The 71,301-nt window shown below is 42.9% G+C and overlaps 6 protein-coding genes and 1 pseudogene across 6 annotated transcripts; all 7 read right to left on the bottom strand.

Annotated features, from left to right (window-relative positions):
• Window positions 1–16,648: 16,648 nt before the first annotated feature.
• LOC138080957 (interferon omega-1) lies at window positions 16,649–17,236 on the bottom strand. Its single transcript, XM_068973871.1, has one exon. It carries the CDS (start codon window positions 17,234–17,236, stop codon window positions 16,649–16,651), a length of 588 nt encoding a protein of 195 aa, XP_068829972.1.
• Window positions 17,237–21,576: 4,340 nt separating this feature from the next.
• Window positions 21,577–22,146, bottom strand: LOC138080987 (interferon alpha-H-like; annotated as a pseudogene).
• Window positions 22,147–29,174: 7,028 nt separating this feature from the next.
• On the bottom strand, window positions 29,175–29,762 carry LOC138080883 (interferon omega-1-like). Its single transcript, XM_068973748.1, has one exon. It carries the CDS (start codon window positions 29,760–29,762, stop codon window positions 29,175–29,177), a length of 588 nt encoding a protein of 195 aa, XP_068829849.1.
• Window positions 29,763–43,571: 13,809 nt separating this feature from the next.
• On the bottom strand, window positions 43,572–44,141 carry LOC138080962 (interferon alpha-H-like). Its single transcript, XM_068973881.1, has one exon. The coding sequence runs from the start codon at window positions 44,139–44,141 to the stop codon at window positions 43,572–43,574; it is 570 nt and encodes a 189-aa protein (XP_068829982.1).
• Window positions 44,142–52,089: 7,948 nt separating this feature from the next.
• Window positions 52,090–52,677, bottom strand: LOC138080947 (interferon omega-1-like). Its single transcript, XM_068973855.1, has one exon. The coding sequence runs from the start codon at window positions 52,675–52,677 to the stop codon at window positions 52,090–52,092; it is 588 nt and encodes a 195-aa protein (XP_068829956.1).
• An 8,424-nt stretch (window positions 52,678–61,101) lies between these two features.
• LOC138081320 (interferon omega-1-like) lies at window positions 61,102–61,662 on the bottom strand. The gene has a single exon (XM_068974447.1). It carries the CDS (start codon window positions 61,660–61,662, stop codon window positions 61,102–61,104), a length of 561 nt encoding a protein of 186 aa, XP_068830548.1.
• An 8,505-nt stretch (window positions 61,663–70,167) lies between these two features.
• Window positions 70,168–70,755, bottom strand: LOC138080939 (interferon omega-1-like). Its single transcript, XM_068973846.1, has one exon. The coding sequence runs from the start codon at window positions 70,753–70,755 to the stop codon at window positions 70,168–70,170; it is 588 nt and encodes a 195-aa protein (XP_068829947.1).
• Between the last annotated feature and the right edge of the window lie 546 nt (window positions 70,756–71,301).

Here is a 71,301-nt window from a genome sequence, read left to right as displayed (position 1 = left end):
GGAGCAGCTTGATCAGAGAGCCGGGAGAATTCCCGAGTTTGCAGGGACCACATAGAAGGAGCTTCAAGTTGTGGACGAGTTATGTGCTAAGAATCAAGGGGATCAATGGTGGAAAATCAGCTCAGAATGTATTCAGGACAGTCACGAATGCTAGAGTGTGGCTTTGTAGTTAATTCGAGAAGTCTTCAGGCAGAGTGGCTGCTAGGTTGTGCCCTGGACAGAAGAATGGGCAGAGATGTTGTTGGGAACTGAAGCAGGGAGAAATCCTGCCCAGGTGCTCTCATTTCTCAGAGACTGGAAAGAAAGACCAGAGTGAGGAACTGGAAGAAGGGGATGGGTGCAGAATTGTAAACAAGAATTCTCTTTTCTGCTTTCTTCCCTTTGTCCTCCTCCCATGCCCTGCTATTGTGTTTATGAACTGCTTCTTAATCAGTCTCTTTCAATTGCCTTCATGGAGTTTATATTGATTTTTGTCAGTATAATTAATTTTGCTGTGAAAATCCTTGTTTCTCTCCTTTGGTGCACATTTTTATAGCCTTCTGTTGGGTATATGGCCTAGGATGAAGTAACTGGGTAAGAGAGTGTGCATATGTTCAGATTTAGTAGATGATAACCAACATATTTTCCAAATGTTTGCACCAACTTATAGTCTCAGTATCTGAGAATGGGATGTTAGTTGCATTACTTTCTTTTCAACACTTGGGGTTGCCTGTCTTCTTACTTTTAGCCATTCTAGTGAAGCATAGTGATGTCTTATTACATCAAGACATCATGTAACTCATATTGCCTAATTGTTTCCAAGGTTCCATACAATTTCCATATGTTTATTGACCATTTTGGATATTTTCTTTGTGAGAGGCCTGTTCCAATACCTTGCTGACTGTCTCAGGCAATTTTTTTCTATCTAAAGATGATATAATTGTGTACATACAAAAATACAAAAGAATATATAAACTATTCGAATTTTAAAATAAATTTAACAAGTCACCAAAAAGAAGTTCAACTTTAAAATCAATCACCTCTTTTTACACTAGCAATAAAAAATTGGAAATTGACATTTCAAAATGATACCACGGATAAGAACATAAAAAGTCTATTACTGAGAAATTGTCACAGCCTCGAGGTGCCTAAGGAAACATGGAAATTAATAAAATGTGCCAATCTAAATAGCATCCCAGAACAGAAGAACAATATTGGGTAGAAACTAAGGCGATCTGGGAATTCCCTTGAGTTTCAGCGGTGGAACTCCATGCTTTCACTGCAGGGCACCCAGGTTGGATCTCTGGTTGAGAATCTAGTTAATAAGATCCTGCAGTTCTCATAGCCTTAAATAAATAAATAAAAATGAAGTTACTCCAACCAACGGGGGTGAATGGGTAGGTGGTGGAATAAGGAAATCTGAATAAAGTGTAGATTTCAGGGTTTTTTTAAAGTAGCTTTGACAGGTCACTTTATCTTCATATTTAACCTCAGCTGAAATTCCAGTACTTTGGCCACTTGATGCAAAGAAATGACTCATTGGAAACACCCTGATGCTGGGAAAGATTGAAGGCAGGAGGAGAAGGGGACAACAGAGGATGGCATCACCGACTCGATGGACTTGAGTTTGAGCAAGCTCCGGGAGTTGAAGATAACAGGGAAGCCTGTGTGCTGCAGTCCATGGGGTCACGAAGAATAGGACATGAGTGAGCACCTGAACTGACAAGTCCATAATTTCATTTGTGATTCATATTAGATGGCCAGAAGCCAGTGAAAAATATAACAGTTTTTCCACTTATATTGAGACAGTATGTTTTAAATCTTGATCACTAATGAGGATTAAGCAACTTCTCTTTTTGTAAGGGAGCAAGGGGCATGGGAGCATGTGATGAGGTGGAAAGCAGCTATTTATTCATATCTTCCCTCAGTGAGGAGGGAAATCAGAGCGTGCAATAGGAGACTGCCAAGGCCACCTCCTCCTGAGAAACAAGAGTTATTTAGTGAACAAATTTTACTTAGCAAACATTTCTTAACCATGTCATAAAGAAAAACAAATATTTCCATTTTCTTGAACTATTTTAAAACTGTCTCTCAAATTTTTGCTGCTAGTTTGATTATGTGTCTTGCACATTCTTTCTGAGGTTTATTCCAATATACTTGTGCTTTACTATTGTTGCAAGTATTAATGAAATTTTTTCATGACATTTGCTACTTTTTAAATAGCAAGTTTAAATAGAAAGTAGAGATAGAAAACTTTGCTATTAAGTTTTCCTTGCATTGTCATATACACACACATATGAAAATAACTAATTTTGTTTTTTTTCCCCCCCCCTCTGGCCAGTTTTAGAAACACTATATAAACATTTTGGGTTTGATTTTTTAAATGTTTAGATAAACAAGTATATCGCCTATAAACTAAAAATTTAAAGGACCTAAAATATCAAGTGTAATGACTGTATGGAGCAACTGCTGTTTGGTGTGTTAATTTGTACAACTATTTTCAAAAACATTATCTAGGAAAGCTGAAAATATGCATGGCCTATGACCCAGTAAATCCACTCTTAATTAACCTAAAAAAAAATCATGTAAATCTGCATCAGGATATAAGTAAAGAATATTCAGACCAACAGTATTCATAACAGTGGCAAACTAGAAACAACCCAAATATCCCTTAAAATTGCATGAATAAATATGTTACCTATGCTTACACTACAGTTGTTAATAACAATAAAATGGAAGAAACACAACTAAATGCACAAACATAGTAGTGAGTAAAAGAACCTCAACTCAAAAAAAAAAAAAAAAACCATTTATACAAATTTAAAAATAGGCCAAACTGGACTGAGACATTTTGCCTGGCAACCTAGAGAGCTCCTGTGAAGCTTCAGGACCACGATGGAAAGTCCGTCTCCAGCTTGAGGAAAGAGCGTGTCTTCCCACCTTCCAGCTGCGGCCTCGCTCTTGCCCTCTCTCAGCACCTGAGGCTGACTCTGCCCAGGCAGGGGTTGCCCTGTGCTCACAGCCAACAGCTGGTGGGCCCAGAGCCCCTCCTCAGGCCTCCCACCTGGTGTGGAGACGGACAGCATGCAGGGGGATCTAAGTGCCTCTGGTTGCAGCCTCTTCTCCCTTCCCCTTGGGCTTCCCTGGTGGCTCAGCTGGTAAAGAATCCGCCTGCAATGCGGGAGACCTGGGTTCGATCCCTGGGTTGGGAAGATTCCCTGGAGAAGGGAACAGCTACCCCCTCCAGTATTCTGCGAGCCTGGAGAATTCCATGGACTATACAGTATACAGCCCATGGGGTCTCAAAGAGCAGGACACAACTGAGTGCCTTTCACTTTCACCTTCTGTTTTCCCTTTCCTCAGGCTCTGCACGTCTTTCATATGCCTTGGACTAGACTCTTTGCCCAGTGTTTGTCCTTCTCACTTGAGGATCAAGCTGGAACTAGGTATTTTGCTGGGGACCCTCTCTGCCTAGCTCTTCTAACTCCTCCAGAACATAACCACCCAGAGGATCCTACACTCTGCATCCCGTCACTCTCAGAATGCTCCCATCAGAGGGTCGACGGCCCAGAGCAGGCAGGAGCAGCCCACACCTTGTCTCACTATTTGCTGCCAGACCCGCTGCTGCTGGACGCTCAGACTGGCCCTTTCACAGCCTGCCCGTCTGCATCAAGCCTGAATTTACTCTTCCCTTCAGAACCCAGGCCGTCCTATGAGCTGGACTCATTTAATTCTCACCATCATTGTCAGGGCTGCATCGAGTCGGGCCAACCTCAGGTTGAGAAGAGAGTTAAAAGGACGACATTGGCTGCAGCTGCTGAACAAGCCTTGGGCCCCTGCCCCACGCTGCTGGCATGAGGGCAGGTCTCCTGGTGTGGGTTCTGGGTGAGATTCCTGTCTCTGAGGCAGTTTCCGAATCTTTAAAGTGAAATAGCCCAAAGCAAAGCCCTCTACATACTTCAAAACTGACCAGTGACTTGAATTTTGTTCCATCATCAGAGGTTGGGTAATGAACCCCAGAAGGCAAAAATAGCAACGAAGTTGATGCAACAAGTGAAAAGGAAACTAAATGCAAGCTGCCAAACGGGATTTCAGGATCCAGCCTGGGAATCCCTTCTGGCCTGGAATCCCGGCTGAGTTGAGTGCTCAGAGCAGAGGATCCTCCTGACTGCCTGCCAGATGCCTGTGCCTTCCTGGCTGATTCTCTGAGCTCCTAAAGTCCAGGAGAACCAAGAATCCAGTGAGGGTGGGGGTGAGTCCTTGTGGACAGCTGGCCTGTGTGCCATGTAGGAATGTTTCCGTCTAGAACTCGGTATTGTTGCAACAGGCTTGGCCTCCTCATACCAGTGAATGGCTATTTCTCCTCTCACTATGTGGTGGGTGAGCTGCAGGAATCTGTCTCTGAACAGCTCTCTGGGAACTGCCTTATCTTCCTGACCACATCAGAAAATAATCTTCAAAAACATCGGAAAATAATCTTCTAACCAGATTCAAATAGAAGAGCTAATACGTAAGGAGCACTTAGGAAGTGTCTGGTACCATTCTGAACATGTTCTATAAATTAAAGCACAGAAACTGGGAGGACCATTGGGAAGTTGGGGAGCTCTGCAGGATTGCCTGAAGGAGAGGTATCAGCAAGTTCTGAGGACTTTGAGAGATGGGTGCATTTTAAACACTGAGTATTGAAACTTGATTTTCTGTGTTTTGCCATTTTTTCCCCTTTTCTTTTCTACTCCTTTTTTATGAAGCCAATGAAAAATGTGCATTTATTGCCATGAGTGCCTAGGTGGGGGACTCCAAATCACGTGTGCCACTGAGATATCTACACAGCAGTGTAACACTTTTCTCCCACCTCCTGTGTTGTTCCTGGAGAGGAGAGTCTAGTTAAGGTCAGAGAAGGGAGAAACATTCGTACGATATATGGTGGATTTTCCGGGTCAGAAGGAAATATTCAATATAAAAGACTTTTGATTTTTCTTATTTTTCTCTATTGACCCTTTTCTCCCTTCTGTAAAAATTTTAATTATGTATATACCTTAAAAATATCAACTGAATTGTTCTAAAGTTCACTGCAGACATTGTTGGAGAACAATATCACTGAGATGATCTGTTAAAAGGAAAGCATGGTGCACCTATATTCTTCTGGCCACTCCTTTAGGTGCTGGTTTCCCTAAAATTTTTGAGTTTGCCTGTGTATGTGAGTCTCACTCTTCTCTACCAACTACAGTTGCCCCAGTCATTGTGAAATACAATCTCATCTCCTTATATGTTCCCTGAGAGGTGGTATCCTGCCACATAGTCAGGGAGAATGAGGCTGCAATGATTTTCGAACCTTGTAATGATACATCTTTATTGAAGCTGTAAGATACAGATTATTTTTAATAATATTAATGGTAGCAACCTTTAATTATACACAACCTCTCAGGGAAGTGTTTTACAGACACTTCATTTCATCTCTACAACTTCCCTTTGAGGTAATTACTATAACTATTATAATTGCAAATAAGGAGGGCTTCCCTAGTGGCTCAGATGGGAAATAATCTGACTGCAATGCAAGAGACCCGAGTTCAGTCTCTGAGTTGGGAAGATACCCTGAAGAAGGAAATGGCTACCCACTCCAGTATTCTTGCCTGGAGAATTCCATGGACCGAGGGGCCTGTCAGGAGACAGACAGTACATGGGGTTGAAAAGAGTTGGACACAACTGATCGACTTACTTGCAAATAAGGAAACTGAAATAGAGAGGTTACCTAATTTACTAAGTCATGATTAATTATATAAGTGGTATTTTACCACTGTACTGTTCTGTGTCCTTGTTACTTCTCATTAATCTTAAGCATCTCCTTTAGCTATACTCTGTACAGTGGAATTAAGTAACTTATCTAATTCTGTGACACCTGACTGCCCTGATAGACTCTAAGGCAGTAATGCCACATCTGGAGTGTCCAGCAAGTTGTTGTTGTTCGGTCACTAAGTCATGTCCAACTCTGTGCGACCCCATGGACGGTTGTAGCCTACCAGGCTCCTTTGTCCACGGGAATTTCCAGGCAAGAATACTGGAGTAGGTTGCCATTTCCTTCTCCAAGGGATCTTCCGAAATCAGGGATCAAAGCCATGTCTCCTGCATTGGCAGGAGGATTCTTTATCACTGAGCCTCCAGGGAAGTCCTCGCTCTGTCCCAGAGCCAGTTCTAAGAGTGAGTAGACGTAGGATTTGAAGACTGTGTCAGAAAATGATGATCTTCTGAAAACAAAGGTAGTAAGAGTAAATTTTAAATGGAAGCTTTATCCTTCAGGATAATTTCTAAAAATAATATCTCGGGTGGGAACAGGCCAGTGAAAGTGACCAAAGGTCCAGTTTAAGTGAAAGTGAAAACTGCTCAGTTGTGTCTTACTGTTTGGGACCCCATGGACTATATATACAGTCCATGGAATGCTCCAGGCTAGAATACTGGAGTAGGTAGCCTTTCCCTTCTCCAGGGGATCCTTCCAGCCCAGGGATCAAACCTAGGTCTCCTGCACTGTGGGCAGATTCTTTACCAGCTGAGCCACCAGGGAAGCCCAAGAATACTGGAATGGGTAGCCTATCCCTTCTCCAGCAGGTGTTCCCGACCTCGGAATCAAACCAGGATCTCCTACATCCAGAGCTCCTACAGACCAGGAGCTCTACAGATTGTGTAGAGCTCAACACAACACCATCTAAAAGACAAGACTGGAAGTAAGCAAGTGTAAGGGGAACTGCATCCTCTTCAATGGTACTGTTGTAATGATTGTAATGTCTTTGGAATGGTGAATGGCACTTTTGTGATAGAGAAGAATGGGAATTGGGAAGTAAGAACTTGCTGAGTGTTTCTCTAAGACAGGAGGCACATTGTCAGAGGAGAGGGCTGGATCCAGGGCTTGAGACAGTGGGCACGGGGCAGGACTGCCTGGGTGATGCCCCAGCTTCAGTCTGCATTGGCTCTATGACCTTCAGCACCTCAGCTTTCTCCCCAGTTACATGGAAATGATAATCCTGTCTATTCCACTGGCTTGTTGCGATGATTGGATGGCCTCACGTATTTCTAACAATGCCTGGACAAATAAGCAGGCAGTATTTAGCTGTTCCCGTGTGGGGCAAAATTCAGACATCCAGCTATGGGCACTGGATAGAATTTCCCTGAGATGACCTCTTCCCTTCCTTGAATTCTCAGCTCACATCTGATCTCATCTCTTATGCGAACCTGGCGCCCTGTCCAAACGACTAACATCTAGTAATTTCCAGATAACAGCTGACCTCTCACACGTGAATGAAGCGGCTGTCCAGTCTGTACCCCAGTCTCTTTTCAGTGTGAGTTAATAGGACTATATCCTCAGAATCTGATAACCTCCATAGAGAGTGAAAAACATAGAGACAAATAAATAGATTCTTAGATTTAGCAAAGCTGACAACTAGCCTTTTAGGTGAGCACTCTGCCTTGGAGCCTGCTGCCCTGCTCTGGCTCTGTCTGCAGCTAAGCAATCTCACTTGGTGTCGGGGGACGTTCAGCTTTAAGGGATCCAATATGCTATTCTTTTCTTTTGTGTGCCGTTTCTCAAGGATTCTCTGTTCCTTATTAGTTCCTGGAAAACAGGAGCGAGCAGAGCTGCACGCAGTTCTCACGACTGAGATCATGAGAGCGGGCACCTGCTTGGATCCCTTCAGTGACTCCCTTCAGTGACCTTAATTAAATGTAATCTGTTCAGTTATGCCCCTCTTACTCAAGATATTGAATGCTTTCTGGCCCTTTGAAGATTGTTATTTGCTTGGCTTTGTTTTTGCTCAATTTTTTTTACTGCCTAAAGCTGCCTTGTATGAAGATGTATAAACATGCATTTCTGCAAATAAGGCACCCTTGTTTCCCTCGAGACTTGGGTCCCCTGCATCCCTCTTCTCGTTGACTCCAGTCCCCAGGTCCCGGTCTACAAAGACCATGACAACATGGGGTGGTCTAAAATCTGTCACTGTAGAGCTCTTCATCCCTGATTTGTAGTTAAGTGACATTTTGTCATTTGCACAGAGAAGACTATTTCCCCCCCCAATATCAGTGTTTACTTTCCATCTGCCTTTGTGCATTCAGTTCAGTCACTCAGTTGTGTCCGACTCTTTGTGACCCCATAAACTGCAGCACACCAGGCCTCCCTGTCCATTACCAATTCCCAGAGTCCACCCAAACCCATGTCCATCGAGCTGATGATGCCATTCAACCATCTTATCCTCTGTCGTCCCCTCTCCTCCACCCTCAGTCTTACCCAGCATCAGTATCTTTTCCAGTGAGTCATTTCTTCACATCAGGTGGCCAAAGTATTGGAGTTTCAGCTTCAAAATCAATGCTTCCAATGAACACCAAGGACTGATCTCCTTTAGGATGGACCGGTTGGATCTCCTTGTAGTCCAAGGGACTCTCAAGAGTCTTCTCCAACACCACAGGTCAAAAGCATCAATTCTTTGGTGCTCAGCTTTCTTTATAGTCCAACTCTCACATTCATACACAACCACTGGAAAAACCATAGCCTTGGCTAGATGGACCTTTCTTGGCAAAGTAATGTCTCTGCTTTTTAATATGCTGTCTAGGTTGGTCATAACTTTCCTTCCAAGGAGTAAGTGTCTTTTAACTTCATGGCTGCAGTCACCATCTGCAGTGATTTTGCAGCCCAGAAAAACAGTCACCCACTGTTTCCACTGTTTCCCCATCTATCTCCCATGAAGTGATGGGACCAGATGCCATGATCTTCGTTTTCTGAATGTTGAGCTTTAAGCCAACTTTTTCTCTCTCCTCTTTCACTTTTATCAAGAGGCTCTTTAGTTCTTCATTTTCTGCCTTAAGGGTGGTGTCATCTGCATATCTGAGGTTATTGATATTTCTCCCCACAATCTTGATTCCAGCTTGTGTTTCTTCCAGTCCAGCATTTCTCATGGTGTACTCTGCATATAAGTTAAATAAGCAGGATGACAATATACAGCCTTAACGTACTCCTTTTCCTATTTGGAACTAGTCTGTTGTTCCATGTCCAGTTCTAACTGTTGCTTCCTGATCTGCATACAGGTTTTTCAAGAGGCAGGTCAGGTGCCCATCTCTTTCAGAATATTCCACAGTTTATTGTGATCCACACAGTCACCACTTGGATTTGGCATAGTCAAGAAAGCAGAAATAGATGTCCTTCTGGAACTCTCTTGCTTTTTCCATGATCCATCGGATGTTGGCAATTTGATCACAACTTAGTTTTACTTTCCAGCAATGTTCAATGAAGGAGGAAAGATCTGATATCTTGAAAAATCACAGAGAAAATATATTACCTCTTCTTTTCACTTACATTTTCTCTTCCCTTTTTTGGTCAACAAACCTCAAAGTGGAAATAGAAAAGATTGCAGGATCTTTAGGACCACTTTTACAAATTGAAACTACAAATGCCAAGCAAGAGGTAACAATATGAAAATTATATAAATGTAGCAAATAAAGAAATGGCTGCTTAACCATTGGAAAGATCCCCTGGAGAAGGAAATGACAATCCACTCCAGTACTGTTGCTGGGAGAGGCCTGTGGACAGAGAAGCCTGGCAGACTGCAGTCCATGGGATCCCAAGGAGTCGGACACGACTTAGTGACTGAAAGACAGCAACAACCATTGCATGGACACAGCTAGGACAAGGGTACTGGCTAAGACAAAGAGATGCCCAAAAAGCGGCAAGTCATTCTAATCACTTGAACACCTGAACAGGAGTGGTGGCTACACTTTACTCTTCTCGAGGGTAACATTGGAGGTTTAATCATCCTGATATAGCCTGAGTTCAGCATAATGATTGGCACAGAGTAAGTGCTCAGAAATTTTCTCAATTGAAGAGGGCAAATGAAACCAAATTTGACAAATTATAAATTCTGCAGCAGAGCCAAATGCGAGATCCATGCATATAAAGCTCAGGTATCTTTCACTCCTAATTAGCTCGTCCAAGAGGGTATCTAGAGGCAGGGGAAAGAAGACCTTTTAAAAGAAGCCTAGCAAGGTTTCCTTCAAAGTTGATCTCATCAGGAAGTAAGATCCAGATTAGTTCAGGTCAGTCACTCAGTCGTGTCTGACTCTTTGCGACCCCATGAATCGCAGCATGCCAGGCCTCCCTGTCCATCACCAACTCCCGGAGTTCACCCAAACTCATGTGCATCGAGTTGGTGATGCCATCCAGCCATCTCATCCTCTGTCATCCCCTTCTCCTCCTGCCCCCAATCCCACCCAGCATCAGGGTCTTTTCCAATGAGTCAACTCTTTGACAATACATTGGTGGCCAAAGTATTGGAGTTTCAACCTCAGCATCAGTGCTCCAATGAACAGCCAGGATTGGTCTCCTTTAGGATTGACTGGTTGGATCTCCTTGCAGTCCAAGGGACTCTCAAGTGTCTTCTCCAACACCACAGTTCAAAAGCATCAATTCTTCAGCACTCAGCTTTCTTCACAGTCCAATTCTCACATCCATACATGACCACTAGAAAAATGATAGCCTTGACTAGACAGACTTTTGTTGGCAAAGTAATATCTCTGGTTTTGAATATGCTATCTAGGTTGGTCATAACTTTCCTTCCAAGGAGTAAGCATCTTTTAATTTCATAGCTGCAATCACCATCTGCAGTGATTTTGCAGCCCCCCAAAATAAAGTCTGACACTCTTTCCACGGTTTCGCCATCTATTTGCCATGAAATGATGGGACCGGATGCCATGATCTTCGTTTTCTGAATGTTGAGCTTTAAGCAAACTTTTTCACTCTCCTCTTTCACTTTTATCAAGAGGCTCTAGTTCTTCATTTTCTGCCATAAGGGTGGTTTCATCTGCATATCTGAGGTTATTGATATTTCTCCTGGCAATCTTGATTCCAGCTTGTGCTTCTTCCAGCCCTGCATTTCTCATGATGTACTCTGCATATAAGTTAAATAAGCAGGGTGACAATATACAACATGATGTACTCCTTTTCCTATTTGGAACCAGTCTGTTGTTCCATGTCCAGTTCTAACTGTTGCTTCTTGACCTGCACACAGATTTCTCAGGAGGCATTTCAGGTGGTCTGGTATTCCCATCTCTTTCAGATTTTCCAGTTTATTGTGATCCACACAGTCAAAGTCTTTGGCACAGTCAATAAAGCAGAAAAAGATTTTTTTCTGGAATTCTCCTGCTTTTAATCATGACGAATTAGTTTATTAATCTGATTTTGAATTCTGTCACACTGGAATGTGTATAGATTTGGGAAAATTCTGACTGTAATTGAATCACATTTCTGCTACTTCATAGCACCTATGGTCTGTTGTTCTTGCACATTGTAGGTACTCGGTAAATGAGGGTATCAAAGGACACACTGAAGAGAACCAGTTATTGTTTAATGGCTTTGGAGGGTCATTCAGAAGATAGAAATACTTCCTGTCAAGTCTTTAGCACAGTCCCAGGTGCAGAGGGAAAGTTTAATGAATGTTACCTTTTCCTATTTCTTTTACTGTTTTTTGAATTGTCTTACTGACTTGAACGAGTGTGTGCGTGCCTGCTCAGTTGCTCAGTAGTGTCCTACTCTTTGCAACCCCATGGACTGTAGTTTGCCAGGCTCCTCTGTCCATGGAATTGTCCAGGCAAGAATACTGAAATGGGTTGCCATTTCCTCCTCCAGGGGATTTTCCCGACCCAGGGATGGAACTGGCATGTCCTGTATCTCCTGTGTTGTCAGGCTAGTTCTTTACTAATGAGTCACCTGGGAAGCCCTTTAATGAGTGAGGCGAATCTATTTTCAATTCATGTTTCCTAAAGCTGCCAATTTGGGCTTCCCAGATGGTGCTAGTGTCAAGGACTAGCTAGACTGGCAGGCTATAGTCCATGGGATCGCAAAAGAGTCAGACACAGCTGAAGAAACTTAGCATGCACACACTCAAGGCTGTGAATTTGCAACTTTGCTTCTGCAAATTTGAAGAATAGTGATTGAATTTCCATTACTTACTAAATTTCTCATTTCATTTTTCAATTCTGACTTGACCATAATTTATCAGGATGATTTAAAATCTCTAAATGATTGCTTTTGTGCTACGTTGCTTCAGTTGTGTCTGACTCTTTGCGACCCTATGGACCGCCAGGCTCCTTTGCCCAAGGGATTCTCCAGGCAAGAATACTGGAGTGGGTTGCTGTGCCCTCCTCCAGGGGATCTTCCCGACCTAGGGATGGAATCCAGGTCTTTTATGTCTATCTGCATTGGTAGGCAGGTTCTTTACCACTAGCGCCACCTGTTTTAATATTAATTGCAGGCATTGTGATGTGAGCATGCAACTTATAATATGTTTGCTCTGGAGGAATTATAGGTCTTTTCTGGGTAGTCTAATATATGATAACTTTCATGGGTGATTTATAAATGTTTGATAGAAGTCATATTTCCTAGCCTAGGTGATAGTGGCCCTGTATATAAACCTCTGGTTTACAGTCTTTTACATCATATTTCAGGCCTTCTTTTCTCTATTATTTTTCTGTATTTTTTTACCAACTTACAGCACTGGACTAAATTTCAGTGCTACCATGTTTCTGTTTGCATTACTACATATTGCTGCATTTTCCCCACTAAATCTCCTATAATATTTGAAATTTAGTTCCATGCTCTTAAACTTTAATTATAGATCCAACTGTATTTCCATGTATATTGACCTTGTTTCTCAAATGTAACATGTTTTTATTGAATTGTCCTGGATGTTAATGACATTAATATTGATATTAATTATTTATCAAGATCTCACTGACGTTAACATTGCCACCTCTAATTACATCCTTCATTATATTTTCTTGCTCTGTATTTGCCCATCTTTTTTGTTGTTGTAGTTTTAGTATTAATAAGTATTTAGTATTATTTGAATTTCGGCTTTTCTTCCTCTTCAAGGTAATAGTGGAGTTTATGTTTAAAGCAATCAACAGATGTTTTCATTCATAAGTAGCTTGTATTTATTATCTTGAGTGCTGTATATTTGGGTCTTAAGTGCATTGATTTCTGCTTTACTGTTAATATTGCTTTTATGTTTTCTTAAAGCTACTGAATTAATTTGTTTTATTATTTATCTGACTGTGCTGGGTCTCTGTTGCTGTGCGGGCTTTCTCTAGTTGTGGTGCTTGGGCTTCTCATTACAGCAGCTTCTCTAATTGAGGAGCAGGGGCTCCAGGTGCACAGGCTTCAGTAGTTGAGGCTCATGGGCTGAGTAGTTGCGACTCCCAGACTCTAGACACAGGCTCAGTAGTTGTGGCTTACGTGCTTAGTGGCTCTGAGGCATGTGAGATCTTCTTGGACCAGGGATCAAACCGGTGTCCCTTGCATTACAAGGCAGATTCTTAACCACTGGACCACCAGGGAAGCCCTTTTACATATTTTTTTTGGACACTTGTCATACTCCTTTCAATTCTCCATTGCCATTGATTTAAACCCAGTATACTTTTGAAAGCAATTTAGAGTTTCTCTTAAGTTTTGAATGAAAAATTGCAAAATTAAAACTGCAAAAATTAACCTATTGGGGGAGTTCCCTGGTGGTCCAAAATCACTGCCGATGGTGATTGCAGCCATGAAATTAAAAGAGGCTTACTCCTCAGAAGGAAAGTTATGACCAACCTAGACAGCATATTCAAAAGCAGAGACATTACTTTGCCAACAAAGGTCCGTCTGGTCGAGGCTGTGGTTTTTCCCGTGGTCATGTATGGATGAGAGAGTTGGACTGTGAAGAAAGCTGAGTGCCGAAGAATTGGTACTTTTGAACTGTGGTGTTGGAGAAGACTCTTGAGAGTCCCTTGGACTGCAAGGAGATCCAACCAGTCCATCCTAAAGGAGATCAGTCCTGGGTGTTCATTAGAAGGCCTGATGTTGAAACTGAAACTCCAATACTTTGGCCACCTGTTTCAAAGAGTTGACTCATTGGAGAAGACCCTGATGCTGGGAGGGATTGAGGGCAGGAGGAGTAGGGGATGACACAGGATTAGATTGCTGGATGGCATCACTGACTTGATGGACATGAGTTTGAGAGAACTCCGGGAGTTGGTGATGGACAGGGAGGCCTGGCATGCTGCGATTCATGGGATTGCAAAGAGTCAGACATGACTGAGCAACTGAACTGAACTGAACTGGTGGTCCAGTTGTTAGGACTTCCACTGCTGTGGGCCTGCGTTCAACCCCTAGTCATGAAGCTAAAATCCCACAACCTGCATGGCACAGCCAAAGATAAATAAATACATTTTTAAAAGTAATTTTAACCGATTTTACTGTTCCCTTCTAGTTCTTATTGGGGCTCTTGCTTTTAGCCAATAGAGTAAGTGTTCATAGGAGACATGATGAGAATAGGTATGCACATGAATTTACGTTCAAGTATCTGTATGCAGGTCAGGAAGCAACAGTTAGAACTGGACATGGAACAACACACTGGTTCCAAATAGGAAAAGAAGTATGTCAAGGTTGTATATTGTTACCCTGCTTATTTAACTTATATGCAGAGTACATCATGAGAAACTCTGGACTGGAAGAAACACAAGCTGGAATCAAGATTGTGGGGAGAAATATCAATAACCTCAGATATGCAGATGATACCACCCTTATGGCAGAAAGTGAAAAGGAACTAAAGAGCCTCTTGATGAAAGTGAAAGAGGAGAGTGAAAAAGTTGGCTTAAAACTGGTCATTCATAAAACGAAGATCATGGCATCTGGTCCCATCACTTCATGGGAAATAGATGGGGAAACAGTGGAAACAGTGTCAGACTATTTTTTGGGGCTCCAAAATCACTGCATATGGTGACTGCAGCCATGAAATTAAAAGCTGCTTACTCCTTGGAAGAGAAGTTATGACCAACCTAGATAGCATATTCAAAAGCAGAGACATTACTTTGCCAACAAAGGTCCGTCTAGTCAAGGCTATCATTTTTCCTGTGGTCATGTATGGATGTGAGAGTTGGACTGTGAAGAAGGCTGAGCGCCAAAGAATTGATACTTTTGACCTGTGGTGTTATAGAAGACTCTTGAGAGTCCCTTGGACTGCAAGGAGATCCAACCAGCCCATTCTGAAGGAGGTCAGCCCTGGGATTTCTTTGGAAGGAATGATGGTAAAGCTGAAACTCCAATACTTTGGCAACCTCATGCAAAGAGTTGACTCATTGGAAAAACTCTGATGCTGGGAGGGATTGGGGGCAGGAGGAGAAGGGGACGACCGAGGATGAGATGGCTGGATGGCATCACTGACTCGATGGACGTGAATCTGAGTGAACTCCGGGAGTTGGTGATGGACAGGGAGGCCTGGCGTGCTGCGATTCATGGGGTCACAAAGAGCTGGACACGACTGAGCGACTGGACTGAACTGAACTGATAAACAGACAAGAGGTTCTAAAAGACTAGTGAAAATAAATTGACAGTTTATTTAAGAAAATAAAAACATGTTAATTTTGAATGTGCTTAGCATGATGGTTGGAGAAGGCAATGGCACCCCACTCCAGTACTTGTGCCTGGAAAATCTAATGGATGGAGGAGCCCGGAATGCTGCAGTCCATGGTGTCACTGAGGGTCTGACACGACTGAATGACTTCATTTTCACTTTTCACTTTCATGCTTTGGAGATGGAAATGGCAACCCACTCCAGTGTTCTTGCCTGGAGAATCCCAGGGACGACGGAGCCAGGTGGGCTGCCGTCTCTGGGGTCATACAGAGTCGGACACGACTGAAGCGACTTAGCAGCAGCAGCAGGTACCATAGCAGAGGTATCCCTCTTTTTTCCCCTGAACATTACCTGTAAAAATTACCTGCAAGTATCTTCTGATGTGAGAACCCAGTTTTCCATTACTTCTCTCTGGATTTTTTAATATAATTGAAATTTTTAAAAAATACATTATTTTTATGTATCGTTCTCTATGAGACTGAAAGTTTCCACATAGAAGATACTGAGTTAGATTTATTTACCAGTGTTTCTTAAAGGCAATTCCACCATCTGCCACTTTGATACTCAATTAATACATGTGACATGAACTGAATGAATGAATGAGTAGATAAGTGTTACCATCAGTTACTCACTTTTGTTTAGAATACTGAAGATTGAATTTAGGTGTTAAGAATAAACAGACTCAGTGTCTGGATTTCTACACAGAGACCACTGCACAAATATGTTTCCAGTGAGGCAGTGGAGATCTTCACCTGTGGAGATTTCTTTCATCAAAACACAGGATTTTCTACTTAAATACTCATTGCTGGATTAGTTCATTTTTGGGTTTATTCAATCATTCAGTAAAAATATGTTTGGAAATGCCATCCACTAAAAGAGAGCAGAATAAATTTGATCTCACACACACAAAAAGAAAACTAAAGAGTTTGATAAGAATTTAATAAATAAAACATCATATTTAATGAAATGGAAGCTGAACATATTTCCTAAATCTTAATACAATGTGAAGGCAAATATCCTTATATGAAAATATAAATATGACAAGTATAAATAATAAATAAATCAGGGGAATAATCACTTAAGGACTGATGACCCTAGAGCTGAGTTTTTAACATCCTTGCTTAATACTACAAAATATATGCTTAAGTAATTCAGTAAATTTTGTGACTAAAGCAGAAATCAGAAACTTCTGAAATGACCACAGGTGAGTGTGCAAGGCTGATGTGACATCTTAGTGAGTGAGAGTCATTTCAAGGTGAGTTCAGGTCTCCACCCATCTTTCTTAACCTTTCTTGCAAGCTGGTTGACGATGAGAGGGCTTTCATCATCTCCACTCTGAGGATTTCCCAGGCGCAGTCGCTGTATCCCTTCTCTTGCAGGTAGACACGGATGCCCTGGAAGTACCTCTTCACAGCCAGGGTGGGGCCCGTCCTTCCCAGGGCAGAGTCTTCCTCTCCCGTCACCTGCCCCAAGCAGGCGTCCAGGTCGTCCAGCTGCTGATGGAGTCCAGTGCGGAGCTGCTCCAGGAGGGTGGTGTCCCAGGCAGCAGAGGAGCGCTCTGTGTGGAAGAGGTTGAAGCTCTGCTGGAGCATCTCGTGGAGCACAGAGATGGCCTGGGCCTCCTGGAGCTGGCTGCCCTCCACCATCTCCTGGGGGAAAGCGAAGTCTTTTCTGTCCTGCAGACAGAAGCGAGGGGAGATTCTCCTCATTTGGCCCAGGAGCCTGAGGTTCTTCCTGCCAACCAGCACGTGGTTCTGAGACAGGTCACAGCCCAGGGATCCTCCCGGGCTGTAGCTGACCAGCGCCAGGGCCATGAGTAGAGAGAGCACGAAGGCCATGGGGAAGATGCGGCTGCTGCTTGGCTGGCTGAGATGGCATCTGGGGGAACCTTGAGGTAGGTTCTCTGATGCCATGCTTTCTAACCGAGGCCATTAAATAGGGAACATGGTAGTTTTCATTTTCTAGTCATTTCTCTACACTTTTAGTTCCTTTTTTGATTTTCATTTATGTATTCACAATATGATCAAATAAAATGTCATCAATCTAAACTATTAATTTTGTGTATTTCCCAATAACTTCCTATGTGCCCATGCAAATGGATATTTATCAATCAAATGAGAAAGGTCTTTTTCTTAACTCAGGAGTGACGTATGTGTGTAATTACACACATTATTGCTTTTTGTCTCTCATGCATAAATGTTGCTCTCCTCTTGTCCATAAACACATCTGCAGCCCTGATCTTAGGCTCCACTTTTCCCTCTTACTTTACATAGGAAACCAGGCTCCCTCAGCTCTGTATTTCTGTATTTATAAAGTATTTACCAGTTCACTCTGGCAATTAAGCTCTTTGAAATAAATGATGTTTGTCTTTAGTGTTTGATTTAGAGAAGATTCTGAATATTATGAGTCCATGAGCTTCCCCTATGTTTCTCTTCCTTCTAGAACACGTTCCTGCAGGTCCATGTGGTTGTGCTTCAGGGAACCACGGAGTCAGGACTATTGCAGACATCACGCTTTCTTTCTACCATTTTCATACTGGAGACCTATTGTCCTTCACTGGCTGGGCCAATACCCCCAGAAGAATCCTGTTTCTTCTCAGGGAACATGGGTGAGGAGACTAATTCCAGGATGATTGTGTTTCCCCAGCAGCACCTCACTCACAGGGAGAGATCACATGGCGCCACCCCCTGTCCTCTGGGTGACAGAGTCCCCTTGCTCACCTGCTGGACTCCCTCCCTGCAGACAGGCTCACCACAGCCTGAGGATGCGAAAAATCTCCTTTCTGTGGAGGGCTTGTTTACTTGTTGGGAAAATAGATGGTCTTCCTAAACCCCCACCTTCTCCTCTGGAACGTTTGTGTGAAGGACTTGAGTTCCCAGTGGTGACCCCTCTTCTCCTGGCCCATATCCCCAAGTGTCCTAAGTGTCAGTATTGCCCACATGCTGAGAGTAGGGTGCATTTGTGCAAGTAGACAGAGGAATTATCCAACTGCCATTATTTTACCTTTAGTAGAGAGATAATTTTTATTTTACCAAAGATAGATTTTATCATTCTACTCTGTTAATTTTTTGAACATGTGTGATGTTCAGAGTTTCTGAGTTGGAGGAATGAGATTCAGTGGTGTTGCTGTCTCTCATCGGAAGTTTATGTCACAGAACCCAGTGAGCTTCAGTTGCTCCTTCAGTCAGTTGATTCCACGGGGCTCCTTGGTTCCTGTGTCTCTGTCTTCCTCTGAGAATGCAGGGCAGTGAGACTCACGCTACTCAGTCAGGGGAAATAGCCTTCTTTCTTTGCTTGTGGGTGATTCTTCAGTTGAAGTTGTTTTAATTTATATTGACATACTGGGCAAGACGAGTCTCACTGCTCCTGCTCTAGTCCTAATTCATGATGAGGTGAGAAGAATAAAAGGAAGTAAAGAGAGCCAGAGGGGCTGTACTCTATCATTTTCAAGACTAGATTTTTTTGTTTTTCTTTGCAACTTTCCTAGAAAGTAAAATTCAAATGAGAAAACAAATGTAGACAAAAAGAAAAGAAATGTCAATCTGAATGTCATGAATATGAAAGAAGGGAAGTGGCTTTCCCCTGACACAGTGACGTATTCTGAGTTAGCAAACTTCAGTGCAGCACAGCGGGGGACATGCTGAGGCAGAGGGGAAGGATGAGGCCTGTATGAACAGCAGAAAGGCTGGGACAGAGCTGGGTCTGCCAGAAACTCAATGAAGGAAAAGTTCTGGGTCCGTTGACTGCCCTTTGCTTTGCAAGATCAGTGGCCTCATTTTTCTTTCATTTAATCCATGTAAGATCAGTTTCAGGAGAGAAGGAAGAAGTCACAGCCATCAGCTCACAAGGAACTGAGAAGCAGAGCCTCAGCTGGTGAACACTAACCCTCTCTGGCAGAATCGTGGGGACCAGCCTTGCTGAGCATCTGTCCTGGTGATAGATCCGCTCAACAATGAGAAGATGCTTTGTGAAAGCTAGAATTAAATAAAAGGGAATCAGATAATTCCAAAGATCATTATGTTAATTTGGGTAATAGTAATCATAATATTAAAAAGTAATAACTGAAGTTTGTTTGCTACTGATGGACTTGCCATTTTAAGCTCTTTAAAATATTAACTCAGTTCTCTCATTAACCCTATTTGGATCACACCATTTATACAACTGGAGAGAAATATCAATCTGGAGCATTGAACTATTCCCAATGTACCAAATACAAAGGTACACCTAAGGAGCTTTACAATGATTTGTCTGAACAAGCCCATTAAAAAGAGTGAAGGGTTCACATGAACATGATACTGGGAAACCAACAAAATAAGTTGAAGGAGGAGAATGAGATGACAAAAGCCCTTAATCCCCTGCAAATGCTAAATGGCTTTGTAGGGCAGTAAGGGAGGTGGTCTTAAGTCAGGAGAAATCTCTTTAAGGTCTAATCAAAACAGACAAAATTGCTATTGAGTAGTTAGCGGGGAATAGATTTTTCTGCTATTTGAAAAAAAAAATAATAAATGAGGGACTTTCCTACAGGTGAGGATCTGGTCCTTTCACACTGTGACCTGGATTCAGTCCCTGTTATGAAAAATGACATCCCACAAGCCATGAGGCGGTAAATCTAAGATTTTATGAGTGATTTCTTCAATGAGATATAGTAAAATAACTCTATTAACCCTATAAGAGCTGACCCCTGGGATCTTTGTATTTTAAATTCTTGACTTTTCTTGTGAGTTTAAGAACAAAGGAAGAGCATCAATTTCCAGCCACATGAACCCTGACTTTTCTCCTTTAAGATGACAGCTAAAACGTCACTTGGCATCTTGTTCCATACCCATTGTGTTCTATACCCACTGTGTTCCCTGGCCTCCAGCAGGCTCTGATAGAAGTTCAGGGTGGAGATCAGGAAAGAGGCACTCTGTGCTCTGGGAAACTAACGCAACAGACCAGCAGAGAGTTAGATAATTTTCCTGAGAAAAAGTTATGAACCGTTTTTGCAACTTCTCATAGGTAGAAGAGCACTACAATCATTCATGGAGATGCCTGTTCCTGCTGACTCTCAGCCACCTTCTACCAAGTGATGGCATGCAACCCCTTTACCACAATCACATTTATATACTGACCCCTCTAAAACCTTGAAGCAGTTCCTCAGAGCTGAGTAGAGTCTGTCCTCTTGGCTAGAATCCTCAGTAAGTCCACCCAAAAAACTGAACTCCAGGCAGTCATGTTGCCAGTATTTTTTCAGTTGACAAGAATCCTTTGTGGTGTTCCCTCCCTTTTAAGGTTGAGGTCATAGGACTCAATTTTAAGTCCTTTTCTCATTTTATACTCTTTTCCGATTTGATCAGTTTTTCTGTTCCATGCTTTATATTTAATGGAATTGCTTGTAAATTGCCATCTCCAATATCCAATGGACATTTGCACTGATTTGTTTGCTAATTACCTATAGTAGTTAACTTTTTATATCCTCCACAGGTTGGTCCATCCAATTTTCTCCCTTTTATTGTAGAACTCAACCTAACTGATATTCACTTCTGCTACTAATTAGTACTATTTTTAAAATAATTAACATTTTAATATGAATTAACTGATTATTGATTTGATATAATTTCCTTTAAAAAAATCAAAGTTACAAAAATGATTGAATTAGTTATGTTTATATCTAGGTCTTGAGGGCAACACGCAACCTGGCTAAAGGAAGTGTATTCTTCATTCTAATCTGCATATTAAAAAAATGGGTCAAGGACTTGTAAAATAAATTCTTTAATCAAGTTGTGCAATTCAGCCTGGCGTTTCTTTTTTAAAGAAAAAAGCAAAGGATGTTTTTTAATAGTAAAAATTTAATGATAAGAAAAATTATAAGCTGACTAAATACAAAATATGTATTTTCCCTTAAGTATACATACATAATATTATATGAACAAAATAATTTAAGTAAATAGATAAATAAATATTAAAGTAGGTAGATGTCCATGTAGATAAGTAAGCAGATGGATCAGCTTGAGTATCTGTGAGGGAGCAGTTCCTGTAGAGTAGAGCATGTTTTCCTTTAATCTTCCTGAAAACCTTTGACAAATTGAATCAATTCAGGCCATGATGACAGCAGAAATGAGTCTTCCACGTGGCAGCACAGGGGGAAGTGTGGTCTGTTGGTCCATGAGAATCATTTCCGTGTTGAACCAGGTGTGTGTCAGTCCTTGCTCCTGAATCTCTCCTGCAGGTTTGTTGAGGAAGAGAAGGCTCTCATGACTTCTGCTCTGACAACCTCCCAGGCACAAGGGCTGTGTCCCTTCTCTTGCAGATAGAGAGTGACTCTGTGGAAGTATTTCCTCACAGCCAGGCTGGAGTCCTCCTTGAGCAGGGGAGCCCCTCGCAGCCCCTCCTCCTGCCTGAGACAGGCTTGCAGGTCAGTGAGCTGCTGATCCAGAGCAATGCGGAGCTTGTCCAGGAGGCTCTGGTCCCATGTGGCGGCCGAGCCCTCTGTGCTGAAGAGCTGGAAGGTGTGCTGGGTCACCTCGTGGAGCACAGAGATGGCTTGAGCCTTCTGCAACTGGTTGCCACCCAGCGCCTCCTGGGGGAATGCGAAGTCTTTTCTGTCCTGCAGGCAGGAGGAAGGGGAGACCCTCCTCAGTTATTGCAGGAGCATCAGGACCCTCCTGTTGGCCAGGCTGTGGGTGTGAGGCAGGTGGCAGCCCAGAGAGCAGATGGCATTGCAGCTGAGCAGCAGCAGGGCCAGGAGTAAGGACCAGGCCGTGGCCATTGGGGACCTTGCAGATGCTTCTGGCCTAGGATGGTGGGTGACTCTGTGAACCTGCTTTCTAGGTTCTCTGAAGACCTTCCTTCAGGCCTGGGGCTTAAATAGGAGCCCATGGTTTCCATTTTCTGAAAGTTCCCTCTTACTTTCTACTTTTGGTTTTGCTTTTCAATTTGCACTCTTCAGATGGGTTAGGACAGCATTTCTCAAACTGTTTTTCATTATTGCCTCCCCTTCCCTATTGACAGAGTCTTCTGAGATATTTTTTTCCTAATTACCCCACCATGAAATTTTAACAGCACAGTTATGCTGTGGATCCATCTTTGTACTCCATGCATATCTTTATACATAAGAAAAGAAAATGCAAAACTCCTTGTTGTATTCACCCTAGGGTTAACAATGCCATAAAATGAAAGGTGTACATTAAATGTAAAAGCTGTTGAATTTTATTTAATTTATGAATGAGTTTGAAGAATGACTTTTAATGGAGGATATTTACTTATAATGTACCAAATTTACTTACTGTTGTACCAAATTACATATTCACATGAAATTCATTTAAAAATGTATGATAATACCACACTATAGATAGACTTAAAAGTCTTTCAAAACTCAAAATCATTGAAAATCTTAAATTATTTTCTTATTCTTTATCTTGAGGTACTTTTAACTTTCCTTCATATCAGAAACCAATTTTTAATGCCCTGGCTACTCAATATTCATCTCTGTTTTATCAACATTTCTTTCTCTTTAGCTCTTGACGTGCTTTTATGCATATTTTTAACAACTTTCATAGGGATAGGTAATAAAATACCATGATATCTCACCAGTGGAAGAACGTGAAGAGGAACTAAAGAGCCTCTTGATGCGGTGAAACTGGAGACTGATAGACTGGCATAACACTCAACATTTAAAAACCTAAGCTTATGACATCGATGGCAAATAGATGGGGAAAAAGTAGAAATTGACAAATTTTCTTTTCTTTGTCTCCAAAATCACTGTGGGCAGTGACTTCAGCTACAAAATTGATAGACACTTGCTCCTTGGAAGAAAAGCTATGACAGAACTAGACAGCATATTAAAAAGCATAGGCATCACTTTGAGGACAAAGGTCTGTATAGTCAAAGCTATGGTATTTCCAATGATCTTGTGAGAGTTGGACCACAAAGAAAGCTGAGCACAGTAGAATTTCACTTTCAAATTGTGTTGCCTTAGAAGACTCTTAAGAGTCCTTTGGTCAGCAAGGAGATGAAACCAGTCACGAAATCAAACCTGAATATTTTTGGAAGGACTGACACTGAAGCTGAAACTCCAATAAATGTTAGTTGCTCAGTCGTGTCTGATCTTTGCGACCACATGGACTCGAGCCAGCCAGTTGCTCTTCTGTCCATAGAATTCTCCAGGCAAGAATACTGGAGTAGGTTGCCATTCCCTTCTCCAGGGGTCTTCCCGACCCAGGGATCAAACTCGGGTCTCCCGCATTGCAGGTACATTCTTTACCATTTGAGCTATCAGGGAAGCCCTATACTTTGGCCATCTGATGTACAGAGCCAACTCATTGGAAAAGACCCTGATGCTGGGGAAGATTGAGGGCAGGAGGAGAAGGGGGTGACAGAGGATGAGATGGTTGGATGGCATCACCAACTCAATGGCTATGAATTTGAGCAAACTCCAGGAGATAATGAAGGACAGGGAATCCTGGTGTGCTGCAGTCCATGGGGTCGCAAAGAATCGGACAGGATTTAGTGGCTCAAAAATAACAGTAAAATTTCCTTCCATTGAACCCTGAATGATAAGCTTCTCCAGGCAGCTGCAGGAGGGAGAAGGTCTTTTTCTTGGGTTCCTTTGGGAAATGCCCACTTGGGAGACTTTGCAGTTCTGGGCTCTGCAGACAACCAGGGTATAGCATCCTCAGTGAGCCTCTTGTACTGACTTACTCTCAGGGGAAAACCTTTCTTTTTTACAGGGAACCTTGTCATAGCCATGCCAGCAACAGTGTTCTCTGGTTGGAAGCATGGAACCTTGCATTTTCCGAGCCTTCCCTAGAGTTTTGTGCTTTATTTTCCAGGAAGGATTCCACTAACTGAGGGGTTTCAGGTGGTGAGACAGCGAGTTAAGAGTCAATTTTTACAGATTCGGATCCTTTCTGGTGTGATCCAGCGACAGCTCAGAGACAGGGGAATCTGGCAGTGGTGATGGGACCTCTGGAAGGTGTCCGGGATGCCCTGGGGCTGGGTCAGAGGGTGGCCAGCACCAGGACCAAGGACTGGGGAGCTGTGATTTCCTGTTCTAAGAATATTTATCCCTGCGCAGACTAAATTTTAGAAAATCTTCTTGGCCTATCACGGATAATAAGAAAAGAAAAGAAAAGTAATTTAGAACATGGAACCAAAAGATTTCTTCTTGAACAAGTTGGCAGGAAAACTCAGGAATTAAGGGAAAATATTTTAATTGTCAAGATGCTGAAATTTACTGACTTTTACCAATACGTGAAGTTAAGCAAATTGGTTAATTTCATTCCCCCTCTATGACTCATAACCTCATCTGTTGGAAGGGTATGAGCAAATTGGAAGTGGTCAAACAAGAGATGGCAAGAGGGAAGATCAATATTTTAGGAATCAGTGAACTAAAAATGACTGGAATGGGTGAATTTGACTCAGATGACCATTATATCTACTATTGTGAGCAAGAATCCCTTAGAAGAAATGAAATAGCCATCATAGCCAACAAAAGAGTCTAAGATGCAGTACTTGGATGCAATCCCCAAAATGACAGAATGACCTCTGTTCATTTCAGGGAAAACCATTCAATATCACGGTAATCCAAGTCTGTGCCCCAACCAGTATTGCTGAAGAAGCTGAAGTTGAACAGTTCTAATGAAGACCTACAAGACCTTCTAGAACTAACACCCCCAAAAGATGTCCTTAAAGTAGGAAGTCAAGAAACACCTGGAATAATAGGCAAATTTGGCCTTGGAGTCCAGAAGGAAGCAGGGCAAAGGCTAATTGAGTTTTGCCAAGAGAACTCACTGCTCATAGCAAACACACTCTTCCAAAAACACAGAAAACTCTACACATGGACATCACCAAATGGTCAATAGTGAAATCAGATTGATTACATTCTTTGCAGTCAAAGATGGAGAAGCTCTATACAGACAGCAAAAACAAGACTGGGAGCTGACTGTAGCTCAGATCATGAACTCCTTATTGCCAAATTCAGACTGAAATTGAAGAAAGTAAGGAAAAACACTAGATCATTCTGGTATGGCCTAAATCAAACCCCTTATGATTATACAGTAGAAGTGAGAAATAGATTCAAGGGATTAGATCTGATAGACAGAGTGCCTGAAGAACGATGAATGGAGGTTCATGACATTGTACAGGAGACAGGGATCAACAACATCCCCAAGAAAAAGAAATGCAAAAAGACAAAATGGTTGTCTGAGGAGACCTTACAAATAGCTATGAAAAGAAGAGAAGCGAAAGGCAAAGGAGACAAGGAAAGATATACTCATCTGAACCCAGAGTTCCAAAGAATAGCAAGGAGAGATCAGAAAGCCTTCCTCAGTGATCAATGCAAAGAAATAGAGGAAAGCAATAGAATGGGAAAGACTAGAGATCTCTTCAAGAAAATTAGAGATATCAAGGGAACATTTTGTGCAAAGATGGGCACAATTAAGAACAGAAAAGGTATGGACCTAACAGAAGGAGAAGATATGAAGAGGTGGCAGGAATACACAGAAGAACCATACAAAAAAGATCTTCATGACCCAGACAACCACAATGGTGTGATCACTCACCTAGAGCCAGACATCCTGGAATGTGAAGTCAAGTGGGCCTTAGGAAACATCACTATGAACAAAGCTGGTGGAGACGACGCAATTCAAATCCTAAAAAATGATGCTGTGAAAGTGCTACACTCAATATGCTAGCAAATTGGGAAAACTCAGCAGTGGCCACAGGACTAGAAAAGGTCAGTTTTCATCCCAATCCCAAAGAAAGGCAATGCCAAAGAATGTTCAAACTACCGCACAATTGCACTCATCTCACACGCTAGTAAAGTAATGCTCAAAATTCTCCAAGCCAGGCTTCAACAGTACATGAACCATGAACTTCCAGCTGTTCAAGCTGGTTTTAGAAAAGGCAGAGAAACCAGAAATCAAATGGACAACATTCATTGGATCATCGAAACAGCGAGAGAGTTCCAGAAAAACATCTGCTTTGTTGAGTACGCTAAAGCCTTTGACTGTGTAGATCACAACAAATTGTGGAAAATTCTTCAAGAGATGGGAATAGCAGACCCCCTGATCTGCCTCCTGAGAAACTGTATGCAGGTCAAGAAGCAACAGTTAGAACTGGACATGGAACTACAGACTGGTCCCAAATAGGAAAAGGAGTATGTCAAGGCTGTATATCGTGACCCTGCTTGTTTAACTTATATGCAGAGTGCTGCTGCTGCTGCTAAGTCACTTCAGTCGTGTCCAACTCTGTGTGACCCCATAGACAGCAGCCCACCAGGCTCCCCCGTCCCTGGGAGTCTCCAGGCAAGAACACTGGAGTGGGTTGCCATTTCCCTCTCCAATGCATGAAGGTGAAAAGTGAAAGTGAAGTCACTCGGTACATCATGAGAAATACTGGACTGGATGAAGCACAAGTTAGAACCAAGATTGTCGGGAGAAATATCAATAACCTCAGATACGCAATAACCTCTGACACCCTTATGGCAGAAAGTGAAGAACTAAAGAGCCTCTTGATGAAAGTGAAAGAGGAGAGTGAAAAAGTTGGCTTAAAGCTCAACATTCAGAAAATGAAGATCATGGCATCCAGTCCCATTACTTCATGGCAAATAGATAGGGAAACAATGGAAAGAGTGAGAGGCTTTATTTTGGGGGGGCTCCAAAATCACTGCAGATGGTGATTGCAGCCATGAAATTAAAAGACGCTTATTCCTTGGAAGAAAACCTATCACCGACCTAGATAGCATATTCAAAAGCAGAGACATTACTTTGTCAACAAAGGTCCATCTAGTCAAGGCTATGGTTTTTCCAGTGGTCATGTATGGATGTGAAAGTTGGACTATAAAGAAAGCTGAGCATGGAAGAATTGTTGCTTTTGAACTGTGTTGTGGGAGAAGACTCTTGAGAGTCCCTTGGACTGCAAGGAGATCAAGCCAATCCATCCTAAAGGAAATTGGTCCTGAATATTCATTAGAAGGACTGATGCTGAAGCTGAAACTCCAATGTTTTGGCCACCTGATGTGAAGAACTGACTCATTTGAAAAGACCCTGATGCTGGGAAAGATTGAAGGTGGAGTAGAAGCGGACGACAGAAAATGAGATGGTTGCATGGCATCACCGACTCAATGGACATGAGTTTGAGTAAGCTCCAGGAGTTGGTGAAGGATAGGGAAGCCTGGCATGCTATAGTCCATAGGGTCACAAAGAGCTAGACACAACTGACCTGAACCTCATCTAAATCTAATGATCTCAGTAGTATCCCACCTTCTGTTATGATCACATGTGGGGGTCCATTTCATTACATGAATTTTGGGTACACACACACACATTAAGTCTGTAACATGGTAATAAGAAGGTACCGATGTGTTGTGTTTATGGCAATGATTCATTAGGATATATTTCATTCTTGATATTTATTTGAGGATAAAAAACACATTCCTTGATGTTGCTGTCACTTTTTGTGGCACATTAGTCCTGATTTGATTACTAACTAAGTGTTAGAATGCTACTGTGTACATGATTACCAAGGACCTACCAGACAGATTCTACCGACTTTCAGTCTTTATAAAAAAATGATGCTGTCAGGAACTACAAATTCCTTAGCCCTTAAAAGGGACACTTAATCCTTCCAACATAGTTGAAACTGAGTTGTAAATATTCTCATTTCCAAAAGCCACCTAGTAAAACTTTATTTGAGTGAAATAGTGTAATAAGAAAATGGCAAATCCAGGTTTCAAAACCTAATATGTCAGATTCCAAGCCCCACCTCCCTATCCAACACCATAAACACCTGTGCAAACTGCAAGTATTCAACCATTGCTTATTTTCCTACTTTACTGACATACAGTGTGCCTTTGTCATCTCTACTTCACTGTTACAGTACTTTATATTTTCGTTCATTTATTGTCTATCTCCAAATTTCTAGATAAATTGAGCAGTTTACAAATTTATAAATAATCCTGATTAGTTTATATAATTAGCAAAATAAAACTATCAACTGGTAATTATTTCTGAGAGTCTGATGTGATTGACAAAATTAATAATTCTAATAATAATAAAATAATCATATTTAAGTGACCATATAGATTTATAGAGATTGCTGAATTAGTCCTCACCATAAATTTGAGGTATGTGATAGATAAGACCCCTGAAAGTTATAGCCCCTGAAGGAGATTGGATTACAAATATTTCCATGAGCCTCTGTAGAAAATGGGCTTCTCTCGTGGCTCAGTGGGTGAAAAATGCACCTATCCATGTGGGAGATGAGTGTTGGATCTATGGGTTGGGAAGATCCCCTGGAGAAGGGAATGGACACCTACACCAGTATTCTTGCCTGGGAAATCCCATGGACAAGGGAAGCCTGGCAAGCTACAGTCTATGGGGTACAAAAGAGTTGGACTTGACTTACGAACTAAATAAAAACAGTAAAAACTCAAGAAATTCACCTTCATAAGAATTTAATAAATAAAAGAAATTACAAGTTGAATGAACTAGAAATGTAAATGTATTTTCTAAATTTTAATACAGTGTAAAAATCTTTTATATGAGAAAATAAATATAAGGAGATAAAAGAATAAATATAACTAAATAAATAAGCAAACAAATAATAAATAACATCAGTGCAGTCATGGCTTAGGACTGAATCCCCTTAAGCTGAATACATTTAGTTCCTACTACCGACAAAGAACTGGTTGAATTAATTTAATAAATTTTGTGATTAAAGCAGAATTCAGAGTCTTCTGAAAGGACTATAGGTGAGAACAAGGGTGATGTCGCATCTTAGTCAGTGAGAGCCATATCAAGGTGAGTTCAGGTCTCCATCCATCATTCTTAACATTTTGTGCAAGCTGGTTGATGAAGACAAGGATCTCATGATTTCCACTCTGACGGTTTCCCAGGCGCAATCACTATATCCCTTCTCTTGCAGGTAGACACGGATGCCCTGGAAGTACCTCTTCACGGCCAGGGTGGGGCCCGTCCTTCCCAGGGCAGAGTCTTCCTCTCCCATCACCTGCCCCAGGCAGGCGTCCAGGTCGTCCAGCTGCTGATGGAGTCCAGTGCGGAGCTGCTCCAGGAGGGTGGTGTCCCAGGCAGCAGAGGAGCGCTCTGTGTGGAAGAGGTTGAAGCTCTGCTGGAGCATCTCGTGGAGCACAGAGATGGCCTGGGCCTCCTGCAGCTGGCCGCCCTCCACCATCTCCTGGGGAAAAGCGAAGTCTTTTCTGTCCTGCAGACAGAAGCGAGGGGAGAGTCTCCTCATTTGGCCCAGGAGCCTGAGGTTCTTCCTGCCAACCAGCACGAAGTTCTGAGACAGGTCACAGCCCAGGGATCCTCCCTGGCCGTAGCTGACCAGCACCAGGGCCATGAGTAGAGAGAGCACGAAGGCCATGGGGAAGATGCGGCTGCTGCTGGGCTGGCTGAGACGGCATCTGGGGGAACCTTGAGGTAGGTTCTCTGATGCCATGCTTTCTAAGCGAGGCCATTAAATAGGGAACATGGTAATTTTCATTTTCTAGTCATTTCTCTACACTTTTAGTTCCTTTTTTGATTTTCATTTATGTGTTCACAGTATGATCAAAGAAAATGTCATCAATCTAAACTATTAATTTTGTGTATTTCCCAATAACTTCCTATGTGCCCATCCAAATGGATATTTATCAATCAAATGAGAAAGGTCTTTTTCTTAACTCAGGAGTGACGTATGTGTGTAATTACACACATTATTGCTTTTTGTCTCTCATGCATAAATGTTGCTCTCCTCTTGTCCATGAACACATCTGTAGCCCTGATCTTAGGCTCCACTTTTCCCGCTTACTTTACATAGGAAACCAGGCTCCCTCAGCCCTATGATTTCTGTATTTATAAGTGATTTACCAGATTACTCTGGCAATTATGGTCTTTGAAACAGAAGATGGTTCATCTTTAGTGTTTGATTTAGAAAAGAGTCTGATTGTTACAAGTCCATGAGCTCTTCCCACGTTTCTCCTCCTTCTAGACCATGTTCCTACAGGTCCTGTAGTTGTGTTTTAGGGAACCACGAAGTCAGGACTATTACAGACATTGCTCTGTCTTTCCACCATTTTCATCCTGGTTGCCTATTTTCCTCTGCAGACTGGGCCAATACCCCCACCAGAATCCTGGTTCTTCTCAGGGAACATGGGTGAGGAGACTCTAATTCCAGGATGATTGTATTTTGCCAGCAGCACCTCACTCACAGGGAGAGATCACATGGAGCCACCCCCTGTCCTCTGGAGTGACTCAGTCCCTTCCTCACCTGCTGGACTCCCTCCCTGAGGACAGGCTCACCACATCCTGAGGATTCGAAAATCTCCTTTCTGTGGAGGGCTTGTTTACTTGTTGGGAGAGGAAATCATCTTCCTGAAACCCCACCCCCTCCCCTGGAGTGTTTATGGAAGGACCCGAGTTCCCAGTGGTGACTCCTCTTCTCCTGGCCCATGTCTCTGGGTGTCCTAAGTGTCAGTAGTGCTAAGGCGCTGAGCGCTAGTGTGTTTGTGCAAGTGGACAGAGGAATTATCCAACTGCCATTATTTTACCTTTAGTAGAGAGATAATTTTCATTTTACCAAGGATAGATTTTATCATTCAACTCTTAATTTTCTGAACACGTGTGATGTTCAGAGTTTCTGAGTTGGAGGAATGAGATTCAGTGGTGTTGCTGTCTCTCATCAGAAGTTTATGTCACAGAACCTAGTGAGCTTCAGTTGTTCCTTCAGTCAGTTGATTCCACTGGGCTTCTTTGTTCCTGTGTCTCTGTCTTTCTCTGAGAATGCAGGGCAGTGAGACTCACGCTACTCAGTCGAGGGAAATAGCCTTCTTTCTTTGCTTGTGGGTGATTCTTCAGTTGAAGTTGTTTTAATTTATATTGACATACTGGGCAAGACGAGTCTCACTGCTCCTGCTCTAGTCCTAATTCATGATGAGGTGAGAAGAATAAAAGGAAGTAAAGAGAGCCAGAGGGGCTGTACTCTATCATTTTCAAGACTAGATTTTTTTGTTTTTCTTTGCACCTTTCCTAGAAAGTAAAATTCGAGATGAGAAAACAAATGTAGACAAAAAAGAGAAAACCAATGTCAATCTGAATGTCATGAATATGAAAAAAGGGAAGTGGCTTTCCCCTGACACAGTGACGTATTCTGAGTTAGCAAACTTCAGTGCAGCACAGCGGGGGACATGCTGAGGCAGAGGGGAAGGATGAGGCCTGTATGAACAGCAGAAAGGCTGGGACAGAGCTGGGTCTGCCAGAAACTCAATGAAGGAAAAGTTCTGGGTCAGTTGACTGCCCTTTGCTTTGCAAGATCAGTGGCCTCATTTTTCTTTCATTTAATCCATGTAAGATCAGTTTTAGGAGAGAACTAAGTCACATCCATCAGCTCACAAGGAACGCCAGTTGCTAGAAAACTAATTCTCTCTGGCAGGATTTTGGAGACCAACCTTGCTGAGTATCTGTCTAGGTGACAAATCCGCTCAACAATGAGACGATGCTTTGTGAAAACTAAAATTAAATAAAAGGGGATCAGATAATTCCAAAGATCATTATATTAATCTGGGTAATCATAATCATAGTATTAAAAAAAAGCCTGAATTTTGTTTCCTACTAATGGACTTGCCATTTTAAGCTCTTTAAAATATTAACTCAAGGTCTCATTAACCCTATTTGGATCACACCATTTATACAACTGGAAAGAAATATCAATCTGGAGCTTTGAACTATTCCCAATGTACCAAATACAAAGGAGCTTTAAAATGATTTGTCTGAACAAGCCAGTTAAAAAGAGTGAAGGGTTCAAATGAACATGATACTGGGAAACCAACAAAATGAGTTGAAGGAGGAGAATGAGATGACAAAAAGCCCTTAAATCCCCTGCAAATGCTAAAGGGTCACTGTTAATGGCTTTGTAGGGCAATAAGGGAGGTGGTCTTAAGTCTAGAGAAATCTCTTTAAGGTCTAATCAAAATAGACAAAATTGCTATTAAGTAGTTAGAGGGGAATAGATTTTTCTGCTATTTGAAAAAAATAAAATGAAAATGAACGGGACTTTCCTACTGGTCAGGACCTGGCCCTTTCTGACTTGGATTTAGTCCCTGGTATGAAAAATGAGATCCCACAAGCCACGAGGTGGTAGGTCTAAGATTTTATGAGTGATTTCTTCAGTGAAATATGGGCTTCCCTGGTGGTTCCTATTGTAAAAAATCTTCCTGCAATGCAGGAGATCTGGGTTCGATCCCAAGGTAGGGAAGATCCACTGGTGAGGGGAATGGCAATCGACTCCAATATTCTTCCCTGGAAAATTCCATGGACAGAGAAGATTGGAGAGCTATAGTCCATGGAGTTGCGAAGAGTCGGACATGACTAGTGACTAACACTTTCACACTTTCTTCAGTGAAATATAGTACCCCTGGTATCTTTGCATTTTAAACTCCTGACTTTTCTCGTGAGTTTAAGAACAAAAGAGAAATATCTAACAATTTCCAGTCATTTTAGCTCTGACATTTCTCCTATAAGATGACAACGAAAATGACACTCCGCATCTGGTTCTACCTGAGTGAAGTCACTACCCACTGCAGTCCCTGACCTCCAACACACGCTTGAAAGGAGTTCAGTGTGGAGATCAGGAAAGAGGCCCTCTGTGCTGCAGGAAAACTGACACTGCGGGCCAGCAGTTCAGGTCCCTCCATCGTGTCCAGCTCTTTGCAACCCCACTGATAGCTGCACGCCAGGCTTCCCTATCTATTCCTGTCCAACAGGCCAGCAGAGAGTTAGATAATTTTCTGAGAAAAATTTATGAACTCAATTTTTGCAACTTCTCATACTTAGAAAAGCTCTAAGATCTTTCAGAGAAACATCTGTACCTCCTGACTCTCAGCCACCTTCTACCAAGTGATGGCACGTAACCCCTTCACCACAATCGTGTATGTACGGACACCCTCTAAGTCCTTGGAGCAGTTCCTCAGAGCTGAGGAGAGTTTGTCCTCCAGTTATAGTCCTCAGTAAGTCCTCCCAAAAAACTGAACTCTGGCAGTCATGTTGTCAGTATTTTTCAGTTGACAAGGTCCCTTTGCAGGAGGCCTCCTCAGGTCAACTTGCTGTTCTCATTCACAGTGAAGACACCTGCATTTCTCACCTCCAGTCCAGATGGCTCATCCTATTGTTTCCTGATAGAGGCCAGTGAACAACCTCTTTTCTTTAGTTTTCCAACCACTAATTCAGATGTGGGTACTGAGAAAGCCTCATGTCTTAGCAAGATGGAAGAGTATACATACTTCCTGGACAGAATTAGGGAAGGTTTTGAAAGGACTCCTTAGCGTGGAGAGAATGCCTTCGACTCCCGGGTCAGCCTCATGGCTTTGTATAGTTGAGTTTATTTAAATTTCTAGCCTCAATGTATTAAACATTATAAAATAATACTGTAGGATGTTAATAAAAATATTATTTAAGGAATCATTTGTTAATAAAATGCTATTTTAACAGTAATATAGAAATGGTGTTTGCTTCTTTTAGGACCCTATTCCTCAGACAGGTTTCCAAACCTCTAAATGTACTTTAAATGTCTCTCTGACTTTAAATGTTCCTACTCAGTGCTGTTTGTACCAACTGGAAACAAGAGAAAGATGACTGATTCATCAATGTCCTCTTTCCAAATTGCCTACATTAAATACATGAGTTTCCACAAAGATCTTTGCTACTTTTAGAAACTGTGATCTTCCAGAGTGTACATTACTGATATGTGTCCTTTCAGGAAGGCTCTGTCACACTAGTTGCGAAGGGTATTAAAATCGCTGCCTGTGTCCCTTCTATTTAAGATTGTTTCATTTTGCTTGTCTCTGAAAGAGGCAAAGATGTCATGATGGAGTTAAAGAACTTTCTTGCATTGCATTGTCCCCAGGCACATCTTGCCCTGCTCTGTGATAACTTGCTGGATCCTGCTGCTGCTGCTGCTAAGTCGCTTCAGTCGTGTCCGACTCTGTGTGACCCCATAGACGGCAGCCCATGAGGCTCCCCTGTCCCTGGGATTCTCCAGGCAAGGACACTGGAGTGGGTTTCCATTTCCTTCTCCAATGCATGGAAGTGAAAAGTGAAAGTGGACTCACTCAGTCGTGTCCGACTCTTAGCGACCCCATGGACTGCAGCCCACCAGGCTCCTCCGTTCATGGGATTTTCCAGGCAAGAGTGCTGGAGTGGGCTGCCATTGCCTAAGGAGGCAGTAAGTCTGCAGCTGTGATGGGCGTGACCCTCCTCCCTTCCAAGACTCTGCAGGCTGCTGTGGTGTGAATGTCACCTGTGTCAGAGGCACTGCTAGTAGCCAGGCTTTCATGCTGTCTCTGTGCTCTCAGCATCCACTTCAATCTTCTCATTCTCTGAAAAGGAATGTTGTAGTGAAATGCTTGCCTCAGTTCTTCTCATCTGTGTTGTTCCATGTCCTGAGGGCTTCCTGCTATTGTCTTGCTACTTCTGAATTACTCTGTGTATCATCTTGAGATTCCTAGCTTAATAGGAAAGTAAAAATGTAAACTTAAAGGGCCGGTGCTGTGATTTTCCATAATGTTCAACACATCATTGATTCCTTCTTCATTCAGAAACCTGCTGGTTTCTGTTGATTAATTTTACCAAGCAAGCTCTCACTAAGGTGGTCAGTGTCATCTCTTTTCCCACGTAGGAAGAGCTTTCCATCTACATATCCATGAATGCACTGAGTCTTAAGGGGCTGCAACCCTTCCATCTCTGTCTTCTCACCACTCTCTCTTGTGTTAACACATGGCCATTCCATCTCTGCTTCCTTTGCGGCATTCCCTCCCTTTGAAGGCTGAGGTCATAGGACTCAATTTTAAGCCTTCTTCTCATTTGATACTCGTTTCCCATTTGATCAGTTTTTCTGTTCCATGCTTTACATTTCATGAAATTGCTTGTAAATTGCCATCTCCAATGTCCAGTGGGCATTTGCACTGAAATGTTTACTAGTTAATTGTACTAGTTAACTTTTTATACCCTGTCACATCTTGGTCCACATTCTACTGGTGGAATTCCAGTTTTCTCCCTTTCCTGTAGCATTCAACCTGATATTCATTCCTGCTACTCATTCAGTTCAGTTCAATTCAGTCTCTCAGCCATGTCTGACTCTTTGCAACCCCATGGACTGCAGCACACCAGGCCTCCCTGTCCATCACCAACTCCCGGAGTCCACCCAAAAACCCATGTCCATTGAGATGGTGATGCCATCCAACCATCTCATCCTCTGTTGTCCCCTTCTCCTGCCCTCAATATTTCCCAGCATCAGGGTCTTTTCCAGTGAGTCAGGTTTTGCATCAGGTGGCCAAAGTATTGGAGTTTCAGCTTCAACATCAGTCCTTCTAATGAACACCTAGGTCTGATCTCCTTTAGGACGGACTGGTTGGATCTCCTTACAGTTCAAGGGACTCTCAAGAGTCTTCTCTAACACCACAGTTCAAAAGCATCAGTTCTTCTGTGCTCAGCTTTCTTTATAGTCCAACTCTCACATCCATACATGACCACTGGAAAAACCATAGCCTAGACTAGATGGACCTTTGTTCGCAAAGTAATGTCTCTGCTTTTGAATATGCTATCTAGGTTGGTCATAACTTTTCTTCCAAGGAGTAAGTGTCTTTTAACTTCATGGCTGCAATCACCATCTGCAGTGATTTTGGAGCCCAGAAAAATAAAGTCACCCACTGTTGCCACTGTTTGCCCATTTATTTGCCATGAAGTGATGGGACTCTATACCATGGTCTTAGTTTTCTGAATATTAAATTTAAAGCCAACTTTTTCACTCTCCTCTTTCACTTTCATCAATAGGCTCTTTAGTTCTTCATTTTCTGCCATAAGGGTGGTGTCATCTGCATATCTGAGGTTATTGATATTTCTCCTGGCAATCTTGATTCCAGCTTGTGCTTCTTCCAGCCCAGCATTTCTCATGATGTACTCTGCATAGAAGTTAAATAAGCAGGGTGACAATATACAGCCTAGATGTACTCCTTTTCCTATTTGGAACCAGTCTGTTGTTCCATGTCCAGTTCTAACTGTTGCTTCTTCACTTGCATACAGATTTCTCAGGAGGCAGATCAGATGGTCTGGTATTGCCCTCTCTTTCAGATTTTCCACAGTTTGTTGTGATCCACACAGTCAAAGGCTTTGGTATAGTCAATAAAGCAGAAATAGATGTTTTTCTGGAACTCGCTTGCTTTATCCATGATCCAGCAGATGTTGGCAATTTGATCTCTGGTTCCTCTGCCTTTTCTAAAGCCAGCTTGAACATCTGAAAGTTCACAGTTCACGTATTGCTGAAGCCTGGCTTGGAGAATTTTAAGCACTACTTTACTAGCCTGTGAGATGAATACAATTGTGCAGTAGTTTGAGCATTCTTTGGCATTGCCTTTCTTTGGGATTGGAATGAAAACTGACCTTTTCCAGTCCTATGGCCACTGCTGAGTTTTCCCAATTTGCTGGCATATTGGGTGCAGCACTTTCACAGCATCATCTTCCAGGAGTTGAAATAGCTCAACTGGAATTCTGTCACCTCCACTAGCTTTGTTCATAGTGATGCTTCCTAAGGCCCACTTGACTTCAGATTCTAGGATGTCTGGCTCTAGGTGAGTGTTCACACCATTGTGATTATCTTGATCGTGAAGATCTTTTTTGTAGAGCTCTTCTGTGTATTCTTGCCACCTCTTCTTAATATCTTCTGCTTCTGTTAGGTCCCTACCATTTCTGTCCTTTATGGAGCCCATCTTTGCATAAAATGTTCTCTTGGTATCTCCGGTTTTCTTGAAGAGATCTCTAGTCTTTCCCATTCTATTGTTTTCCTCTATTTCTTTGCATTGATCACCGAGGATTAGTACTCTTTAATATAGTGAACATTTTATTATGAATTAACTGATTATTGATTTGGGGTTAATTTCTTTTTAAAAAATCAAAGCAACAAAAATGAATGAGTTAGTTACATTTACATCTAGGTCTTGAGAGCAACACACAACCTGGCCTAAGGAAGTGTATTTTTGATTCAAATCTTCAAATCAGAAAAGGGGTCTGCAGCTGCTGCTGCTAAGTTGCTTCAGGAGTGTCTGACTCTGTGCGACCCCATAGACAGCATCTCACCAGGCTCCCCCATCCCTGGGATTCTCCAGGCAAGAATACTGGAATGGGTTGCCATTTCCTTCTCCAAAGCATGAAAGTGAAAAGTGAAAGGGAAGTCGCTCAGTCGTCCTATCACTTCATGGCAAATAGGGAAACAATGGAAAGAGTGAGAGGCTTTATTTTTCTGGGCTCCAAAATCACTGCAGATGGTGACTGCAGCCATGAAATTAAAAGACGCTTGCTCCTTGGAAGAAAAGCTATGACCAACCTAGACAGCATATTAAAAAGCAGAGACATTACTTTGCCAACAAAGGTCCATCTAGTCAAGGCTATGGTTTTTCCAGTGGTCATGTATGGATGTGAGAGTTGGACTGTGAAGAAAATTGAACACGGAAGAACTGGTGCTTTTGGACTGTGGTGTTGGAGAAGATTCTTGAGAGTCCTTGGACAGCAAGGAGATCCAACCAGTCCATCCTAAAGGAGATCAGTCCTGAATTGTAATTGCAAGGACTGATGTTGAAGCTGAAACTCCAATACTTTGGCCACTTGATGTGAAGAACTGACTCCTTGGAAAAGATCCTGATGCTGGGAATCATTGAAGTTACGGGTAGAAGGGGACGACAGAGGATGAGTTGTTTGGATGGCACACCGACTCAATGCCCATGAATTTGAGTGAACTCCAGGAGTTGGTCATGGACAGGGAGGCCTGGCGTGCTGTAGTCCATGGGATTGCAAAGAGTTGCATACAACTGAGTGACTGAACTGAATTGAACTGAGTAATATGCCACTGTTACCTGTAGACCATCAGAAAATGGGAACTATGGTCCTGTAAATCATTGTTGAAGAATCGAAACCTTATGTATTAGACCTTAAAAAGGAAATGCAGAGAGTTGTGACAGGATTCATCTTGGTGCAATTTAAACTATCAGAATAGACTATGGAGTCACACCTCTGAGTTCTCTTTTAGACTAAAGAAGAATGTTAGATTGAGCTTTGGGTTTTTATTTCAAGCTGAGTTGACTCATGTAAATGAATATCTGCTTTTTGACTGAGACTTTTCCATGAGTATATTTCATTTCCAGTGTAATAACACAAAAGAAGCATTGAAGCTGTGACATTCTCTGATGCCCAGAATAGAAGGGAAAAGCTTTTCAGTGGAAACAAAAGAGAAAAGTGTAGAAAATGACAGTTCTGGCCTATTAAAGATCTCATTTGCAGGAAGTTGCTGGGCACAGCTGCATAGAGGCTGGCACAGCCTGACATCTGCAGCATCGCCAAGCTCACCAGGTGCCAACCCCGTCCCTGATGACATGGAGGGTGGTGTTCTCCAGCCCTGGAGAATGGTGATCATCACCATTGCCACCCTCTGGGAGACCAGGAACCCCCCAAACTCAGCATTTCTGTGAAACTGAGGGCTACAGCTCAACCTTCCCTGCACCCCAGCGACTGGGAGGGCACCACAGAACTCCCTGCAACAGACCAACTGGCCTTGCTCGCCCAGCACAACTGTCTCCAGGTCCAGCGCCTTGAACTCCAGCGCCAATTCCACGTGGAGAACCGGGGAGTCCCTGTAGGCAGGAGCCTCCAGCTGAGCTAGGTGCTGCTGGGGCCCAGGGAGTGCGCGGGGCCCCAGGAGCAGTGACTAACCTTCCTTTTCGGGCCAGACTGCCCAGGGGAGCCTTTCAGTGGCTTTGCTCAGAGCCTTTGATTTCTGCACCCGCCCCTGCATACATCCTCACCTTCCTGGGTGGAGATTTTAGCCAGAGCGGTTTACACTGGTGCCTGTTTATGCTGTGATTAATGGCTGGAAATCTGAGCATGTTGTGGTACGTTTTCAGATTCCGGGTTGTTTTGGGGGGAAAAGACTAGTTTGGAGAAAGGGGAAAGGCATCTACATTCTGGACAGTAATCTAAATATTGGGACCACTCGTTGGAAAGACTTGAGGACAAGCCAGTCTTACAGGAGCCCCTGGGGAAAGGGGAAATGATTTTATTTAATATAAATGGCAATTTCTCCTGTAACGTTCAAGTAGTTGAAAAATATTTTTACATGTATAGATAAATCTTAAACTCACACCAAGTTTAAATATTTTCCTGATGCCAAAACAAGACTTTAAGTTCCTGGCTTCAGTGGAAGCAAAATGATCTGTAATGTTTTCAGAATTACTTCTTTGTTCATCTCAGTTCAATTGAGCGAAAGGCATGTTTGACCACGTATGACCCAGTAACCACCTTAAGTAATTGATCTCAGTTTTCAAAATCTTCTTTTCTTCTCATTTCTTTTAACTAAGGATCTCATGTTAAGCTTTCAAATTTGTACATAATTTTTCATTGGAGAGTTTTATTAACTTTTTAAAATGTCATTTCATATAGATAAGTTGCTTTAAAATTCATAATCAGGATGTTTTTTATTTCAGCATAATGTAGGTTTACACTTAATATACCATTTGCTACTTAATAAGCATCTTATATGCCAAAGGAACTGGTTGCATGTTGATCTGATGCCTACTAAATATCTCGGTGTGCTTGGTACAGTCATGAGATTATTTTATTTGTTAGTAAAATTTCAAGATGTGTAGATATGCTTTATACAATACTAGAAAAGATTAACCTATTCTAATTTGCAGAGGCCGAATTTTTGCATTAAAAATTAGAGCCCAGCAAGGCACAGATATGGCATAATCATCTCTAGGGTAGACATGAAATAATGGCGAAAGCTTTGTATACACCTGTCACACTAACAACTCTCACAGCTGTTTAATGTGTCCCTGATGCTTTATATCATCCACTCATTTAAGATAATTGTGTAAGTTGTTATATTAACATCATATAGAGTACAGAACATGAGATGATATATTAATGGACTACAGTATTCCTGTTATCCCTATTTTGTTCGTAATTGGAGAAAAATTGCTTTACAATGTTGTGCTGGTTTCTGCTGTACAACAATGTAAATCAACCATAAATACACGTATATCCACTCTCATATCCCTTTTTGAAAGCCGAGAAAACTGTAGCAAAGACAGGAGAATCGACTGGACTAAATGATGCAGGAAATTGAGGGAGAACTAAAGAGATGCCCAGGTAACAAATATACCGGTCACCTGGGAAGACAAAAGTAACCCACAAAGAATGTAGCAAGATTGTCGTATTCAAACAGTTTAACTGGTGAAACTCTTTTAAGCTTATCATTCTTATTATTATCATTGTTACACTTAAACTTTTTTTGACAACCCTGAGGACCAGTAGTATCCTACCATTGTGCAGGATACTGGGTGGGAATAAGAAATGGAGACTTCCTCCTGCTCTGGGGAGTCAATTCCTCCCCATTTAAGGGACTCTCTGAAGGTCTGGATGGAGGATGTGTGTTGGGGAGGAGAGTTTAAAATGAAAAGAAAGACTTTGATCTTGTAAACTACAGACTATAAGAAATTCTTAAAATAATAAAAGTTGAAATATGGGAAATGTATAAATTGGTGGGATCTTTGTTGATCAATTTTTATAAATGAACCCTGACTTGTTACTGCAGGAACTTGGATATGCCTCAATAACATTATTATCTGTACAGCACATTGACATTTGATTTTGAAGATCTTTCTTAAAAAATCATACTATTTGATGACAGGCAACATACCTATTTCCAGTAATTAACCCTCTGTTCAAATCTCAGCCAAAGTACGTCCATGGCGGTGAATAAAAGATATGGTGGGTGTGCATGAGATAGTTCAGCCTATTTCAGATGGTGAAATATCAAAGTTTTGTCTTAGCTTCTGGTTCAAAATGGCAGAATAGAAGGACAGGCACTCATCTCCTCCTGTGAGAGCACTGAAATCACAGCTAGCTGTTGAAAACCATCCACAGGAGGACTCTGGAGCCCACCCATAAAAGATCCCCCACGTCCAAAGACAAAGAAGAAACTGTAACGAGACGAAGGGGGCGCTCAATCACAATAAAAATAAGTCCCATACCTGCCAGATGGGAAACTGACAAACGGGAAAACAAGAATACCAAAACAGTCCTCCCACTGTTGTGAATGCTCTGAGCCTTAAGCCATGCTTCCAAGCCTGCAGATCTGGCAAAGGGACTGGGTATCCCCAAGGAATTTGACTCTGAAGGCCAGTGGGATTTAATTACAGGACTTCGAGAGGACTGTTGGAAAAAGACTGCACTCTCAAAGGGGACAAACAGAATCTTGAGTGCACCATGACCCAGTGGAAAGGAGCAGGGACCCCACAGGACACCAAACCAGACCTACATGCTAAAGGAGGAGTCTCCTGTGCAGGTGGGTCAGCAGGGGCTTCCTGTGGGGACAAGGGCACTAGCAGCAGCAATCCTGGAAGGCGCCCCTCGGCCTGAGTCCCCTTGGAGGCTGCAGAAAACCAAACTCTTCATTCATTAATAAAGTTTCTTACTTTTATAGTACAAGAAGGACAAAAATTGGCTTCTGAACTCTTTGGGTTTTGGTCTTTCAGTAGCAATGCAGAGGCTCCAGGAGGTGACATGACCAGCAAGTATGGACAAGGGACTTTGTGGAAAAGAGAACTAGGATCCAACCCGGGACAGCCCAGGACTGGAGAGCAAAACCATACACTTCACAGCCCCTGCTCTTTGCTTCCTGCCTCTTCGTGTATTTGATTATCTGCATTGATATGAGATTTCTATTCTTTCCCTATTATTCATGTTTGTCTTAGATCAAAGCATTTTCTACTAATCTTACTTTCTCAAAGAGTTTCTTGCAAACTCATAGAAATGCTTTTAGAAGTATGAAACCCAGAAATTGGAATTCTCTTCAGCATACAGCAAAGTCCTCACACTTAAAGCACTCTGAAACTAGCACCCAAGATGAAAAGAAAATACCTTTGTCAGCACCTTTCCATGCTGCCCTCCAGGCGCTGTCCCAGGGCGGCTGTCCTGTCTCCTCCCTGAGGGCAGCCACTCCATGCTTCTCACGGGCCTGATGATTTCTGCCAGGAACGCGTGATGCCCCTTGTGTATATATGGACTCATTGAATCCAAACAGTAATTGTATGAAAATGACACTCATGTCCCCATATTAAAGATGAAGAAGCTGACCTGCAGAACTGATCTCCTGGGTTCCCTTATCCCACTGCCCTCTTGTGCTGTTAACACATGGCCGTTCTATCATGCTTCCTTTGGGGCATTCCCTCCCTTTTAAGACTGAGGTCATGGGGCTCCATTTTAAGTCCTTTTCTCATCTGTACTCTTGCCCTATTTGTCCTGTTATGCCTTACACTTTATGAAATTGCTTGTAAATTGCCATCTCCAATATCCATTGAACATTTGCACTGAAATGTCTACTATAAGCAGCTACCTTCTGTTTTTACATCCTCTCACAGCTTGATCCACCTTCTACCTGAGGAATTCCATTTTCCTCCCTTTCATTGTAGCATTCAAGCTGATAGTCATTTCTACTACTAATTATACTATTTTAAAAATAGTTAACATTTTATTTTAAATTAACTCATTATTGTTTTTTAGGTTACTTTCCATTAAAAAAAATCAAAGTTACAAAAATGATTGGATTAATTATGTTCATGTCTACGTCATGAGAGCAACACACCACCTGGCTAGAGATAGTATATATTTACTTGTAATGTGCAAATCACAAAGATGGGTGAAGGAATTGTAAAATGCAATCTTTAATAAAGTTGCACATTCAGTCTTGATGTTTCTTTTTTAAAGAAAAACACAGGAAGTTTTTTATAGTAAGATTTAATAAATAAATATATTAAATATATATATAAATATATACAAAATATATTTTTCCCTTAAGTATACATATATAATTTTATGAACAAAATAATTTAATTCTTCCTATGTAGATAAATATTAAATTAGATAAATAAATGTCCAAGTAGATAAATAAGTAGATGGATCATCTTGAGTATCTGCGACAGGGTAGTGCCTGTAGAGTAGATCATGATGTCGCTTAATATTCCTGAAATCATTTGACAAATTGATTCAATTCAGTGCATGATGACAGCAGAAATGAGTCTTCCATGTGGCAGCGCAGGGGGAAGTGTGGTCTGTTGGTCCATGAGAATCACTTCCGTGTTGAACCAGGTGTGTGTCAGTCCTTGCTCCTGAATCTCTCCTGCAGGTTTGTTGAGGAAGAGAAGGCTCTCATGACTTCTGCTCTGACAACCTCCCAGGCACAAGGGCTGTGTCCCTTCTCTTGCAGATAGAGAGTGACTCTGTGGAAGTATTTCCTCACAGCCAGGCTGGAGTCCTCCTTGAGCAGGGGAGCCCCTCGCAGCCCCTCCTCCTGCCTGAGACAGGCTTGCAGGTCAGTGAGCTGCTGATCCAGTGTGGTGTGGAGCTTGTCCAAGAGGCTCTGGTCCCACGCGGCGGCCGAGCCCTCTGTGCTGAAGAGCTGGAAGGTGTGCTGGGTCACCTCGTGGAGCACAGAGATGGCTTGAGCCTTCTGCAACTGGCTGCCACCCAGCGCCTCCTGGGGGAATGCGAAGTCTTTTCTGTCCTGCAGGCAGGAGGAAGGGGAGACCCTCCTCAGTTGTTCCAGGAGCATCAGGACCCTCCTGTTGGCCAGGCTGTGGGTGTGAGGCAGGTGGCAGCCCAGAGAGCAGATGGCATTGCAGCTGAGCAGCAGCAGAGCCAGGAGTAAGGACCAGGCTGCGGCCATCGGGGACCTTCCAGATGCTTCAGGCCTGGGGCAGTGGCTGACTCTGTGAACCTGCTCTCTGGGTTCTCTGAGGCCCTTCCTTCAAGCCTGTGTCTTAAATAGGAGCCCATGGTTTCCATTTTCTGAACGTTTCCTCTTACTTTCTACTTTTGGTTTTGCTTTTCAATTTGCACTCTCCAAATGGGTTAGGATAGTGTTTAGCAAACATTCTTTTCATTATTGCCTTCCCTTCCCCTATTGACAAAGTCTTCTTAGATTTTTGTCTTAATTACCCCCACCATGAAATTTTGACAACACAGTTATGCTGTGGATCCATCTTTGTACTCCATGCATATCTTTATACATAGGGAAAAAAATGCAAAACTCCTTGTTGTATTCACCCTAGGGTTAACAATGCCATAAAATGAAAGGTGTATATTAAATGTAAAAGCTGTTGAATTTTATTTAACCTTATGAATGAATTTGCAGAACTACTTGTAATGGAGAATATTTACTTATATAATAGTAATATACCAAATTACATATTCATATGAAATTCATATAAAAATATATAATAATACCACAATATGGATAGACTTAAAAATCTTTCAAAACTCAAAATCATTGAAAATCTTAGGTTATTTTTCTTCATATTTATTTTGAAGTACTTTAACTTTGTTTCCTTTTAGAAATCAATTTTTAATTCCTTGTCTGCTGAATATTCATCTCAATTTTATAACATTGCTTTCTGTTTAGCTGTTGACATGCTTATAGATGTTCTTAACAACCTTGATAGGAATAAATAATAAAATACCATGATACCAGTCCAATGGTGGAGAGTGAAGAGGAACTAACGAGCCTCTTGATGAGGGTGAAAGAGGAGACTGAAAAAGCTGGCATAACACTCAACATCAAAACACCTTAGCTTCTGACATCTATGGCAAATAGATGGTGAAAGAGTGGAAACCATGACAAATTTTCTTTTCTTGGTCTCCAAAATCACTGTGGACATTGACTGCAGCTACAAAATTAAAAGACACTTGCTCCTTGGAAGAAAAGCTATGACAGAACTAGACAGCATGTGAAAAAGAGTAAACATCACTTTGACAACAAACGTCTGTATAGTCAAAGCTATGGTATTTCCAGTGGTCTTGTATGGATGTGAGAGGGGGAACATAAAGAAGGCTGAGTGCAGTAGAATCAATACTTTCCAATTATGGTGCTGGAGAAGACTCTTGAGAGTCCCTTGGATAGCAAGGAAATCAAACCAGTCAAGGAATCAACCCTGAAAATCATTGGAAGGATTGATAATGAAGCTGAAGCTCCAATAAGTAAGTAAACGTTAGTTGCTCAGTCATGTCTCATCTTTGTGACCCCATGGACCATAGCCAGCCAGCTGCTCTTCTGTCCATGGAATTCTCTAGGCAAGAATACTGGAGTAGGTTGCCATTCCCTTTTCCGGCGATCTTCCTGACCCGGGGATCAAACCCGAGTCTCCCGCACTTGCAGGTACATTCTTTACCATCTGAGCTACCAGGGAAGCCCTGTACTTTGGCTATCTGATGTACAGAGCCAACACATTGGAAAAGACCCTGATGCTGGGGAAGACTGAGGGCAGGAGAGGAGGGCGATAGAGGAGGAAATGGTTGGATGGCATTACCAACTCAGTGGTTATGAATATGAGCAAACTCCAGCAGATAGTGAAGGACAGGGAATCCTGGCATGCTGCTGTCCATGGGGTCGCAAAGAGTCAGACAGGATTGAGCACTGTATTTAGCAACTCAAAAATAGCAATAAAATATCCTTCCCTTGAGCCCTGGACAGCGCACTTCTCCAGACAGCTGTAGGAGGGCCAAAGAGCTCTTTTTCTCGGGTTCCTTTGGGATGCCCACTTTGGAGAGTTTGCAGTTCTGGGCTCTGCAGACCATCAGGGCACAGCATCCTCAGTGAGTCTTTTGATCCTGATTTACTGTTGGGGGGAGAAACTCTTTGTTTTCACCATGCTGAGAGCTGAAGAGGGAGCCTTGTAGCCCTGCCAGCGACAGTGTTCTCTGGTTGGAAGCTCAGAACCTTGCATTTTCCAAGCCTTCCCTAGAGCTTTGTGGTTTATTTTCCAGGAAGGATTCCATTTACTGAAGGGCTTCAGGTGAGGAGTCAGCGAGTTGGGGTCGATTTTACAGATTCAGGTCCCTTCTGGCACCATCCAGCCACAGCTCAGAGACAGGGAACCTGGTGGTGGTGATGGGACCCCTGGAAGGTGTCCAGGATGTCCTGGGGGTGAGTCAGAGCACGGCCACCACCAGCACCAAGGACCGGGGAGCTGTTACTTCCTGCCTTCAGAATATTTATCCCTGTACAGATTAAACTAAAAAAAAAACAAAAAACTTCCTGGCCTATTCATGGATCATAAGAAAAAAAAATTTAGAACATGAAAGCAACAGATTTCTTCTTGAACAAGTTGGCAGGAAAACTCAGGAATTAAGGGGAAATATTTGAATTCTCAAGATACTGAAATTTACTGACTTTCACCAAAACATGAAGTTAAGCAAATTGGTTAATTTCACTGCCCCCTCTCTGACTGGTTACTGATTAAAGGAATGGTTCATGCAAATATTTGGATCCAGCCATGGATAGGGAACAATTGGCTAAACGGTTAAATGATTTTTTAAATATCCAAGTGTTTTTCAAAATATATTAAAATAAAAATTATTTTATGTACGTTTTCCCCATTATCCCTTGGGAAGAACCAGAAGGCAGGACATTTTTCCCTGTTGCCTCATTTTTCTTGCTGTTTCCTTTCTTTTATCAGTGCTCTTAATGTCCTTTAGATGTCCTTCAGATGGGCCATCATTCTTCTCTCTGATTCAGACTCTATGGTTTTTACTTGTGAGTGCAGATTATCAGTTTTCTTTCTGAAGAATGGGATTGAGAATAGTTACACATGACAATTTCTTCTCTGTCATGTATGCTTTGAACATGAAATATTTCCATACAACCTCAACTAGTGAACTGCCGGAGCTAAATGTGCCATGCCCTGCGTCTTGGTTAAGGCTGCTCTAACAAGGTCCCAGCGTCTGGTGGCTCATCAGTGATAGTTTATTTGTCACAGTCCTGGGGGTTGCAAGTGTGAGATCAGGGTGCCAGCAGGGTGGAATTCTGGTGAGAACCCTCTTCTGGGTTGCAGACTGCCAGCGTGTCTCTATGTCCTCACATGGTGGAGAGCAGAGACAAAGCAAAGAGTCTTGTGAGCCTCATGAAGACAGTAATCCTGTGCATGAGGAATCCCCCCTCAGAATCTCCTCTAACCCTAATGATTTCTCTAATATCCCACTTCCTGATATGATCACATGGTAGGGGAACACACACGCATTCAACCTGTAACATGGTAACAAGAAGATAGCCAGGCGTTGTGTTTATTGCAGATTCGTTAGACTATGTTTCATTCTTGCTATTTGTTTGAGGAGAACACATTCCTTGATGCTGTCATCCCTCATTATGGCTCATTCATCCTGAATTGATTACTAATGAAATGTTACAATGCTACTGTGCACATGATTACCAAGAACTTGCCAAACAAATTCCACAGACTTTCAGTCTTTATAAAAAATAACGTAGACAGCAACTACAAATTCCTTAGCCCTTCAAAGGGACACTCAATCCTTCAAACATAGTTGAACCTGAGTTGTAAATATTCTCATTTCCAGGAGCCACCTGCTAAGACTTGATTTGAATAAAACAATCGAATGAGAAAATGGCAAGTCCAGGTTTCAAAACCTATTATGTCAAATTCCGTATTCCCCCTCCCCATCCATTCCATAAACACCTCTGCAAATTGTCTGTATTGAACCATCGCTTGTTTTCGTATTTCACTAACACACGTGTGCCTTTGTTTTCCATACCTTGCTGTTACAGTACTCTATATTTTCATTAGTTTATTGTCTACCTCCAAATTTCTAGATGAATTGAGCAATTGACAAAGAATCCTGATTATTTTATGTAATAAGCAAAATGAAATTATCAACTGGTAATTCTTTCTGAGAGTCTAAATGTGACTGACAAAATTAATATTTCTAATAATTATAAAAGAATCATATTTAACCATCCAAGATGATTCGTATAGATTGCTCAATTAACCGTCACCACAAATTTGAGATGCATGATAGATAAGACCCTTGAGAATAAGAGACTGGATTACAAACATTTCAGTGAGTCTCTGTAGGAAACAGGCTTCCCTGGTGGGAAAGAATCCCTCAGTGGATTAAAGAATCCAGGTGTCCATGCAGGAGAGGGGTGTTAGATGCCTCGATTGGGAAGGTCCTCTGGAGGAGGAAATGGCAAGGCACTCCAGTATTGTCTGGGAAATCCCATACAAGAAGCCTGGGAGGCTACAGACCACGGGGTCACAAAGAGTCGAATAGGACATAGCAACTAAACAATGAGAACTGTAGAAAACACCAAGCTGACAGAGCTCTCGTGGATTTAGGTTAAAAACACTTAATGCTGCCAAGTGAAGTGAAGTGAAGTGAAGTCACTTAGTCGTGTCCGACTCTTTGTGACCCCATGGACGGTAACCTATCAGGCTCCGCAGTCCATGGGATTTTCCAGGCAACAATACTGGAGTGGGGTGCCACTTCCTTCTCCAGGGGATCTTCCCAACCCAGGGATTGAACCCGGATCTCCTGCATTGCAGACAGACGCTTTACCGTTTGAGCCACTAGGGAAGCCCCTGATGATACCAAATACATGAATATGGGAAATGACTGGAAGAATAGAAGACGACATATGCTAAGGGGTGCAACGTTAGGGATGGAGCAGAGCATCCCGGTTGCCATCAGCAGGGAGACCAGAGTTTCAGAAATTCAGCACTTCACCTGGGTCTCAGTGAAACAGCTCAGGTCCTGCACTAAGCCAAGTCCTCCAAGCTCCCTTTGCTGCGCCCCAGCGGCCGGGATGTGCACCTGAACTCTCAGTAATGGACCAGACTCGCCTCCAGCTCCAGCGCTGCGAACTCCTGCGCAGGATCCAGGGGAGAACCGAGGAGTCCCTGTCAAGAGCCTTGACCCCTGCGAGGCGCCGCCATAGCCCTGGGAGCCCGTGGGGCCGCGGGAGCAGTGAGGAAGCTTCCTTTTCGGTCCCACCGCCCAGGGGAGCTTTAATACTACTTTGCTCTGATCCTCAGATTTCTGCACCTGCCCTCATGTCCACCCTCCCCTTCCTAGGAGGAGATTTTGGCCAGAGCGGTTTACACTGGTGCCCTTTATGCTGCGATTGATGGCTGGAAATCAGAGCATGTTGTGAAGTATTTTGAAATTCAAGATTGTTTCTGTGGAGAAAGACTAGTTCTTTCAGGGATTCAGGGAAAGGGAAAGGCACGTGAAGTCTGTCCAGGAATCTAGGAGATATTCGGACCCTCCAGTGGGAAGACTTGGGGACAAGACTGAGACTGAAAAGTATTACATTTAATATTAATATAAATGGTTAATTTCTCCTGCAGTCTTAACTGGTTAAAAAAGATTTCAAAATGTATAGTGAAAGTCGTTCAGTTACGTCTGACTCTTTGTGACCCCACGGATTATACAGTCCATGGAATTCTCCAGGCCCGAATACTAGAGTCGGTAGGCATTCCGTTCTCCAGGGGATCTTCCCCACCCAGGAACGGAGCCCAGGTCTCCCGCACTGCAGGCAGCTTCTTTACCAGATGAGCTATTAGGGCAGCCCCAGAACACTGGCGTGGGGAGCCTAGTCCTTCTCCAGGGAATCTTCCTGACCCAGTCATCGAGCCGGGGACCCCTGCATTGCAGGCGGACTCTTACAATTTATAAGTAATTATGAGCAACTTACACTTTATAAGTCTTAAATATCAAGTTAAGACATTTTCTTCAAGACCAAACAAAATTTTAAGTTCTTGGCTTCAGTGGAAACAAAATCATCAGTAATGTTTGCAAAACTGTTTCCTAGTTTATCTGACTTCATTGCGTGAATGCCGTATTTCACTAACAATGCCAAAGAATGCTAAAACTACCTCACAATTGCACGTATCTCACAGGCTAGTAAAGTAATGCTCAAAATTCTCCAAGCCAGGCTTCAGCAATATGTGAACCGTGAACTTCCAGTGTTGAAGCTGGTTTTAGAAAAGGCAGAGGAACCAACGATCAAATTGCCAACATCTGCTGGATCATTGAAAAAGAAGAGATTTCCAGAAAAACATCTATTTCTGCTTTATCGACTATGCCAAAGCCTTTGACTGTGTGGATCACAATAAACTGTGGAAAATCCTACAAGTGATGGGCATACCAGACCACCTGACCTGCCTCTTGAGAAACCTGTATGTATGCAGGTTAGGAAGCAACAGTTAGAACTGGACATGGAACAACAGACTGGTTCCAAATAGGAAAAAGAGTATGTCAAGGCTGTATATTGTCACCCTGCTTATTTAACTTATACTCAGAGTACATCATGAGAAATGCTGGGCTGGAAGAAGCACAAGCTGGAATCAAGATTGTGGGGAGAAATATCAATAACCTCAGATATGCAGATGACACCACCCTTATGGCAGAAAGTGAAGAAGAACTAAGAGCCTCTTGCAAGTGAAAGAGGAGAGTTAAAAGTTGGCTTAAAGCTCAACATTCAGGAAATGAAGATCATGGCATCTGGTCCCATCACTTCATGGGAAATAGATGGGGAAACAGTGGAAACAGTGTCAGACTTTATTTTTGGGGGCTCCAAAATCTCTGCAGATGGTGATTTCAGCCATGAAATTAAAAGAAGCATACTCCTTGGAAGGAAAGTTGTGATCAACCTAGACAGCATATTAAAAAGTAGAGATGTTACTTTGTCAACAAAGGTCCATCTAGTCAAGGCTATGGTTTTTCCAGTGGTCATGTATGGATGTAAGCGTTGGACTGTAAAGAAAGCTGAGTGCTGAAGAATTGATGCTTTTGAACTGTGGTGTTGGAGAAGACTCTTGAGAGTCCCTTGGACTACAAGGAGAGCCAACCAGTCCATCCTAAAGGAGATCAGCCCTAGGTGTTCATTGAAGGACTGATGTTGAAGCTGAAACTCCAATACTTTGCCCACCTGATGGGAAAAGCTGACTCATTTGAAAGGACCCTGATGCTGGGAAAGAGTGAGGGCTGGAGGAGAAGGGGACGACAGAGGATGAGATGGTTGGATGGCATCACCGACTCAATGGACATGAGTTTGGGTGGACTCTGGGAGTTGGTGATGGATAGGGAGGCCTGGCGTTCTGCAGTCCATGGGGTCGCAAAGAGTCAGAGACGACTGAGTGACTGAACTGAGCTGAATTGATGACCCAGGAACTGTCATAAATAATTAATTTCAGTTTACAAAATCCCTTTTTCTCTCATTTCTTTCAACCAAGGGTCTTCCCTTGTGGATCAGACAGTAAAGAATCTGCCTGAAATGCAGATTCCAGATTCCATCCTTGGTTGGGAAGATCCCCTGGAAATGGCAACAGACTCCAGTAGTCTTGCCTGGAGAATCCCATGGACAGAGGAGCCTGGTGGGCTATAGTCTATGGGGTCCCAAAAGATTCGGACTTGACCTAGCAACTAAACATAAAGCAGTAAAAAATTCAAGAAGTTCACCTTGATAATATTTAATAAATAAAACAAATTACAAATTTAATGACATAAAAATGTGACTGTATTTGTTAAATTTTAATACAATATAAACAAAAATATTTTATATAGGAAAATAAATAGGAGGAGATCAAAGAATAAATATAACAAAATAAATAAGCAAACAAACAATAAAATCAGGGCAGTCTTCACTTCAGGACTGATGCACCTGCAGCCAAGAAAATTTATATATCTTCAGTTACTACTGACAAAGCATTGGCTGAAGTAATTCAATCAATTTGGTGGGTAAAGTAGAAATCAGAGTCTTCTGAAATGGCCACAGATGAGTGTGCAAAGATGATGGGGCATCTGAATGAGTGAGAGTCATGTCAAGGTGAGTTCACGTCTCCATCCATCATTCTTAGCCTTTCTTGCAAGCTGGTTGATGAAGACAAGGATCTCATGATTTCCACTCTGACGGTTTCCCAGGCGCAGTCGCTGTATCCCTTCTCTTGCAGGTAGAAATGGATGCCCTGGAAGTACCTCTTCACGGCCAGGGTGGGGCCCATCCTTCCCAGGGCAGAGTCTTCCTCTCCCATATCCTGCCCCAGGCAGGCGTCCAGGTCGACAAGCTGGTCCAGGAGTCCTTTGCGGAGCTGCTTCAGGAGGGTGGTGTCCCAGGCAGCAGAGGAGCTCTCTGTGTGGAAGAGGTTGAAGCTCTGCTGGAGCATCTCATGGAGCACAGAGATGGCCTGGGCCTCCTGGAGCTGGCCGCCCTCCACCATCTCCTGGGGGAATCTGAAGTCTTTTCTGTCCTGCAGACACAAGTGAGGGGGGAGTCTCGTCATTTTGCCCAGGAGCCTGAGGTTCTTCCTGCCAACCAGCACATGTTTCTGAGACAGGTCGCAGCCCAGGGATCCTCCCAGGCCGTAGCTGACCAGCACCAGGGCCATGAGTAGAGAGAGCACGAAGGCCATGCGGAAGATGCGGCTGCTCCTGGGCTGGCTGAGACGGCGTCTGGGGGAACCTTGAGGTAGGTTCTCTGATGCCAGGCTTTCTAAGTGAGGCCATTAAATAGGGAACATGGTAGTTTTCATTTTCTAGTCATTTCTATGCACTTTTACTTCCTTTTTTGATTTTCATTTATGTATTCTGAATATGGTCAAAGAAATTGTCATCAGTCTAAACTATTAATTTTATCTATTTCCCAATAACTTCAAATGTACCCATCCAAATGGATAGTTTTCAATCAAATGAGAAAGGTCTCTGTCAGACATCAGAAATGATGTAGGTTTCTCAGCACAAACATTACCACTCTTTCTCCTTCATGTGTAAATGTAGCTCTTCTCTGTTCCATGAACACATTTTTGGCCCTGATCCTAGGCTCAATTTCTGTTTCTTCCTTTACTTAGGAAGGCAGGCTCTGTATTTATCAGGGATTTACCAGGTCACTCTAGCAAATAAACTGTTTGAAACAAAGGATGGGTTTTCTTTAGTGTCTGATTTAGAGAAGAGGCTGATTATTATGAGTCCATGAGCTCCCTCATGTTTCTCTTCCTTCTAGAACACGTCCCTGCAGGTCCATGTGGTTGTGCTTCAGGGAACCACAAAGTCAGGACTATTACAGACATCAGGCTTGCGTTCCACCGTTTTCGTACTGGAGACCTATTGTCCTTTGCTGGCCCAGCCAATACTCCTACCAAGAATTCTGGTTCTTCTCAGATAAAATGGGTGGGGAGACTCTAATTCCAGGATAATTGATTGTATTTGCCCAGCAGCACCTCACTCACACAGGAGAGATCACATGGAGCCACCCCCTGTCCTCTGGAGTGACAGAGTCCCCTTGCTCACCTGCTGGACTCCCTCCCTGAGGGCAGGCTGTTATTGGAAGCTTATGTCACGGAATCTAGTGAGTTACAGCTGTTCATTCAGGCAGATGATTCCACCAGGCATCTCTGTTCCTCTGAGAATGCAGGGCAGTGAGACCCAGCCTACTTGATCAGGAGAAATAGTCCTCTTTCCTTGAGTGTAATTTTTCATTTAAACTTTTTATATTCACTTTGTGACTTATTTTGGGTAGGCTCTGGGAGTTGGTGATGGACAGGGAGGCCTGGCACGCTGCAGTTCATGAGGTTGCAAAGAGTCGGACACGACTGAGCGACTGAACTGAACTGAACTGACTGACTTATTGGACAAGGTTTGTCTCAGTGCTCCTGTTGCGGTTGTAATTGATGATGATGTGAGAACAACAAAGGGAAGTGAAGAAGCCAGAGGGGCTGCATCTCTATCACTTTCAAGACGTTAGATTTTTTGTTTCTCTTTGCAACTTTTCTAGAAAGTAAAATTGCACATTTGTTTGTGTGGGCAATAGAAAACAAGGGTAAGTCTCAATGTCATGAATACGAAAGAAGGGAAGTGGTTTCCCCCTGACCCAGTGACGTGTTCTGAGTTAGCAAACTTCAGTGCAGCACAGCTGGGGACAAGTCTGAGGCAGAGGGAAACGATGAGGCCAATATGAACAGCAGAAAGGCTGGGACAGGGCTGCTTCTTACAGAAGCGCAAAGAGGGACAAGCCCTTGATCTGTTGACTGCCGTCAGCTTTGTAAGACCAGCCATCTAATTTTTCTTTTCTTGAATCAGCATGTGGTCAGTATAAGGGGAGGAGGAAGAAGTCACACTCACCAGCTCACAAGAGACAGGCAATCAGAGCCCCAGTTGCTCGAACACTAATGCTCTCTGGCAGGACTGACGAGACCAGCCTTGGTGATCATCTGCGTAGGTGATAAATCCACCTGGGCAAAGAGAATATGCTTTGAAATAACTAGAATGAAAGGGAATTAAATGATCCCAAAAGAGCCTGATCTTAGTCTAGCTAATAGTAACTATGACATTAAAAATAATAACTGAATTTTATTGATTACTGACCCTCATGATCTCCCTAATACTCCAGCTCTCGGTACTATCACATTGATGGGTTGGGTTTCTGTGGGTTTTTAAAGAATTTTTAAAATATTTATTTTATGTGTTTATTTGGCTGTGGCATGTCTTAGTCGATGTATGCTGGTTCTTGGATCTTGGTTGCTTCATGCAGGATCTTTACTTAAGCCATGGGAAGTCCTGCTTGCCATGCAGAATCTAGTTTCCTGGCGAGAGATCCAGCTCAGGCTCCCTGCTTTGGGAGCATGGAGTCCTGGCCCCTGGACCATCAGGGAAGTCAACGGGGAGGGTTTCAATACATGAATTTGGGGAACGCACACACATTCAGTCTGTAATACGGTAGTAAGGAGAGACCAAGGTATTGTGTTTATGGCAAGGATTCATTAGCATATATTTCATTCTTGATATTAGTGAGGAGTAAGAACACGTTCCCTGATGCTGCCCTCACTTTTTATGGCACCTCCATCCTGAATTGATTGCTAATTAAATGTTACAAGACTACCGTGGACATGATTACCAAGGACCTGCCAGAAAAATTTCACAGACTATCAGTGTTTATCAAAAACGACAGTGACAACAACTACAAACTCCTTAGCCTTTGTGAGGGACTCACGCAATACTTCCAGCATAGTTGAAACTGAGTTAATAGTTTTGTTTCGAAGAGCCTCCTGCTAAGACTTTATTGGAATAAAATAATCTAAGAATGAAATGGCAAATCCAGTTTTCAAAACCTAACATGTCAGATTCCAAAATGCTTATCTAGACTGTGACGCCTGTACCCGCTGCGTGCACTGAGCCCTCACTTAATTTCCTAGTTTATTTCTAACACAAGATGCACCCTTGTTGTTTCATACCTCGATGTGACAAACCTCTTACTTCCATTAGTTCACATCTACCTCCAAATTCTAGATAAGCTGAGCAATTTACAACGTATCTGATTATTTTGTATAATAAGCAAAATGAAATTATCAACTGGTAGTTATTACTGATAGTCTAAATGTGATCGACAAAATAATAATTCTAATAATTATAAAATAATCATATTTAACTGTCCAAGATGATTCATATAGATTGTGCAATGAATCCCCACCATAAATTGGGGATACATGATGGACAAGATCCTTATGAGTTTTGATTCCAGCAGGAGATTGGGTTAGAAACATTTCAGTGAATCCTCTGTAGAAAACACCAAGCTGATGGCTCTTGTGACTGTAATTTAAAAAAAATACTTAATGCTTTTGAGAGGGTAACAGACAGGAAAACTGGGGGTCTCCAAACAGAGGAAACAGGCTGCAAGTGTGAGACATTTTTAATCTCTTTACTCTTGCCTGGAAAATCCCATGGGTGGAGGAGCCTGGAAGGCTGCAGTCCATGGGGTCGCTAAGTCAGACATGACTGAGTGACTTCACTTTCACTTTTCACTTTCATGCATTGGAGAAGGAAATGGCAACCCCCTCCAGTACCCTTGCCTGGAAAATCCCATGGACAGAGAAGCCTGGTAGACTACAGTCCATGGGATCGCAAAGACTCAGACATGACTGAGCGACTTCACTTCTCTATACAAATTTAAAAAGAGGTTTCTCTTAAAATTCTGTGTTGCCATAATGACACCTGGTTCCACCTAAACTTAACTTTTCCCAAACCTTGAGCTAACCAATGTATTTTTCTTATGGAAATGTTTGTCTTAAGCTGTTAATGTACTGGGTATTTACCCTAGACTCTGTGTTTAAGTCAGTTCCACCCAAAGGCTCAGAACCGACTTGACAAACCAGTCTGTTATACTCATACACTGTTCTCCTAATCTGTGCTAATGAAACTGCATATTTGTTTGGAAATCTGCCTTTCTTCAAGATTCACGTCCATCATTTTGTGGCCGGGGATGACTCACCTGGTGCCAATGTTGTCTCAATGCATGTTGTGGGTGAGGGGCCCGGTGCCATTCTCTGAGTTTTGAGACATTTCCATTCTCTAATTAGCAGACTGCTAGTAGCTATATAACATCTGGCGGAAGAGTAGCATGGGGCACTCTTACTACCCCCGTCTGATGTCTATGTCAGAAGCTTTCTCTATCTCTTTTATACTTTAATAAAACTTTATTACACAAAAGTGCTGAGCGATCAAGCCTCGTCACTGGCCCTGGATTGATTTCTCCTCCGGAGGCCAAGAATCCTCGTGTCTTTCGTGGTTCAGCAACAAACATTTGCTTCCAAATAATATGAATTTGGGAAATGACAAAAAGAATAGAAGACGACCTATGCTAACAGGTGAAATGTGAGGGTTGGAGCAGAGCATCCCCATTGCCTTCAGCAGGCAGACCAGGAGTGCAGAAATTCAGCACTTCACCTGGGCCTCTCTGAAGCAGTTCAGGTCCTGCACTAAACTCCGGAGCCCTCCAAACTCCTTTTGCTGCGCCCCAGCGGCCGGGAGGGGGCGCCCGATCTCTCAGTAACTGACAGACCCGCACCGCCCACCGAGCGGGACCCGCCTGCAGGGCTGCCCCCTGGGGCATCAGATCCACGGGGAGAACTCGCGGGTGGCCGTGGGCAGGAGCCGCGACCTGAGCGAGGCGCCGCCGGGGCCCAGGGAGAGCTTGGGGCCGCGGGAACAGAGAGGAAACTTCCTTTTCGGGCCCCACTGCCCAGGCGAGCTTTGCGCCGCGTCGCTCTGAGCCTTTGATTTCTGCACCTCCAAATTCTAGATAAGCTACCATTGCGTCCATCCTCCCCTTCCTGGGAGAAGATCTTAGCCAGAGCGGTTCACACCGGTGCCCTTGAATGCCGCGATTGACGGCTGGAAATCACAGCATGTTGTGGTATGTTTTCAGATTCAGGGTTGTTTTGGAGTGAGTGAAAGTCATTCAGTCGTGTCTGACTCTTTGCGACCCCGTGGAGTACACAGTCCATGGACTTCTCCAGGCCAGAATACTGAAGTGGGTAGCCTTTCCCTTCTCCAGGAGATCTTCCCAACTCAGGGACTGAACCCAGGTCCCCTCATTGCCGGCAGATCTTGACCAGCCGAGCCACAAGGGAAGCCCTTGTTTATGGGGCAAAGCAGTAATTCAGCGAAAGGGGAAAGGTATCTACAGTCTGGATGGGAATCTGCTAGATACTGGGACCCTCCAGTGGGAAGACTTGGGGACAAAACAGACTTCAAAAGAAGCTCCTAGGTACAGGGAAAATTATTTCATTTAATATCAATATAAATAGTTAATTTCTCCTGTCATGTTCATTGGTTGGAAAATGTTTTAAAATGTATAAGTCTTCAACTCACATCAAATTCAAATATTTTCTTTATGCCACAACAGTACTTTAACTTCCTGGCTTTAATGGAAGCAAAATCATCAATAATGTTTTCAGTATTACTTTTTTGTATCTCTCTCTTCATCTGAGCGAAAGCCATATTTGACAAACTTATGAACCAGTAACTATTTTGAATAACTCATTTCAATTTACAAAATCCTTTTTCCCTCTCATTTCTTTTAACCAAAGGTCATCTATTAAGCATTTTTTTTAGTCAGTTTTTCATTGGAGAGTTTCATGAACTTTTTCAAAATGTCTTCTCATGTGGATACATTGTTTAAAAGTTGCAATTAAAATGCTTTTGATTTCAGCATAAGGTGTACTCAGTAGACACCAACTGTGAAATAGGCAGTTGGATATATAATTCCAGCATGCGTCTTTGGAAGACATCATCATCCAGATAGATTTTTAAAGGCCTGAAAACTAGAGCAGGTCGTGACCTAGTTCATCAATTTGGACAGAAGACAGTTCTGGGCTTGGAACACAGGAAAACCACAAACTCCGTGGTCACAAATGAAATTCAGACTGGATACCAGCCAGATGGCAGGAGTGCAGTGTGAGTGTGCAGCCTGGATCTGGTTGAGGACCTTGCAATCTGTGTGTCTTCTAGCTGGAGATCACGGAGTTTGAACGAAAATGAATCATGAGCTCCTTTACCTGGGTAAAGAGACAGTGCAAGAGCAGTGGGTGCGTTCTCTATGGATCAGAAATTCACAGAGGAAGCCTGCACTTCCAGTGGATATGATGGGGAAAGGCTGTCATCTGTTCTAGTGCAGTGGTCTTAAAACTAACGTCTCAGCTCCACAGCTCTTCTCCTCAACGCTACTCTGTGATGCTGGGGCTCTAGTTCCTTCCAGGACATTTCTCCTTTGCCTGCAGATTGTTTTTCTTTCCCATAGCAGTTCCAAGGGTGGACTAGAAGGCTGGAAGGAATTTGCTGTTTTCCTGACTGGAGTATGACTGGTAACAACCGCCATCAATTAGGAAAAGGAAAACTAATGGTTGCTGCTAGATGCTATGTGTCACCGGTCAGATGGGCAAAAACTAAAGAAGATGATAAGACCCTGTTTCGGTCAAGGTGTGAGAACATATAAGAGCTTATATGGTCTTGATATGGATTAATGTACCATTGTTATCATGGACAGTTGGCAGTATGCACGTGCAAGATTTATGTGTTGACAAATAATATTGACTTCATGCCCCTTATTCAGAGAAAGACTCTCACTAGGGTATGACACCTGCATTCACTTGTAGCAGTCTCTCCTCTAAAGGCACTAATTGCTGAGAAGGAACAGCTCTAGGAGGTGACCCTGCCAGCACTTAGGGACTGGAGTCTTTATGGAAAACAACTAGGATCAAACCCAGGACAGCCCAGGACTGGAGAGCAGAAGCTCACACTGCATGGCCCTTGCTCTTTTCTTCCTGCCTGTGCCTTGCTGCTGAAAGACGGAAACCCAACAGAGAGTTGAGAAGGTGATTTTGGAAATATGTTAAAAAGTAGTATAGGACTACTCATACTAAAGAACAAGAAACATTATTAATGAGTAATGTGTGTGATTCTCTGCAGTCCTAGCAGATCTCTCTGATTTCCCTATTATTCATTTTTATAGTAGATCAAAGCATTTTCTACTAATCCTTCTTTCTCAAAGAATTTCTATGACTTCCTAGAATGCTTCTAGAAGGCTGAAACACAGAAATTGGAATTGTCTCCAGCATTGAGCACACAACTAAATTGTGAAACTAGCACCCAAGTTAAATATTTTTACCAAGGACCAGCATCTTTCCAGTGTTGCCTTTCAGTCACTGCCTCAGGCCAGCTGACCAGTCTGCTCCCTGTGGGCAGCTACTCTCGGACTCACTGTCCTAATTATTTGTGCCAAGCTCACTTTTTTGCTTCTTGTAATATGGACTTATTGATCCAAACAGTAGTCCTATGAAAAACTACTGTTATTTTCCCCATATTTGAGAAGAAGATCAAGACAGAATGCATGCCTGCGTGCATGCTAAGTTGGTTCAGACAGGTCCAGCTCCTGTGACCCATGGACTGTAGCCCACCAGGCTCCTCTGTCCATGGGATTTTCAAGAAAGAATACTGGAGGGGGTTGCAATTTCCATCTCCTTAGTGTTTGTGATATTTTTCGGGGTCACACTGCTGTTAAATAGCAGGGCTGCATTCAAAGGTTTTGAAACTTCTGGAGCTCTCCTTTCACTTGTGCTCTCTTCCAGTGATTTCCACTCAGAGAAACTTTGAAGCCAGAAACCATCACAGAACAGAGCTCCTGTGTTGGAGGCAGTGAAGATATAGTGTAAGGGAGTGGATTGTTCAGTAAAGCAGGACCGAGGAGAAGGCAGGAGGAAGAGTAACAGGTGTCAGTATCAGTCACTCAGCACCACATGTTGGCAACTTTTCTGGAGGAGATGAGTCTTACCCCAGATACTGACACCAACAGTTCTTTGCTGACTGGGTATAAATTAGTTTCTCTGTGACTTCAGGACTAATCATTTTCCACAGTTTCAGAACTCCTTTCTACCTTTTTTTTTTTTTTCTTGGAGGGGTGGAATGGAGGGCTACACTCCATAGCTTGCAGAATCCATGGCACCTGAGCTCCTATACTGGAAGCATGGAGTCGAAACCACTGGACTGCCAGGGAATTCCAGTAATTCCACCTTTTGACAATCAAGTCCTGAGAAGTAATAGAACCATTCCATAGTATAAACGGACAAATGCTATTCCACAATAGGTTTATGTAGACAAAATGAACATTTAGGTCTTCAGAATGAAGAAACAAGTTCACCTTCATAAGAATTTAATAAAAACAAAGTAGAAGATTAAGGAAATGAACATGTTTTCTAAATTTTATTACAATGTAAACAACAATTTTAAATGAAAATATAAATACTATGAGATAAACTAATAGATGAAAATATGTACATAAAGAAACATATAAATAACATCAGGACAGTCATCACTATGCACAGATTCCCGTGCAGCTGAATACTCTTTATACCTACTTGCTTATTACTACTGAGAAAGAATTTATTGATTTATTCAATAAATATTTTGGCTAAAGCAGAATTCAGAGTCTCTTAAATGACCACAGGTGTGAGTGATGTGGCGTCTTAGTCAGTCAGAGTCATGTCAAGGTGAGTTCAGGTCTCCATACATCATCTTAACCTTTCTTGCAAGCTGGCAGATAAAGAGAAGGTTCTCATGATTTCCAGTCTGACGGTTTCCCAGGCGCAGTCGCTGTATTCCTTCTCTTGCAGGTAGACACGGATGCCCTGGAAGTACCTCTTCACGGCCAGGGTGGGGCCCGTCCTTCCCAGGGCAGAGTCTTCCTCTCCCGTCACCTGCCCCAGGCAGGCGTCCAGGTGGTCCAGCTGCTGATGGAGTCCAGTGCGGAACTGCTCCAGGAGGGTGGTGTCCCAGGCAGCAGAGGCGCGCTCTGTGTGGAAGAGGTTGAAGCTCTGCTGGAGCATCTCATGGAGCACAGAGATGGCCTGGGCCTCCTGGAGCTGGCCGCCCTCCACCATCTCCTGGGGGAAAGCGAAGTCTTTTCTGTCCTGCAGACAGAAGCGAGGGGAGATTCTCCTCATTTTGCCCAGGAGCCTGAGGTTCTGGCTGCCAACCAGCAAGTGGTTCTGAGACAGATCACAGCTCAGGGATCTTCCCGGGCCATAGCTGACCAGCACCAGGGCCATGAGTAGAGAGAGCACGAAGGCCATGGGGAAGATGTGGCTGCTGCTGGGCTGGCTGAGACGGTGTCTGGGTGAACCTTGAGGTAGGTTCTCTGATGCCATGCTTTCTAAGCAAGGCCATTCATTAAATAGGGAACATGATAGTTTTCATTTTCTAGGCATTTTCTATACACTTTTACTTCCTAATTTGGTTTTCTGTTATGTATTCTGAATATGGTCAAAGAAATTGTCATCTATTTAAACTACTAATTTTACCTTTTCCCAATAACTTCAGATGTGCTTATCCAAATGGATATTCATCATCAGATGAGAAATGTCTTTGTCTTATGTTAGAGTTGAAGTACATTTGTGATTACACACATTATTGCTCCCTGTCTCTCATGCACAAATGTTCCTCCCCTCTTTTCCAGGAACACATCTGTAGCCCTCATCTTGGGCTCCGTTTTCCCCTCTCACTCTGCCTAGGAAGCCAGGCCCCCTCAGCCCTATGGTTTCCATATTTATTTAGGGATTTACCAGTTCACTGTGGCTCCTGATCTCACTGAAATGAAGGATGGGTTTTCCTTAGTGTTTGATATAAAGAGCAGGCTGATTATTATCAGTCCATGAGCTCACCCCACGTTTTTCCTCCTTCTAGAACACGTTCCTGCAGGTCCATGTGGCTGTGTGTTAGGGAACCACAAGGTCAGGGCCATTACAGACATCACCCTTTCTTTCCACCATTTTCTTGCTGGAGACCTGTCGTCCTCCACAGCCTGGGCCAATACCCCCACCAGAATCCTGGTTCTTCTCAGGGAACATGGGTGAGGAGTCTCTAAATCCAGGATAATTGTATTTTGCCAGCAGCACCTCACTCACAAGGGAGAGATCACACGGAGCCTCCTCTGTCCTCTGGAGTGACTGAGTCCCTTCCTCACCTGCTGGACTCCCTCCCTGCAGACAGGCTCACCACAGCCTGCGGCCTCAAAATCTCCTTTCTGTGGAGGGCTTGTTGATTTGTTGGGAAAATAAATTCTCTTCCTGAACCCCATCCTCTCTCCTGGTGTGTTTCTGTGAAGGGCCCTAGTTCTCGGTGGTGACCTCCTCTTCTCCTGACCCCAGGTGTCCAAAACATCAGCAGTGCTCAGATGCTGAGAGCAAAAGTGTGTTTGTGTAAAATAAGTTGGTGAAGGAATTTCCAACTGCAGTCATTTTGCTTTTCGTAGATAAATAATATCTACTTTGCCAAGTACAGTTTTTATTATTCAACTCTTTTACTTAAACTGTTCAACACCTGTTCTGGACTGCGTTTCTGAGCTGGAGGAAGGAGATTCAGTGCTGGGGTTGTCTCTTGTTGGAAGCTTATGTCACAGAATCTAGTGAGTTACAGTCGTTTGTTCAGGCAGTTGATTCCACCCAGCATCTCTGTTCCTCTGTCTCTGTCTCCTCTGAGAAAGCAGGGCGGTGAGACCCAGCCTACCAGATCAGGAGCAATAGCCTTCTTTCCTTGAGTATAATGTTTCACTTAAACTTTTAGATGCACTTAGTGACTTATTGGACAGGATTCGTCTCACTGCTTCTTCTCTGGTAGTAATTCATGATGAGGCGAGAGCAAGAAAGGGAAGTAAAGAAAGCCCGAGGGGCTGCATCACTTTCAAGAGGTTAGATTTTTTTGTTTCTCTTTGCAATTTTGCTAGAAAGTAAAATTCCACAGTTGTTTTGTGGGCAACCAGAAAACAAGGGTAAGTCTTAATGTCATGAATATGAAAGAAAGAAAGGGGCTTTCCCTGACACAGTGATATATTCTGGGTTAGCAAACTTCAGTGCAGCATAGCTGGGGCCTAGGCTGTGGCAGAGGGGAAGGATCAGGTCAATATGAACAACAGAAAGGCTGGGACAAGGCTGCTTCTGACAGAAGCTCAAGGAAGGCCGAGTCCTGAGTCCGTGGACTGCCCTCAGCTTTGTAAGACCAGCCACCTGATTTTTCTTTCCTTTAATCCATATGTGGTCTGTATAAGGGGAGAAGGAAGAAGTCACATGCACCAGATCATGGGTGACAGGCAATCAGAACCCCAGTGCTAGAACACTAATCCTCTCTCACAGAGTGAAGGAGACCAGCCTTGCTGAGCATCTGTGATAAATCCACCCGGGCAATGAGAAGTTGCTTTGAAAAAACTAGAATGAAAGGGAATGAAATGATTCAAAGATACTGATCTTAATCTTGGTAAAAAATAATTATGTTCTTAAAAATGACAACTGAATTTTATTGAGTGTATCCCTAATCTCCCTAATATCCCACCTTGTGATATGATCACATTGATGGGATGGGTTTCTATGGGCTTTTTAAGCATTTTAAATGCATTTATTTGGCTGTGCCAGGCCTTGGTGGCGGCATGCTGGATCTTCCATATTCCTTGCTGCAGATAGGATCTTTACTTGTGGCATGGGAAGTCTTGGTTGTGGCCTGTAGGATCTAGTTCCCTGACCAGGAACAAAACATCAAACTTCTAGGAGAGTGGACAACTTTCCTAGAATCTCTTCCTCAGCAAAGAACTTCAAGTGTAGGATTTCTCTCCATTATGTACAAGGCCCTGCTCAAAAGGGAGGAAACTTGGGCTCCTGGGCTCTTCACCATCCTGTGGGCATTCCCTCTCCTAGAATGAACACTTAGGGATTCAACATGCAGACCCTTGCCTGTGTTAAGGAACTTGCCCTCAAAGCTTCTCTTGGTTGGACTGAGGGTGGAGTAAAGAGCTTACTATTGGTTATATTGATATGAAAGACTGCTATCATTCACTAAGTTCCACATTTTCAGGCTAATTTGCAAACTTTGCATTATTTGAATTAAAGGATGTCCTCTGTGACTGCTACTAAAGTTGTCTTGATGTTTTAGAAGACGAAAGGAAAGTCTGGTGTTGGCTGCTCTCAGGAGCCCCAGACTGTGTGAGAGTAGAGCTGCCTGCTGCTCCCAGTCCCTCCTCTTCATCAGCTCTGAGTCCTGGCCCTCAGCTGCTCTGAGCACGTGCTGCCTCCTTCCTCCTCTTCCTGCCTCCAAAGTCTTCTCCCCTGCTCCCAGGAGGGCAGTCATCATCCCTTCCTGATGCTCCTGGAATCCACATCGCCAAGCACATTGTCACATATGTGTGTGTGGTCAGCACACTTTGGTGAGAGAAAGAAGAGAACGCTACGAATTAACCCATGTTCATTATTATGCCACTAATATCTGTAGACCACCAGAATACAGGAGCTATAGACCTGTAAATAACTGAAGAATTCAAACCTTATGTATTAGGCCCTTAGAAAGGAAATGCAGAGAGATGTGGCAATTTAAAAATTGGTGCAATTTAAAAACTGTCACAGAGGACTATGGAGTCACACCTCTCAGTTCTCTTTTGGACTAAAGAAGAGAGATTGAGCCTCAGGTTTTTCTTTCAAGCTGAGTTGACTCATGTAGATGAATATCTCCTTTTGGATTGAGACTTTTCCATGAGTATATTTCACTTCCAGTGTAGTAACACAAAAGAAGCATTGAAGCCGTGACATTCTCTGATGGCCAGAATAGAAGGGAAAAGTTTTTCAGTGGAGACAAAATTGAGAAAAGTGCAGAAAGTGACAATTCTGACCTATTTAAAGATCTTATCTGGGGGGAAGGTGCGGGGAACAGCTGGATAAAGGCTGGCACAGCCCAACATCTGCAACATCACCAAGCTCACCAGATGCCAACCCCTTCCCTGATGACACAGAGGGTGATGTTCTCCAGCCCTGGAGAATGGTGATCATCACCATTGCCACCCTCTGAGAGACCAGGAATCCCCCAAAATCAGCACTTGAGTGAAATTCAGTCCCAGAGCTCCAGCTCAGCAAGATGCTCAAATCTGCCTTTCCTGTGCCCCAGCGACTGGGAGGGCGCCGCAGCACTCTCTGTAACAGAGCAACTGACCCTGCTCTCCCAGCAGATCTGTCCAGGTCCAGTGCCTCGAACTCCAGCACCACATCCACCAGGAGAACCGGGGAGTCCCTGTAGGCAGGAGCCTCCAGCTGAGCTAGGTGCTTCTGGGGCCCAGGGGGCACGTGGGGGTCCCAGGAGCAGTGAGGAACCTTCGTTTTGGAGCCAGACTGTCCAGGGGAGCTTTGCAGGGGTTTCACTTAGAACTTGATTTCTGCACCTGCCCCTGATTCCATCCTCCCCTTCCTGGGAAGAGGTTTTACCCAGAGCGGTTTACACTGATGCCTGTTTATGCTGCCACTGAGGGCTGGAAATCTGAGCATGTTGTGGTATGTTTTCAGATTCCGGGTTGTTTCTGGGGAAAAAGACTAATTTGGGGAAAGGGGAAAGGCATCTACATTCTGGACAGTAATTTAGATATTGGGACCATCCAGTGGGGAGACTTGAGGACAGGACAGAGACTTACAGGAGCCCCTGGGGAAAGGGGAAGTGATTTCATTTAATATAAATGGTTAATTTCTCCTGCAACTTTCAAGTAGTTGGAAATATTTTAAAAGGTACAAAGAAGCCTGAAACTCACACCAAGTCTAAATATTCCTTATGCCAAAACAAAACTTTAAGTTCCTGGCTTCATTGGAAGCAAAATCATCTGTAAAGTTTTCAAAATTACTTCTTTGTTCATCTCAGTTCAATTGAGGGAAAGCCATATTTGAGAAATTTATGACCCAGTAGCTACCTTAAATAATGAATCTCAATTTTCAAAGTCTTTTTTCCTCTCATTTCCTTTATCTAAGGATCTTATGTTAAGCTTTCAAATTTATCCATAGTTTTGCATTGGAGAGTTTTATTAACTTTTTTACAAGGTCATTTCGTATAGATAAGTTGCTTTAAAATTCATAATCAAGATGTGTTCTGTTTCAGCATAATGTAGATTTTCACTTAATATACGATTTTCTACCTAATAAGCATCTTATATGCCAAATGCACTGACTGCATGTTGATTTGATGCCCACTAAATATCGCGGTGTGCTTGGTACAGTCATGTGAGTATTTTATTTGCTTGTAAAATTTCGAAATGTGTAGACATGCTGTGTACAATACAAGAAAAGATTAACTTACTCTAACTTGCAGAGGTAGAGCTTTTGCATTAACAACTGAGTTGAGCAAGTCGCAGATTTGGCATAATCATCTTTAGGGCAGACGTGAAATAATGGTGAGACTTACTATACACCGGTCGCAGTGACAACTCTCACAGCTGTTTAATGTGTCCCTGATGCTTTATATCATCTACTCATTTAAGATAATTGTGTAAGTTGTTATATTAATATCATATAGAGTACAGAACATGAGATGGTATATTGAATGGCGTACAATATTCTCATTATCCCTATTTTGATTTTAATTGGAGAAAAATTCCTTTACAATATTGTGCTGGTTTCTGCTGTACAACAATGTAAACCAGCTCTAAGTACACATATATCCACTCTCATATCCTTATTTTAAAGCTGAGAAAACTGTAGCATAGAACAGAAAAATCGACTGGACTAAATGATTCAGGAACTTGAGGGAAAACTAAAGAGATGCCCAGTATAACAAATATACTGGTCACCTGAGAAGACAAGAGTAACCCACAGAAAATAAAAACAAAAAATGTAGAAAGATTGTCGTTTTCAAAGTTTAACTGGTAAAACTCTTTTAAGCTTATCATTGTTACACTTACACTTTTATTGACAACTCTGAGGACCAGTACTATCCTACCATTGTGCAGGATGCTGGGTGGGAATAGGAAATGGAGACATGCTCCTGCTCTGGGGAGTCAATTCCTCCCCATTTAAGCGACTCTCAGTTAGAAGATCCTGATGGAGGATGTGTGAGGGGGAGCGGTGTTTAAAATGAAAAGAAAGACTTTGATCTTGAAAAGTACAGATGATAGGAAATTCTTAAAATAATAAAAGTTGAAATATGGTGCATGAAATGTATAAATTGGTGGGATCTTTGTTGATCAATTTTTATAAACGATCCCACTTGTTACTGTGGGAAACTGGATATACCTCAATGACAATATTTTCTGTGCAGCAGATTGACATGTTGATTTTTAAAATCTTTCTTAGAAAATCATACTATTTGAAGACAGACAACATACCTATTTCCAGCAGTTAACCACGTGTTCAAATCTCAGCCACATGTACGTCCATGGTGGTGAATAAAAGATATGGTGGGTGTGCATGAGATAGTTCAGCATATTTCAAATGGTCAAATATCAAAATTTTGGCTTAGCTTCTGGTTCAAGATGGCAGAGTAGAAGGACATGCACTTATCTCCTCACACAAGAACAACGAAATTGCAACTAGCTGTTGAAGAGCCATCCAGAGGAGGATTCTGAAGCCCGCCAAAAAAGATGTCCCACGTTCAAACACAAAGAAGAAACTACAACGAGACGCAGGAGGCGCTCAGGCACAATGAAAATAAATGCCATACCTGCCAGATGGGAAACCAACAAACTGGGAAACAATAATACCGGAAAAGTTCTCCCACTGTTGGGAAGGTTCTGAGCCTCATGTCATGCTTGCAAGCCTGCAAAGGGACTGGGAATCCCCAGGCAATCTGACTCTGAGGATCAGTGGGAGTTGATTACAGGACTTCCACAGGACGGGGGGAGAGACTCTTCTTGCAGGCGACAAACAAAATCTTGCATGCACCAAGACCCAGGGAAAGGGAGCAGTGACCCCACAGGAGACTGAACCAGACCTACCTCCTAAAGTTGGAGTCTCCTATGGAAGTGAGGTTCAGAAGTGGCTTGCCCTGGGGACAAGGGTACTAGCAGCAGCAATCCTGGAAGGCGGCCCTTGGTGTAAGTCTCCTTGGAGGTTGCCGAAAATCAAGCGCTTCATTCATTAATAATGTTTCTCACTTCTTTAGTATGAGAGGAGGTAAAACTGGCTTCTGAACCATTTGCTGGGTTTTGTTCTTTCAGTAGCAAGACAGAGGCTCCAGGAGGTGACATTGCCAGCAAGTATGGACAAGGGTGTTTATGGGAAGGAGAGCTAGGATGCAACCTGGGACAGCCCAGAACTGGAGATCGGAACCACACCCTTCACAGCTCCCGCTCTTTCCTTCCTGCCTCTGCTTGTGTTTGATTATCTGCACTGATGCGTGATCTCTATTCTTTCCCTATTATCGTATTTATGTTAGATCAAGTATTTTCTACTAATTCATATGTCTCAAAGAGTTTTCATGGGAATGCTTTCAGAAGTATGAAACCCAGAAATTGGAATTCTCTTCAGCATACAGCAAAGGAAGGTTCTCACACTGAAAGCACTCTGAAACTAGCACCCAAGATGAAAAGAAAATACCTTTGTCGGGGGCCAGCACCTCTCCATGCTGCCCTCCAGGTGCTGTCTCAGGGCGGCAGTCCTGTCTCCTCCCTGAGGGCAGCCACTCCGTGCTTCTCACGGGCCTGATGATTTCCGCCAGGAGCGCGTGATGCCTCTTGTGTGATATGGACTCACTGAATCCAAACAGTAACTGTATGAAAACCACTCTTATTGTTGCCATATTAAAGATGAGGAAACTGACGTGTTGTGTTTGTGAGATTTTTCAGGGTCACACTGTTGGTAAATAGCAGAGCTGGGATTCAGAGGTTTTGGAATTTTTAGAACTCTCCTCTCACTTGGGCTCTCTTCCTGTGGCTTCCACTCTGACTACACCATGCAGCTAGAAACCAGCACAGAACAGAGCTCGTGTGTGATGGAGGCAGTGAAGTTACTGTGGAAGGGAGTGAATTGCTCAGTAAGGCAGTCCTGAGGAGAAGGCGGGAGAGAGAGTCACAGGAGTCAGGGGCAGCCAGTCAGCAGGGTGTGTCCTCAGCTTTCCTGCAGGAGGTGACTGCTTCCCTCACATATGTACATCAACCATTCTTTAACGAGTGGGTATAAATTCGTTATGCCTGTGACATCAAGACTAACCATTTTCTACAATTCATAATCTCCTTTCTACCTTTTTTCTTTTTGGCACCCTCCACAGCTTATAGGATCTTAGTTCCTCAACCAAGGCTCCCTGGACGAAAAACTCAGAGTCCTAACAACTGCACCACAGAAGAGTCTCAGAATTCCACCTTTTGACAGACATTTGTTAGAAAGTGATAGAACTGTTTCACCGTATAAAGTGAACAAATACTATTTTGTGATAGGTATTTGAAGACAAAATAAGGATTTAAGTTTTCAAAATAAAAACTCAAGAAATTTATCTTGATAACTATTTAATAAATAAACCAAATAACAATTTTAATAAAATAGAGAAATATATCTTCTAAATTTTAATACAATGTAAACATACACATTTTAATATGAAAATATAAATATGATGAGATAAAATATTCCATTACCTAAATAAATAAAGAATAAATAAATAACATCAGGGAGGTCATCGCTTATGGATTGATACCCCTGCAGTTGATTTCTTTTATATCTACGTGTTTATTACTACGGACATGTATTGGCTGAGTTAATTCAACAAATTTGGTGGCTAAAGCAGAATGCAGAGTCTTCTGAAATGACCCCAGGTGAGTTTACAAGGATGACGGGGCATCTTCATCAGAAAGAGTCATGTCAAGGTGAGCTCAGGTCTCCATCCATCATTCTTAACCTTTCTTGCAAGCTGGCAGATGAAGAGAAGGTTCTCATGATTTCCACTCTGACGGTTTCCCAGGCGCAGTCGCTGTATCCCTTCTCTTGCAGGTAGACACGGATGCCCTGGAAGTACCTCTTCACGGCCAGGGTGGGGCCCGTCCTTCCCAGGGCAGAGTCTTCCTCTCCCGTCACCTGCCCCAGGCAGGCGTCCAGGTCGTCCAGCTGCTGATGGAGTCCAGTGCGGAGCTGCTCCAGGAGGGTGGTGTCCCAGGCAGCAGAGGAGCGCTCTGTGTGGAAGAGGTTGAAGCTCTGCTGGAGCATCTCATGGAGCACAGAGATGGCCTGGGCCTCCTGGAGCTGGCCGCCCTCCACCATCTCCTGGGGGAAAGCAAAGTCTTTTCTGTCTTGCAGACAGAAGCGAGGGGAGAGTCTCCTCATTTGGCCCAGGAGCCTGAGGTTCTTCCTGCCAATGAGAACATGTTTCTGAGACAGGTCACAGCCCAGGGATCCTCCCGGGCCGTAGCTGACCAGCACCAGGGCCATGGGTAGAGAGAGCACGAAGGCCATGGGGAAGATGCGGCTGCTGCTGGGCTGGCTGAGACGGCGTCTGGTGGAACCTTGAGGTAGGTTCTCTGATGCCATGCTTTCTAAGTGAGGCCATTAAATAGGGAACATGGTAATTTTCATTTTCTAATCATTTCTATGCACTTTTACTTCCTTTTTTGGTTTTCTGTTATGTATTCTCAAGACAGTCAAAGAAATGTTCTTCCTTCTAGACTATTAATTTTGCCTTTTCCTAGTCACTTCAGATGTGCCCATCCAAATGGGTGTTTTTCAATCAAATGAGAAAGTCTTTCTCTTAAGTCAGAATTGATGGACATCTGTAATTACACACTTTATTGCCCTTTATCTCTCATGCATAAGTGTTGCTCTCCTCTCATCCAAGAACGTATTTTTGGCTTGTTCTTAAGCTCCATTTTTCCCTCTTAGGTTCTTTAGGAAGCCAGGCTCTGTCTGCTCTATGGATTCGGTATATAAGGGATTTACCAGATCAGTCTGGCAGTTAAGCTCTTGGAAACAAATGGTGAGTTTTCTTTAGTGTTTGATTTAGAG

The sequence above is a fragment of the Capricornis sumatraensis genome, chromosome 6, assembly GCF_032405125.1.
Source record: "Capricornis sumatraensis isolate serow.1 chromosome 6, serow.2, whole genome shotgun sequence".
NCBI lineage: Eukaryota > Metazoa > Chordata > Mammalia > Artiodactyla > Bovidae > Capricornis > Capricornis sumatraensis.
This window is presented reverse-complemented; position numbering and strand designations above follow the sequence as displayed.

Excerpts from the sequence above, each read along its gene's own strand:
- LOC138080957 (XM_068973871.1), bottom strand. The coding sequence starts at position 17,236 with ATGGCCTTCGTGCTCTCTCTACTCATGGCCCTGGCGCTGGTCAGCTAC.
- LOC138080883 (XM_068973748.1), bottom strand. The coding sequence starts at position 29,762 with ATGGCCTTCGTGCTCTCTCTACTCATGGCCCTGGTGCTGGTCAGCTAC.
- LOC138080962 (XM_068973881.1), bottom strand. The coding sequence starts at position 44,141 with ATGGCCGCAGCCTGGTCCTTACTCCTGGCTCTGCTGCTGCTCAGCTGC.
- LOC138080947 (XM_068973855.1), bottom strand. The coding sequence starts at position 52,677 with ATGGCCTTCGTGCTCTCTCTACTCATGGCCCTGGTGCTGGTCAGCTAC.
- LOC138081320 (XM_068974447.1), bottom strand. The coding sequence starts at position 61,662 with ATGGCCTTCGTGCTCTCTCTACTCATGGCCCTGGTGCTGGTCAGCTAT.
- LOC138080939 (XM_068973846.1), bottom strand. The coding sequence starts at position 70,755 with ATGGCCTTCGTGCTCTCTCTACCCATGGCCCTGGTGCTGGTCAGCTAC.